General features: G+C 41.6%; 1 protein-coding gene across 2 annotated transcripts; it reads right to left on the bottom strand.

The window, feature by feature from the left end:
• Positions 1-14,513: 14,513 nt before the first annotated feature.
• On the bottom strand, positions 14,514-65,835 carry PTCHD1 (patched domain containing 1). Of its 2 annotated transcripts, XM_074968198.1 has the most exons (4): positions 65,495-65,835; positions 63,799-64,024; positions 49,170-49,830; positions 14,514-21,546 (listed from the first exon to the last, which is right to left on the bottom strand). In XM_074968198.1, exons 1-4 carry the CDS (start codon positions 65,608-65,610, stop codon positions 19,892-19,894), a joined length of 2,658 nt encoding a protein of 885 aa, XP_074824299.1. In that variant the 5' UTR covers positions 65,611-65,835; the 3' UTR covers positions 14,514-19,891. The 2 variants fall into 2 exon arrangements, with proteins under 2 accessions (XP_074824299.1, XP_074824292.1); XM_074968191.1 differs by lacking the exon at positions 65,495-65,835 and having other exon boundaries at positions 63,799-64,991.
• Between the last annotated feature and the right edge of the window lie 6,254 nt (positions 65,836-72,089).

Below are 72,089 nucleotides of genomic sequence, written 5' to 3'. Positions count from 1 at the left end.
CAACTAATCACTATTCAGATTTACATGACTTAACTTTAATAGATAGGTTGGTAACAGAATGATCAGTGGTCTCAGCTGACATCTGGTTTCTTGTAAAGAAAGCATGCCTCTTCCAAGTGACATTCTTCCCTGGATCAATGTGTTCTTGACATTTGGAAATGACTTTTTCTGGAAGGTTGAAATAGAGAAAGAAGGTGGTCCCAAGTGTGCTTGGGTTGAAGAGCATTCTGTAAATGCAGGTAATGCAGCTTGTATAACGTTAACTCCTGAATACAGGGTATCTAACTTATCTACTGAAAAGGTTGCAAAAGATATTCTGAAAGAATATGATGAGGAGTTTAATGGACTGATATATATTAAGCATATAATACAGCAGGTGCTGCTGTGAAGTACTAATTGCAGCACATGTATTTCATAATGTTCACCTTTATAATGTTCACTGGCCACCCAAAATCTCCTGGAAGAGACAACTTTGATTTTTCTCATCTCAGACAATTCTAAAGGAGAGAGTCAAATGAAAGCTCCTCCTGTTGGCTAGTGTATAGATTACCATCAACCTCAAGGGAAAGTGCTCACTAATGTTCTACTAAAGGAATAGTGCAATTATCTGTACATTACATGGAGAATATAAAGATGGATTTTTTTATGCTAGAATGAAATGGCAGGAAACCTTATAAGCCCCTTTGGACTAGCCCTTTATTTTACAGGCAGGAGCCTTACATTATTTCTGCTGAAGTCAACAGCAAAACTCCCATTGGACCAGATTCACCATTGCCCTGAGCTTTTTGTCCTCATTTACTCCTGTACAGAGCAAGTGCAAATGACTACACATGATGCAGTGCAATGGTAAATTATGCCCATTGACTCTAATGGGAGTAGGATAAGACGTCAGCTGTGGGGAAAGAGAATTGAAATTTGGATCCTTGCAGGAGGTGATTGGAAGAAAAAATTCAACATTAAACATTTTCTGTGCAAATTAATTTTAAAACGTATCCCCCTGGATCATGTTCATGTCCCTTTTAATATTTGTGAACATTAGTGAAATTGAAGTGAACTGCTATGAATGGTCCAGAAAAGTCAGTTTCCAAGTCTCATGTGCAAGTACTTGTGGAAATTCAAATATGTGGGTATTTGCACTAGAAATGTTCACATGCGCATTCAGGGCTCAGTCCTTCTAGGTACGGAGCGCCTGTTTATGATCCAGCGAAGTACTTCTGCATTAGCTTAACTTTAAACATATGAGTAATCCCATTGAGTGCAGTGACACTACATATGCATCAAATTAAACACATTCTTAAGGGCTTTGCTGGACGGGCCCCAGAAAGCTCAGACCCTTGCAGGACTGGGGTCCCAGACAGAGAACAGAAACAAAATCTTGTGTCTTACATGACCAATCATAACTACACAACACAGCTCAAGTAGATGTAAAATTGGATGTAAATTTCACCTTTATGCAGTAACCCCCCCACCAGACCTATGCACCATGTATGTCCTACTTAAGCCTTGTAAGTGGTATACATCTCTTCACTGCAGTGAATTTCACAAGCATACACTTGGAAAGAATGACTGCAGTTAATCCATAGAGTTAAAAAAATTCATCAAAATTTTGTTAAATAATATTAAATAATTTGAGTATATTTGAGAAAACTGATCTGCTTGTAGATATTCTATGAACAGTAAAAGAGTCCAAACTCATCAGATAAATTATTCATTATGACTATGTGCTTAGGCCCAGTAGAACCCAGATGTTCAGTCATTGTGGTGTTGGGCTCTCCAGAACACAAAACCAGCTCCAATAACTAGCTTCTTTTTGTAAATTTTAGAGCTTATGCTGGATATTAGCTCACACACGGGGCAGCCCAGTCCTGTCAGTTTTAGGTTCTTCCTCCTACCCGTGTGCAAAGGTTTTAATTTTAAAATCACACAAAGTTTGGTGGGTCCTTGAGAAAATGATCGCAGACTTGGCTCACAAAAACTATCCCAGACCCTGAATTGCCATGCCAGATTTAAAGCCAATCTAATGATGCATGTGGATTTCAAAGAGGTTTGAAAATTGGGCTTTAACCAGAAACCCTGCTACAGCCTTAACTATTGACAGGTTTCAGAGTAGCAGCCGTGTTAGTCTGTATCCGCAAAAAGAAAAGGAGTACTTGTGGCACCTTAGAGACTAACAAATTTATTTGGGCATAAACTTTCGTGGGCTAAAACCCACTGAATCAGATGCATGGAGTGAAAAATACAGTAAGCAGTATAAATATTAAAGCACATGAAAAGATGGGAGTTGCCTTACTAAGTGGGGGGGGGTCAGTGCTAACGAGGCCAATTCAATTAAGGTGGAAGTGGCCCCACCTAAAACCTCTCCAGCGCATCATCAAGGATCTACAACCTATCCTGAAGGAGGATCCCTCACTCTCACAGACCTTGGGAGACAGGCCAGTCCTTTCTTACAGACAGCCCCCCAACCTGAAGCAAATACTCACCAGCAACTACACACCACACAACAAAAACACTAACCGAGGAACCAATCCCTGCAACAAACCCTGTTGCCAACTCTGTCCGCATATCTATTCAAGGGACACCATCATAGGACCTAACCACATCAACCACACCATCAGGGGCTCGTTCACCTGCACATCTACCAATGTGATATATGCCATCATGTGCCAGCAATGCCCCTCTGCCATGTACATAGCCAAACCGGACATTCCCTACGTAAAAGAATAAATGGACACAAATCAGATGTCAAGAATTGTAACTTTCAAAAACCAGTAGGAGAGCACTTCAGTCTCCCTGGACACTCAATAACAGACTTAAAAGTGGCATTTTTTCAACAAAAAACTTCCAAAACAGATTTTAGTGAGAAACTGCAGAACTGGAATTAATTTGCAAACTGGACACCATCAGATTAGACCTGCATAAAGACTGGGAGTGGATGGGTCACTACAAAAAGTAATTTTCCCTTTGCTGATACTCACACCTTCTTGTCAGCTGTTGGGAAATGGGTGACGTCCACCTTGATTGCATTGGCCTCGTTAGCACTGGTAAGGCAACTCCCATCTTTTCATGTGCTGTAATATTTATACTGCTTACCGTATTTTTCACTCCATGCATCTGATTAAGTGGGTTTTAGCCCACGAAAGCTTATGCCCAAATAAATGTGCTAGTCTCTAAGGTGCCACAGGGACTTCTCGTTGTTTTTCTTCTAGAAGTGAGGAGATGATGGATAGAGGAATACAGATGTTCCCCTCCCCCATTCCCTGCTCTCGGCCTCAACTTCTCACTTACTCACTGACTCTTCTGTGACCCCTCACATCTCCGTGCTCTCCTCACACATGTCAAGTGTCTCCTCAAGCATCAAGACACAGTGGTGACTTCCCACAGTGCTTCTTTCTGGGGTTGAGGCAGCTTGGGAGGAGGGTGAGCAGAGCTGTGAAGGGATAGAGATGATTGGGAAGGGGCAGATGGGGAAACAGTAGGTGCACTGTCCTGAGTGGGGAGAAGGACTATATTGGAAAGACTGGGGCTAGATAAATAGGTGGATGGATGGAGTCAAGGGGGGTCACTTATAAGCACTGATGTTTCTGGACTTTAATGACTCCTCCTGCATACCTGTCTGTTCTCCCTCAGCAGCTCTGTGGGGAGTTGTTCAAGCTCTAATGTTTTGCAGAGGGATTGTGCTCCCCATTCCAGTCCCAGAGGCAAAGCCCAGTCTCCCTAACACAGGGCTTCCTTGCACACAATCCTCATTTTCTCTTCTTAGCCTCACCCCCTGATCCTTGCACAGAACCCCCTTTTCTCAACATCCTTATCTAAAAGTACCTACATGTGGAAGGGATTTCTGATAATAGATAGCTCTTTGGTCTATCCACAGTTGAAAAAGAGAAATAACTTTGGTTAAAAGCCCATCCTGATTAAGAAGGAAAGTGGAAAAAAAATAACATATGGAAAAAAGAGGAAGCAGACTGCAATCAGAATAAATTAGAAGTAACGAGGTATAGAAAATTGATAAGGGAAGCTAAAGACAGCAGGGAAAAATCCATATTTGGCAGGGCCAAGGACAAGTTTTTTTAAAGTATATCAGAAACAAAGGAAATAACAGTGGTATAGACCATTACTAGATGGATGTGGTAGTACTGTGAATAATGATGCTGAAAAGGCAGAAATATTCAATAAATATTTCTGTTCTGTATTTGGAAAGAATCAGGATGATATACTCGTATCTGATGTAGTACTTTCCAGTCCATTAGTAACCAAGGAGGATGTTAGACAAAATCTGCTATGGATAATCATTTTTTAAATCAAAAGTCCCCAATAACTTGCACCCAAGAGCTCCTGAAATCTGTCTGAGGAGCTCTCTGGCCCAGTGTTATTAATGTTTAATATCTTGGATTACTGGGAAAAATTCCAGAAGACTAGAAGAGTTGTAATGTTGAGCCAATATTGAGAAAGGGCAAGCAGGGTGACCTGGGTAACTGTAGGTCATCCTAGCAAAATAATGGAAAAGCTTATATGAGATTCAATTAATAAAGAATTAAAGGATAGGAATATGATTAATGCCAGTCAACACTGAAAATAGATCTTGTCAAACTAATCTGATTTCATTCTTTGATGAGACTGTACGTTTGGTTGATAGACTTATGAAAGGCGCCTGCCATAGTACAGCATGCCATTCTGAAAAAAAAATAGCATTATGCAATATCAACAAAACACATGAGTGTATGGATTAAGAACTGGTTAACAGATGAATCTAAAAATAGTTGTCAGTGGCGAATCATCATTAAATGGGGGTGGTGTTATTGGGGTTCTGCAGGAGTCCATACCAGGCCCAATGCTATTTCCATCAATGATCTGGAAGTAAATATAAAATCACTACTGATAAAATTTGCAGATGACACAAAGATTGGCAGAGCAGTAACTACTGATGAAGACAGGGCAGTTATAGAGAGCAATCTGGATCACTTGGTAAGCTGGGCCCATTCAAACAAGATGCATTTTGATGAAGCCAAATCCAAAGTTATAAGTCGAGGAACAAGGAATGCAGGCCATGCCTACAGAACAATGACCGTTCTCCAGGAAAGCAGTTCCTCTGGAAAGGATTTAGGGGTCAGAGTGGACAATCAACTCAACATGAGCTCCTAGTGCAATGCTGTGGCAAAAAGAGCTGATATGATTCGTGGATATACAAATAGGGTAGGAGTAGTGAGGTGATTTTACCTCTGTATATAGCATTGTCCAGACAAATACTGGAATACTGCATAAGTTCTGGCATCCATATTTTTAAAGGGATGTTGAAAAATTGGAGAGAGTGCAGAAAAGAGCCACACAAATAATGTGAGGGCTGGAGAAAATGGTTGATAGTGAACTTAATTGATTTAGTTTATCAGAAAGAAGACTGAGAGGTGACTTCATTACTGTAAGTATCTTTGCAGGGAGAAAATACCAGCTACGAAAGAGCTCTTTATTTTAGTCTTATTAAGCCAACATAGATAGTGAACATAGCACTGTCCAAACCGGCCCTTATGTCACTGTAACTTATGTTGCTTGGGGGGTGTTTTTTCACACCCCTGAATGACATACGTTTTGCTGACATAAGTAGTAGTGTAGACATGGCCTTATTCTAAGAATAGGTAAAAAAATTGGCCTCTCAAAAACTGTATGGCAACCACTGGCAAATAATGATTTATTTTGTTTAGTGGTGGCCACTATATATCAAATCCCATGCCAATATTTGCATTTGAAGGGATGAGTAATGGAAGGAGATTTATAAAGGAGTCAACTCTAAATTTCCTTTCTTTGTGGTTAATTTTATTTTAGTTAAGGCCAGATTCCTGCAAACACTTACATACATGCTCTTCCCCAAGTTCATCCTCATGAAGCCATAATATTCCCTCAAACCTCCAGGCGGCCCACCATTTGGTGTCCTTGCAGAGTGACTTCCACTGGCTTATGGGAAGGGGAAGGAGTGTGTCATGATGTGTCTCCTTGTCCACTAGCTTCACAGCTTTTCAATCCATTTTCTTTTCCTTTTACTCCCACATGTGCTGTGTAGCAGAAGGGGGAATCTAACTTTATAAGCTCTTCAGTATTTTTTTTATCAACCCAATGGACCATAACAGCTTCTTTGGAGCATTGCACTCTTCTATGTGATGACCTAGTTAAGGTCTCGCTAATCAGTAGAATTTTGGTTCCTCAACAAGCCAATTCTTATTTGGCATGGTAGGTTGAAACAGCCCCCAGAGAAGGTATGGCAGGGTGCTGAATGAAAATATTCTCTTTTCAGTTTAATGCAATCTAATAGTCATTCCCTGTTTCTCAAACTCATCTTTGCCCCATCTTTCAGCCTCTCAGAAAAGTGCATATTATTACAGAGATACAGTAGAGAAATTATATTTTTTAAATGTGTGCTTTATTTTTTAAACCTGTATAAATAAATACAAAATGACAAAGAGGTTTATGTTTACTAAACATTGCATTTGATTGTATGACATTACACAGTGTGTGTCACAATAGTTCAACTTGTAATTGTGTCCTTTTAGCTGTTGGTGCATAATTCTATACCTTGTAGGATACAATTAGTCCTGAAGCTGCATCCAGCCACCCTTTTAGTGGAACCCCTGAGTGCTTACAATTGCAAAAGTGTGTTAGGGGAGCTATTGAGCCACAATAGCTGAAGACTGGGAATTTCATAAGAGAAAAAGAAGACGGGGCTGGGGACAGTTTGTCTGTAAGGAAAAATATATTAAAGTAAATTCTGGGCTTTGAAACATTTTTATTTCGGATCCCTCCCCTCCCTCCCCCCCCGCCCCCCCCCAGCAATGGTTTAAAAAACCTTCTCTAAAGAAATTCAAAGTGAAGAGCTATCACAAATTCATTTGATTACAATGTTCTGATTCTTTTTCATGCTCCTTGAAAGGATGCTAATGGCGAAGCCTCCCATGGCCAATATTTATCTTTGGCACTCTTTAGCAGAGTTGGATTACATTTTTTTGGGGGGGAAAATACAATCAGCCACTGGATGCAGTACTAGTCATCCAAACAGCTCATTATTCTCAGCCCGGGAAGGTCAACTGCCAGGTTCTAAAGAGGTACGCTGGAATCATATGCATTCTTTCTTTCTTCTTTATGTATTCTGTACATCTTGCCAGCATTCTCTTTAGATGGATCTGAACAGAGATACTTTATCTTCACAATTAGACATAGTGAAATTATTTGTTGGGAAAATTATTTGTTCATTTTATTTGGCCTATTTTTTATAAGCAAATTGCCCACAAATAGATTCTCATTTCTACAGATTTGTTCATTATTCATAATTGTTAAAAGAACAGTTTTATGAGCAAACGTGGACCTCTGGAATGTTTGCAAGCTGTATGTAGCAAGTGCTCTTTCAAGCAATCAGTTTTTGTTATTTGCTATTTGAGCTCTGTGCATGGTCAGCTAGATCATGTGCTATGGTTTATGTTTGCTTATTGGATGACCTAACATATCAATAGGAGCTATGGTAGTACCTAAAGAAATAACTGAGGATTTGAGACAGAGAAAGAGAGTTAGTTGGAGCTACTTCAGTGAGAGAGACAGTAGCAGGAGGTAAACAAGTCTAAGAAATTTTAGGACTTTGAAAAGCTTTTCTTGTCCTTTTTTGCACAAGTATGAATATTTGGTAACAAATGGTGGAGCCCAGATTTTTAAATAGCTGGACTCTTTCCTTACTGAGGAATAGAGAAAGCTGTAACCTAGATTTATTGGCTGTCTGCATTCAGTTCTCTCTTGTCACATTCACACCAGCTAATTACTGTCGCTGTGGGCCTCCCCTTTCCTGACTGATACTGCTGCTTTCTGTGCTCCCTGCCCCCTCCTGTTTTTCCCTGTTGATGGAGTTAGGGCTGGTGGCTATCATTCCTTCCAGCAACATCTTGAAATCAACCTGATGGGTATCCTTGTTACCACAGAACTACATACACTTAGAGGTTGTTCCATAGGGCAGTTCTATCTAGACACTGATTCCGCAACTGCCTTAATATCTGGCCACACTGCAAGCACCTTGCTCCATGGCTTGGGCTGAAACATTTAAGAAATGACTTCAGAACAGAGATTCTTCTGCAGTGACATCCCCTTTCTACCTACCTTTAGCTTCTCTTAATTGCTCATGATGAGTGATCACTCAGTTGTGTTTATTTAGGCCACTTTTAAGGAAAATGTCCACTGATTTTGGGTGCCTCAAGTTTTGGGTACTCAAAAGGGTTGGTAGACAACTTTCCATCAACACTTTTTTTTCTTCATGGAAAATTGGGGTTTTGACCAAATGAAATTTTCAGCAGAATGTGTCCGTTTCCTCAAAAATTTTATTTTTTTGATCATAAAACAGGAAGGATGAAATCTGAAAATTGTTGGTTTTCAGGTATTTTATAGAAAAGTCAAAAATTTCTGCTGAAAATTTCAAAGAAAGCAATTTTTTTCATGTTTGTTGATATTTTCCATGGGAAAAATGTTTTCCAGCCAGCAGTAGTACTTGCCATAGTCTGATTTTCAGAAGTACAGAAAACACCAGGTTCCCATTGACTTCAGCTGGATTTGTGAGTGTTCAACACCTTTAACAATCAGGCCATAGGTACATGAAGTTAGATACCTAAAACTCATGCACCTGAATCAGATGCCACTTTCCAAATCTGGGCCTTTGTTCGTTTTAAAAATGTTTTTTCTCAAATTCCTATTCTCTTCCTGTCTCTGACACCCTCTTTTCCAAACACACAAACCCAGTAAATGTAGGATATGTGGGTGAGCACTTGTAGTGCAAATACACTAATTCATGCATGTAAATACTTGTTCACAGACAAATAAAGTTTTTTTCAGCAAGCAACTGTGAGAACAAAATCTTGTCACATGACTCTCAGCTGGGTTGCAAGGTATGAAGCCAAAGGCTGAGTGCCATTAAGTGCTAGAGATGTGCAGGCATCCAGTACAGGTGTCTCTGTTACTGCTTTTATAAAACATTATACAAGTTAAAGAAAGACACAGCTGGGTTTTTTTGTAAGTTTTTTAAAGAACACTTTTAAAAATAGTTTCCTTTAAAATATGTTTTCATTTTTTTTTAAACAAAAGGTTAACTAACGGCCTTTTGCACTTCCAAGTGGGCTCAGGTTGCTTCTCTTTCAACAGCTGATGGTCTCCTACCCACTGAGGTATTATAGGGATGCGTTTCTTGTACTTCCAACTGTTCCAGTCAATGTTAAGAGATACTACCAACTATAGAGGAGAAACCAGTAACTGTACACTCAGCCCTTGGCAGCTAAGTGAAGGAGGAACTGATTTTTTAACATAGAAAGCCAAATTTTCAGCCAGCGTAAATCTTCATAGTTCCAATGGAGATATACTGATTTGTACTAGCTGAATTTCTGGTCTTTTAGTTTTAAGTATATTTAAATTTCATCTCTTCACTTGCAGCTAATTAATCACCAAGAGTTATTTGTTGAAAAGAATTTCCCCAGTCACGTTTTACATTTTTCTCTCTCCCCAGTCCCCCAGTTTAAAGTGAGGTAGGCTGTAAAAATCAATAATTTAAAATTCTTACCTTATTTTCAGCAAGCTGATGGAACAGACCACCTGAAGATTTGTTCAGGGCTGTGAGTATATTTGAATGCTTCTTCTCTGCTTGGCTTTTACATAATGCTCTTCTATTGTCTTCTCTAAAATAAATCTAGGTGTTTCTTGATTTCACTTTTTGTCTCCATGTCACTTGTCTTTCCTGTCAACTACCCATTTCAAACGTGTGTTTGTTATCCTTTCTGTGAAATACCTATCTCTAAATATTCTTATATATTTTCATTCCATACATTCAGTACCTTAGTTTTTGAACTACATACCAGGGGGCAGGGGAGGCGGAAATGAACTTTGTAAGCCTTGAAATCTCTTATTACATCAACTTCAAGTTTCTCTTTTCCCAAAGAGAACAAGCCCAGTTCCTTTAACCTTTCCTTATAAACCAGTTTCTTCAGGCTTGGCTGTCACTGTCCGCAAGGCAGTGATCTTTCCCTCATTGCTGCACAAGGTATTTCAGATGTGTCTAACAAATAGCTAAAGTAGCATCACCTCTTTTGTTTTGTATTCCATTCCTCTGCTAGTGCCGCATGATAATAGTCTAGTATCTGTCTAGAAACTACATATGCATGTACATGGGTAATAAACAATAACAAGGTGTGTATTGGACATACGGCTTTGAAGAGTTCCCCAGAATAACCCAAGTGAGCTTCACAGTGTTAGTTACCCATATCAGAGGCATGAGAGCAGCACAGTGTCTGACTTCCCCTGGGAGTTGCAGTAGGGACGCTCACAGTAAGAACAGGTGAAGCAATCAGCAGAGATGGAGAGATTCAAAAGTCACAGTAAGAGTCACGGTATGTTGATTTGTATAGTGGTGTGAATAGGCAATGCTGGGACAGCTCACAATCTGATCAATAAATAACACGCTGAGAAGAAGAAAAAGGGAAAAAAAAAAAAAAGAAAAAAAAAGAGAGAAATTCAATTGCAGATGATCCTGACTCAAGAATCTTCTGAGAGAACTGACATTTCCCACTTCCTGTGACAGGTAATGTACCACATGGATTCACTTTTGAGCACGAAAAAAGATTGATGACATTTAAAAAAAACCAAAACCATCCAACACATGAATATTTTATAGGGAAGATGTAGGTTTTAAAAATGTTAAGTCATTTGCTTCTTTGGAATTTATAATCCTCAATAATTCTTTATACATATAAAATAAAAATCCTTTTGCTAGGATTCTAAATCTCTCTCTCTTTCTCTCTCATTCAATGATTAGAATACAGACATTTTGAAAGGGAATAATTGGCCAATGAGTTTTGACCCAAAGGGTCAAATGAAAATGTTTTTTCATTCCAAATTATGTTATAAATATCAGTGAGGAGTTCTGTTTTGAGTTCTCCAGAATTTAGTTCTGGATCTGGGTTCCGATTCTGAGATTCCATATTTTACCCAAAAGCTCAGGGATGTTAAGTCTACTTCTGATTTGATTTTATATATGTTATTTATATAGGCAGCTGTGAAATTTGATGCCACATACAATGAGAGTCAAGCTGGACCATCTTCTATAGTTACCAGTACAAATAAGAGATGGAATTATAGACTTTTTTTTACTGTATAAATTATGTTAGGTAATCTTAATATATGTTCCAGCTCCATATCCTGCACACACGCTCAAGCAATACTGCTATCTCCATCTGCTCACCAATGCATCCTTTCTCTTTCAAACTCAACAGCTTCTACACCATTTCTGTCTTGGTCACTTGATAGTCTGTTTATTTCTTCCTCAACACCTCTGGCTGTGCATCTGTTCATCCAGCTTCTTTTTTCCTGAACTCCTTGACAGCTTCCCTGTTGCTCCCCCTGTGCTGATTCATTACTGCTTTCAAGGCCACTAAAGTAGCTTTGCCAGCCAACACTCAAATGTATTGCTGGATTGGCTGTTCCTGCTACTCTTATCAGCCTGAGTTGAGTTGGGCATATGGGCTGAAATGTATTTAACATTTCATACTGCAATCTGTGTGTGTGTATGTATAAATATTACATAAAGTGCATATGTATTTGTTGGACATTTGGTTGTTAAATAATTTATCTGACAAGTTTAACCACTTTTGTTTATAGTATCAGCAAACACATTGGTATATTCTCAAATGTAGTCACTTTGTGAAAGCATTTGACTGATTTTTTTTAACACTATTTATAACTGTCCATAGCTTGATTGTGAACAGTGCTCTGTAAATATTTGGCATTTGTTATTCCTAGATTGTTCATTTGTGATAGGTCAGATAAGTCACATGGTATTGCTTCTGTTCCCTGGTTGGACAGTGTTCAAATACTTCTGGCACAAATCTTTATACGTATACATTTAAAATTTTGATTCTATGCAAACTCACTGATGCAACTTTGAAATTTGCTTTCTGGGAACATTTATGCCTGCTCAACTCAGACACAAAGTGTAGTGCACATGGCCAAAGAGAACATTTATGGAATACTTTGCATACCTTTATGCTACAAGGTTATATACACATAGCATATGACAAATGGCAAGATAGCTCTTTAGCTATACAACTCTTTATCTCCTTTAGGGGTAAACTTTAAGCTGGACCTATACCAGCACCTCTGTGTGTGTGTGTGAGTGTGTGTGTGTGTGTGTAAAATTTCTTATGCATCTCTACTTCCCACACACAAACACCTGCTACAAAGGGAACACTTGTGCACGAGCTTGTTATCTAACACCAGCAAGTATTCATATTTTCACTAACAAAATAAACCCAGTTCTTTCTAATGAGTTCTCTAGATGCAAATGCTAACACTTGCACATCCTTAAATGGTGAGTGCAAGTGTTAGCACACAGGTGTTTCTATGTGCACAGGAAATTTACGCCTTGTTTATGTGTGCAAGTTACTGCAATTGCTCATGCAAATCAGGTAATTGCATAAGTGACTAATTATGATAATTTGTAGTTAAAACTATCTGATTTGCATGCCCTAACATAGGAATTGCACATGAAATGTGGACATGTCATTTTTGCACAACTGCACACCTCACTTATTTAAAAATCAGATCCAATGTGCCTACCTCCTAAAGATATAACTATAGGCAGGACTGTGTGTTTCAGGAATAATATATTAGTACATTTAAAAAAGGTATTATTAGTCAGTTACATGCATGGAGAATTAGTCACACAGCTCTTGGTAACGTTGTCGGGAGATACACATTAGCACTGTACTAAAATTTTGTTCCTTGAGTTCTTGAAAGATGTTGTAGCCTCTCTTACATTAGATTAGCAATCAGAAAATCAATGGTTTTTTTTGTTACAGCCAGAATTTATGCTATCGATGCATAAAAATCTAGATTTTAAGATAATTTGATAAAGAATTATTGAAATGGACTAGAGCAGCAGTGGTAACTAAGTTGACAATCTATCTCTGAATTTGACATTTGACTTCCAGACTCACAATCTCCATTTAAATTAAAGTGTCCAAGAGCAAAACTCTGGCAGTCAAACCCTCTGCAGCTCCCAGACTTCCTGCTTCTCATTGTGTCTTAGGCTTGTGTCCGGCTCACTTGCTCTTTTGAGTAGACATTTTTTTCAGCTGATTGCTGCACCCAGATGTGACACAGCAACTGCTACTAACACACTTGTCACTCAGTGTAATTGTTTACTTCAGTTCTGAAGCAGTCGGTCCAAATGGACCTCAAGGAATGACAATCAGCTCAGGGAAAGCACGGAGGGAAGCTGGCTTCTGGCTTTCCAGTATTGGTGGGAGGCTCTGAGTAGGAAAAGGAGGGAAGGTGAATAAAGGTGGTAATTACTGGGCAGATTTGAAAAAGAACTCAGCGGCTTCCCTGGTCGTTTCATCTAGATGTGTAAATGGGAGCTGGGCCCTCTGAAAATCTGGCCACATACATTAAATGACAATGCTTTACAAATCAATGACTGGCCTGTGTGTGTGAGAGAGGGAAGAAAGACATGCACAGGAAGAATTCACAGCTGTGAATGGACAGGGATCTGCCTTGATGTCCTCTGTGTTATCAAATGTCAGGTGGAGTGTATCTCTCAGGTCTGGGGATGTTGGTAAGGAAGATTTTAAGAGCAGTCTTTTTGGCAATAATGGTGGTACCATTGTTCAGGCCATCAAGATAACGCTGCATTTTGAGCCACTCAAACAAATTGCAACTATCTCCAGATTTTTATGTTAAATAATTGGTTAAAATCACGGTTGGGCAGGAATTCTGCTGCAGGAATTGGCTAAGGCAAAGGAATAATATTATTGTTTATATTTAAAGGGCTAATCCTATGAACATGGAGGGACCTGCCTGCTGTGGAGTTGTCTTTGTTCCATTGTACCAAGTAATGGGGACCCTGCGTAGAGAGTGAATGTCCCCGTCCTGCTGTTGGGCTATGTGCTGTGGGGGCCTTTTATAGGTAGGGCCTGAAATTCATGGTCCATTTTGGTCAATTTCCTAGTCATAGGATTTTAAAAATAATAAATTTCATGATTTCAGCAATTTAAATCTGAAATTTCACAGTGTTGTGATTGTAGAGGTCCTGACCCGAAAAGGAGTTGCAGGGGGGTCACAAGGTTAATTTAGGGGGGTTGCAGTACTGCTACCCTGACTTCTGTGCTGCTCCTGGTGACAGCACTGCCTTCAGAGATAGGCAGCTGGAGAGCAGCAGCTGCTGGCCAGGAACCCTGCTCTGAAGGCAGCTCAGAAGTAAGGGTGGCAATACCACAACCCCCCTAAATTAACCTTGTGACCCCCCTTCAACTCCCTTTTGGGTCAGAACCCTCAAACTTGAGAAACACTGGTCTCCCCCCATGAAATTCTGTATAGTATAGGGTAAAAGCACAGAAAAGACCAGATTTCTTGGGGGGAGACCAGATTTCATGGTCTGTGACCTGTTTTTCATGGCCGTGAATTTGGTAGGGCTCTACTTATAGCATGAAAAGGCCAATGGAGGAAAAGTGTGTGTGTGTGTGTGTGTGTGTGTGTGTGTGAGAGAGATTCGCTAAAGCCACCCGAGCTCAGTAATTCTGCTGTTAATGTGCAGACTTGTGGGAAGATTCCTTCTCCACCTGGCCCTCGTGGAGAACCTAGTGCACAGCTTTAAGATTTGGCCCGATAAATCAGTTTCTCAATTAGGGGACAGAATATGATTCTGCAGCAGTTTGGGAGCACAGGAAGCAGAGAGCGTGCGCGCGAGAGAGAGACATTTTATTTTAGGCATTGGCTGTACATTGAGATTTGTTATACAATTTTTTCCCTCAATTAATACAAAAATAGTAACCAAAAATCACCTGAAATTTTGCAAGACATTAATTTACCACATGAATTAAGACCTGTGAATATCTTGGAGCTGGAAAATTCAAAATGACCTAGAATTTTTTGTATCTGTTTCCCCCCCAAACAAATGGTTGTGAAGATTTTTAGAAGGCAGACTATCAGAGACAAATTCAAGTTTAACAGATATGTGCCTCCCAAAAGGCCACACAATATATGCTTGCAAATGAATCATCATTATGCACCCATCCTTTAGGTAGCAACAGCTAGAAGCATGACTAAACTATGTAGGGTTATGTGTGTGTGTGCACGCCTAGGTGCCACTGCTGGATAAGGGGGAATATCTGCAAAAATATGTGAGCCATGCCCCGTGATTCAGTGTAAGCAGTCAGGAGCGCCTCTCTGCATCTGCAAGTAGGCAAGGCTTGCCGAGCAGCCTCTACCATGGCTCTAGCAAGGATAGGATCAGAAGAGTTCTGCCCTGCGGTGAATGAATTTCATGGGTGGGTTCCTATACGCAATGCTCTGCCAGAATTTAAACCTAAGGCCCCAATCCTGCTACCCGAGTCAGGAGGGTCGACCCCTGTGCCGGTGCAGCGCCCCAGTTGGACAAGGGTCCATCTGTGTGTGGGTGAATGCAGGATCAGGGCCAATACGTACACCTATGGTAAGTGGATTAGTTGTTCGTTTCCTGCTGATGCTACCAGTCTGCTTCACCAAAGACATAGTGGGTAGTCAGTTTTCATGACTGGAATTGAAATGAATAGATACTGTTCCTAATTTAATAACATTCAAAGGTAGATAACTTTATCACTAGAAATATTTATTAGCAAATTTAAGTATTTATAAAAAGAAAAGGGGGGAAAATACATCTTGTTTGGAGATAATAGTATCATCTGATACTTAGTGCATTAAGTATTGATATCTAAGTAATACTATACAGGAAATATTTGGGGACAAATCCTCTCCACTATGCAAAGTCTTGAAAAAAGTGGGGAGTGGGTTTATCGTTGGGGTCCTGCAACAGTCACTAATGCAAGGAGCACAGCTTACACTTTCCCCAATGTGTACCTCAGTCTGGTCTCCAAAATCTATCCACACTAGAATAGCTGGAGCCCTTCCGTTAAGCACAGGGAGCCTGGACTCTTTATCCATGCCTTCTACTTCCAGTCTCCACATCCCCATGAAGTAGAACTGTATACAAGGCCTACTGTGGGAGGATTTGGCCCATAGTAATTTTATCTACTTTCAAACTTTAAGAAACAGGAAACCATGTATCTGTTAACATTTGAAAGCTAGAAATAACTAGAGTGTTTCCTTTTGTAGAACTCAGCCTTAACAGAGGGCTTTGCTTCTCTGTTGTTTAAGGATGTGGGCATCATTCTTAACACGGACTATCAGGTTGTGACATTACTTTAACTTTTATTTTTTTTAAACGAATGAAATCAAATTTTTGGTTGGGGTAGGATGTGGCAACTGGCAGGAAGGAGGAGACTGAATCCAGAACAGCATTTAAAAAGACAAACAGTCACTTTACAGCCTGCCACTTCTTCATCCATTTTGTCTGAATTCAGCCCTGGATCAGGAAGGCTCTCAGATCTGAAGAAAATGCTGGTATGTTTCATAGACATATCAAGCTGCTTCATGATGCACTCTCCCTTTAGGCTCATAAAACTGACCTCACTGAGCTTCTTTGTTTTTGGGAAAGGAGCTGTTCCGTGCCAGATAGATTTTCCTCAGCTTTCACAGTTCTAATTTTAATCTAACTAGAAAATTCTCTGATAAAGCTTTAGGCAGAAAATTCTGCCATGGCCAATTTCTGTTTACAGTGAAGTTATTCCAGATGTTCCAGTTTTTCTCTCTCAGTGTTTTCCCAGAATGGAATACTTGTAAACTGAAAATGAACTCATGTTAAGCCACCATAGGGAATAATCTTGCAAGAAAGACTAGACTGAACTTGATGGTCATATGCATTTTGGTTTTTCTTCTTTTCTTTCTTTCTTTTTTTTTTTTTAAGATGCTTGTCCATTATCAGAAATTTGCTCTGAACAATAAGGTATTAAATGGAAATTTTAATGTTTGTAATGTATGTTCTGAATAGAAGGGTAATCATATTTATACCTGTTTAAAACAAAAAGTCAGAATAATAGCTTTATCTGAGGATAATAAAATATCTCATTTAACTTTCGGTCAGTGCCTGACAGAAACCCAGTATTAGACACTGACTGAACTTTTTTTTTTTTTTTTTTTTTCCAGAAAAGGGATCTTCTGTACTGCAGTTAAAAACACAGTGAAACCCATGGCAAGGGATCACTCAGGGGTGTGACAGAAACTGGTTGCTTAAACTAAGATGGCCTTCTAAAACAGGGTGATAACACTTTGCCTCAACATCCTCCCTCCAGCAGATTTTGGGACAAAAGAGTAGGTGTTCTAACTCTTTTTTGCCTTCTTTCTTGGAGATATCAAAATGTCCCACTTTACTCAGATTTAATGAGAGACCTATGAAGCTACAAGCATCTCTTCCCTCAGGAGCACTTAAAGACAGTCCCAGCTATTCATTTAACTTAAATGTAAAGAGGTTTATAATAGTGTGTGTTGGTAAATCTACTGATAGTTACACTAGCTTTTAAACTTCAATAAATAGGTATTTATCCATCTGTTGAACAGATCTAATGCAGGGTAATTAAATGTTGTTTGAATGACAGTAATGACTGTCACATAAAATTTGAAATAAATACGCATTTGGGGACCTAATTTAAAGACTTACTCACATCAAGCTCAGAAACAGATATGAAACATTGGACCTTTCAAAGGACTCTCAAAGTTCAGCTCACAAAAAGCAACAGTGTGCTTAGAGTTCTGTGGAAAAAAATGAAAGTGGAAGTGAAACAGGTAGACAAGAATCACACTTTAGAGTAGACAATCATAGGAAAACTCTTGAATTTTTACCAAAACAAAGCTGATTTTCTATGCTCCCAAATCTCTTCCCATCCCCCATCTGGCTGGAAACTATAGACCAAGGCTTGAGCCTAAAGAACATATCAAAAACAAACAAAACAAAACCCCCAAACAACAGGTCCTTAAGGAGGCTATCAAGCGCGCCCCAAAGTACCTTTCCACCCATCCCCAGGTTCTGTTGTCTTTCTACAGGTCTGACAATGTCTGACAGTTTTTCTGCCGAGAATGAAGTTGCATTAGAGCTTCCAGTTGCTCTTAGATAGTCATCAAACTTTGCTTCATGGTAAAAGGTCTGAATTTTTGGCTAAGCAAAAATTTGTAAGCAATATCTCTTTGAAAATTAAAATTCACAAAATGGAATCTGAGGATTTCACACGTGTCTAATGGGAGCCATTTTGAATTCGTGCTAAAGCATGGTGCTAGGCAGTGATGGGCAAACCACCAATTCGTTACAATGGATGCACTAATCATTGTGTAACACATGCAGCCTCCTGAAACTAAAGCACCCTAGTTAGCCCAAGCCACATAGCACCTGAAAACATCAGTTTGAGTTCCACAACCCATGATTTAAGTGAACAATTTCCCAGTTATTGAAATACTTTCAAGTACTTTTACTCTCTGGACAGATGTTAACAGAGAATAGTCACTCGAACATCTCACACAAAAGCCAGCTGCATGTTACTGGTTTTAGTTGACTAACTTAGACTGCTCTAGCAAAACCAAGTCAGTTGACCTATGTTCCCAGAAGGGGGTCTAACTGGTTGGTATAAAACCTCGCAACAGTGTCCTGTGGTTCTTAAGTGGGGGTGGGGATGAGGATGCTTCTTTATCCACATTACTCCACATCACAGATGCTGACATAATTATTGATTTAGAACAGAATGCTCCAAAAAGATTCAGATATGTAAAAAAAAAAAAAATGTGGTGTTTTCAATAGGCCCCTTTGATACAGGCTCTTTGGGGAGACAGTTAAACATGATACCGTTAGTGTGGTCCTACCTTTGAACTGTAATATATAACTCACATTGTGGTCTGCTGTCTCCTGGAAGAGCCCATAACTGTAAAGGCTATTGCTTTACAGCTACTCTAGGAAGATTGAGGGATTAAGTTATACATTATGTAAAACTATCCATTAATCCTCTTAGTGTGCATTACGAGTGAATGGCCTGAAAGAGACTCTTATTAAAGGAGCCCTAACATTCACTTTTCCTTGGTGACATTAGGTATTTGAGGCTTGTTTCATGGATTTTGGTGCTGAAGTATTCAGTACACCATCTTTTATCTGCTGTTAGAGCCACTGGCATATGTTAGTACAGTACTAACAAAACTACGGTTGGTAAAGCAGATCCCTTGTTTAACTAGTAGCAAGTCATTCATAAAATAGAATTGTACATCTTCTACCATACCAGAGTCACTGACATTTTTTGTTTTTGTTTTTTTAAAAAGGAACAGCTACAAAAACCATGACTTTAAAAATGTTCTTGGGGATGAATTACATTTTAAAATAACTGTATTTTTAGAAAAGAAAATGATTTGTAACACAAATTTGTTCTGAAAGTGTCGGGTTGCTGCATACAGCCTTCTTCCCTAGTTCAATTTGCTTTCTGTTATACAAACTTGCACGACCGTTTTCATTCGAGGAAAAGAGAAAAGAAAAGTTCAATGTGATGGCTAAGACCTATCAGAGCTGACTCATTGAGCTGAATTATTGCTGTGCAGAAAGTTTGTAAAGCCTTTACCTCCGGATGAACACTGAGCGTTACTTCAGCCTTGACAGTTGACCTTTCAATTTGATTGGGCTCAGCAATAATAATAGCTGTATCTGCAGTATAGAGATGGCAGAACAGTTCTTAGTAACCGATCTTCCCTTATTAGATCTTACGTCAAGGGACTAAAATTCACACTCTTTGTGTGTGTGTGTGTGTATAAATTCTTTCACTAATAATACCTTTGTTATGGAGGCCAATTAATGTACAGTTTCCCTTCCCCCCCACCATTTTGGCTATTCTTGGTTTTAGTTTAGGAAAAGAAAAATCAAAAATCCAATATTTAGTCAATAATGATCTCTTTTCTCTCAATAAGACCTACTGTGAAAAGACAACAAACAAGCAAGTCAAACTGTTGTAATTTGGTCAACCACTCGGGTACTATCCATATCCACCATTTCGACACACTCTATTTCCTCACGGTTTTCAGGATTCTTCTTCTCTTTCCTTTTTTTCTTGGATGGTGGCACAAAAGTCAGTATCACAGGTAAAATGGCAAAGCAGTGAAAGAAGGTGACTAATGCTATTAAAAACAAGCACCTGAACAGTGTACGGGTCAGATTTGAAGGCACAGCTGCAAGAGGAATCAGACCAACAATATAGCAGAGGTAGCTCTGTAAAATAGCTACCCCGTGCACTTCTAGGGCATTTTTTACCCATTTAGTTCTTGTGAAATCTTTGCCCAGGATAAAGGTTGATAACAGTGGTGCACAGTTGTCAATTGTATAATTAATCCCATAAATTAAGCACAACACAGAAATACAGTCCAGTTCCACTTTCCACAAGGTCATGAAACCTATGACTCCAAATTCGACTGAGGCAACAGTTAGAGTGAGCCAGACATTGATTAGAGAGTCTGCCACCAGGAATGCCGAGAAGAAGAGCAGAAATAAAGCACTGATGCAGGAGTTTTGTAAGGGGGCTCCCACTGAGGAGGCATAACGATCCATGTACACAAATGATGGATTGAAAACGATGAATTTCACCTTGGATGTGAGAGAGAGTTTCCTCAAGGTTTCCAGGAGATCATAAAGTTCTTCTCTCTTGGTTTCCATTGTCTTAGCCACCAAGAACATCCTAGAAGCCACTACATCAACTTCGTTGTTGTACTTCTTTGAAAAGATGATATCCTCTGAAAAATGGGCATACTGGGGGGCTTTCAGGAATGAGTTCCTCAACATGTCAGTAAAATTCTTTTTGGGCAATCCAGTAGATATGTTGAGTTTCCTTAGATAATTTAAATAGCTCTCAAACCAAGATATCCTCACAAACCCTTTAGTATACTCTAGCACATCTTCTTGAACGCTTGTGTTCCAATATTCTATTGACTCATAGATATAAAACCCAATGACTGGGCTGTAGTTACTGAAATACTTTTGCTGGGCAGTAGTGTATTCAATGGTTCGTGTTGCGGTTGCTACGATGTTACTAAGGTCTGACCCTTCATTGACCTGCAGGTAGCCCATTAAGGCAAAGGAAATATAAACAAGGTAAAAGAGAACTACAAAAGGCTTGACATAAGTGTTTGTTATCCAGTCACAGTAATAGCGTTTGAGGAAACACACCAAAAGATGACTTTCGTAAGTATTTGTTTCCTCTGAATCGGTTGTGTCCTCGCTGAATTTGGCTGTCAGAAGAAACCTATACCACGCAGGCTTCTCTTGCAACACCTCTGGCTTTGGTACCTTTCTGCAGAAGATACTATGCTGGTAGTTGTTTTCTATGTAGCCAGTAAACACCAGGCTGGAACCATAAAAGGAGAGTACGTAGAGGTAGTTGAAGAAAATTGCAATACAGGAATTGCAGCAGAAAATCCTAGCTGCTTCAATGTTAGTGAAGGGACTGGCACCTATTCCAAAAGTGACCAGGTACATGGCAGTGGTGAGAGAAAAGGAGAGCATGGAGTCTGCAAACACAGCTGCAGTTCTCTCTTTAACATGTTGGTCTTCTCTAGTTTTCCTCCAGGAGGACAACATTTCAAAAGTCCCATATAACCCATGACCTAGAATAAAGAACAAAGCAAGTGTTTAAGGTCTGTATCTTTTTAGTCAGGAAGGGCAAAACAGCATGGAAAAATGTTAACATGGACATGCTAAAAGGCACAAAGGAGTTATAATTGGCCCCCAGTTATAATTTAAGTAGCAAAGATCTTGTGGAATAAAAAATATTAAGATTTTGTAAATTGCAGAAGCACATTAATCATGAAAAAAGCCGTTAGCAAACCCAAGTATTTTCATCATGTATTTTTGGTAAGGATTGACATGTGAAAGCCTAATGTCTTTGTAAAGAATTCACTAGAGTTTCCACACATCTGTGTTACTGGGTTGGGTGTAACCAGGTAAAATACTTGTTTTTTCAGACATTGGTTTTAGTTTTCAAGAGCGCCTGAGATGGAGGATGCTTTGAAATTCAATAAGTTTGTAATGTTTTAAGGTGGTGAGATCTGACTAGTGATTAGAACAAGTGATTAGGAACCGGAAGAGCTTGGGCATTATTTGGTCTTCTTGCTGAAAAACTAGGAAAAAATAAAGTGAAGGAATGCTGTATCTGAGTTGAGTTTTGCTGGATGAATCAATCACAGACTTTCCCAGTCCCTTGCCATATCCTCTGGCTAGAAAAAAGATAAATCATAGAAATGTAGCAAACAAAAAAGCATGAATAAATTTTACAAAAGCAGAATTAATGAGGATTATAACAAGCTTATATGTACAAAACTACATAATGCTTTATTTTCCTTACTTTAATGTGTATACTTACACAGTTTGCAAAACTAAATGCAGATCCATTTAATTTTTCAACAAACCCTAAATGTTGTAATTTATTTAATTACCTCTTAAAATAAATATAGTGTTCATGAAAGAGCTGAACTGAAAGACCTGGAGACTGAAATCCTCTGTTTAACCACAGAACAAATATAGGATTGGCAAAATGCATGGCTTTCCCTGTGTCTCTGGTTCTTTTGTCCTATATGCCCATTAAATCCTTGGTCTCTCTATTGTGACCTGCCAACAAAGGTACCAATTGTGATGATGGGTTTGGTGATGTGGACATCTACTCATTTGCAGCAGAGCTAAACTATGAACACAGATTCATTTTACATACATCACCAAAGAGCTAACAGATGGGAACGGTTATGAGACACAACTAGATGTATTTTAGAGGAGAAAAGTTCTGTAAAAATAATGCTTAGAAATAAGTTGAAGTTTGTAAAATGCCAGCTGATGGATACCTAACCAACCCTAAAAATACACTCCTGGGAAGTACGTAAGTACTAAACTGATTTGATCTAGGAAAACTGAGATAGAGTGACTCCTGAAGGGGCGTCAGTGTTTAGACTCAGGATTTCTGGGATACTAGTCCTAGGCTTGGATGATTTGACAGTGTCTCTGCACCCCTTTACCAATTCCTTGAGCCCTCCCCCAGGCTAAATTCTAAGCTAATTATGGGCCTGGGTGCATATTCTGGACTGTATACTTCTCACAGTGGAATGCCCATTGGTTTCAGTTTGAAGTTTGCACAGAGATCAAATGAAAATATGGTTTTTATGTGGGAACTAAGGGTGGGATTCATTGTAGCAGTGGGACTGGGTCTCCCACTCCCCGGTGAGTCCTCTGACCACTAACCTGAAGAATCATGCTCACACTCTCTCACCCAATGACTCTTTAAGTGTTTATCCACAGTGGAACAGCTTCAACAGGAGAGATTCCCACATCAGAATATCCCATAGCTCAGTGGTTAGAGCCCCACCCTGCAAGGGATAAGAGACCCCTGTTCAAATCATTTCTCCCCCTCAGCAGAGGGATGAACTGAACATGGGTCTCCCACATCACTGGTGAGTGCTCTAACCACTGAGCTAGAGATTATAAGATGGGGTGGTGGTGACACCACCTTCTCTGGCTCTTTTGTGTGGCGTGGGGCAGGATCTAACTCATTCTCTCAGAAACTGACTTCGGTGCTAAGTCCAGACTGGAGAGAAGTGACTGTCTCACTGGTGAGCCACAAACTGGGATCCTCCTTCCTAGAGTCAGGAAACTTAGGTGCCTGACTCTGAGCCGGGTGGGGTTTAGGATACTCCCCTCTTGTCAGCATCTCCCACTGGCTAGCTTAGGTGACTCATGCCTAACTTCCTTCATGAATTTGGGCCTAAAAATTTAGTTAGTTATGATTTCTTCTTCTTGTTGCATTTGTCATTCAGTGATAAGACTTCCCCTTTGGGCCAGCCACTGTATCTCCCTTTTGTTTTTCTTCCTTTCCCTTCCTGCTTTCTTTGTGTTTCTCCCCCTCCCTGCCTTTGTGAGTCTACTCTGCTTTTTTCTCTGCATTTCCTTCTCTTCAGCAACGCCCAATTCCCAACCCAGTAGGCTTGCTTTGCTCTCATCTTCATCCTCATTCCTTCCCCTACCAATGTTCAGTGATTAAAACGTATTTAATGAGGGCATCGAAGTGTAAATTGGATTGTAATAATTGATTCAGGGTCAGAGGCATTCCATCTCTGCACTACTGTTTCATACTGTCTGCAAACTTGGGCAGACATCTTTGCATCGATTACATTTGGTTCACATTTGGAAGGTTATCTCTGCCACCATTAGCGCTGAAAATTTTCTTAAAAAATAAATCGATTCTTGAGCATGTGTGTGTCATGAAGGCCACATACATACATACCATTGGCTAGATCTGGCCTGAGGGCTGTATGTCTGACACTCCTGCCTAAGTAGTTCTTACAGTCAGCCGCCTTTACATAATCAGATTATCCACAAAACTGATAATAACAACCCTGGCCTTGTTGCAGGAATTAGCATATCTAAGTTTTGAGCTGATGGCATGGCTGTCCATTCTGGTAATAACGGAAATCAATGAAATCACTATTCACAGATACTTTTAAACAACAGAGAAATTTGAAATATGGAACTAAAATGAGTTAATGTAACTAGTGTCTTTTCTCTCCAGCGTCTCTTATTTACAGTAACAGAGTGCTTGCCCTCATGCATATCAGATTAAAAAAAAATCTACACCATGGCATAAAACATGAATATCCATTTTGTAGTAACATTAGTCATGTTTCCAATGAGGCATTTATCTTAATTTGTCCAAATATTGTTTTACAGCTGCTTCTGGAGGGCAGGTCAAGACTGTCAATTTGATAGCTAGTACAGTGCCCCCTATTAAAACTAATTGGGGATGCCAAAATTTCCCAGACATAGAAAAAGGAAAAAGTACAATCAGCGACTGACACCCCGTTGTTAATTATGTTTTAAATAGTTATGTTCTAGGTTCAGTAGGGAAAACTATTAAACTTGCTTTCACTGTGTTCTTTGTAAAGACAGATTGACCTTTATTTAAAAGTCACAGATCACTTGCCAAAGCAAGGAATGAGAGGTTTAATCTCTTTATGGTTCCCATAAGTCCTGCAGACAGGCATGTCTGACTATTCCACACAGCATCGTATTACAAATTACTTTCACCATGAGCTTTAGTTTGAACACATTTTTAAAAAAAAATGCTCCAGCAATAATAAGGTCTTGCATAACAATTTCAAATAGAAGCATTAATTTGGAAGGCTTTAGTCCTTACAATACACCAAAATTTAGATATAGTTAAAAATGATGTAAGGTCTGATTTTTGTTTGTATGTTTTGGATAATATTAATGTCTGATGACTGACTTCTGATCAGTGGCACTGGAACATTTTTAGTAGTGGGGGTGCTGAAAGCCAGCCCCCTTACTCCTGTCCGTGGTGCCACGCCCCCGAGTTGAGGCTGGGAAGGGCTGTGTCTCTGGGGGGGACCAAGAGGATTAAGGGATTAAGGTGGCCGAGGCCACAGCTGGGGGCGAGCGTGGGGGCAGGAGTGGATCCCCAGGCAGGGGCCAGCAGCAGGGACCGCACGTGCAGGGCCAAGAGCAGAGCCCCGGCTGTGGGGCCAGGTGCGGGGCCCCAGGAATGGAGCCCTGGGTGTGTGGGGGCCAGGTATGTGGGGCCCCAGGAGCAGAGGCCTGAGAGTGGGGGGTGCGACCGGACACAGGGCCAGTGGCCAGGGAGCGGGGCTGGTGGGTGGGGCCCTGGGCATGGGCCCCAGGTACAGGACCAGCAGCTGGGGAGTGGGGCCGGAGGCCAGGACCCGAGCCCAGGTGAGGGGTTGGGGAGCGGAGTGCAGACAGAGGGGTGGGAGGAGGGCATAGGCATGGGAAGCACCCCCAGGTTTTATGTGTGGAGCCAGTGGCTGGGGAGCAGGGCATGGGGCTGACCCCAGGGACACAAGCCGGGGAGTGGAGCCCTGGGCATGGGGCCAGTGGCCACTCATAAAACCTGGGGATGCTGCAGCACCCCACACACCCCTCATTTCTGCGCCTATGCTTCTGATTGCCACTTACAACAAGGACAAATTTTAATAATAGAATACTTTAGGATACTTTTTCTACTTTGCTTTTACATAATTGTGGAGGATAACTTGAAAAGGAACTGGATTAATAAAACGATTAAAGTAAATGAGTGAGGCTCAAATGCGTATAATCTAGAAAGCTAACTGAAAAAAATGATTGCCTTGCATATCATCCTATTTTATGGGTTACTTTTTTTGTCTTGTATACATTCCGTACATTATGGATTGGTATTTTCGGTTTGAATTTTGTGTATTTCTAAACCATGCTCTGTAACGTACAATATTTGTGAAGGGTAGTGAAGGCCTAATTTTCAAAATGGCAAGTCTGCAAAGGTGTCCTTAATTGTCTAACCCAAAGTCACAGTTTTTACATGCAGTCACACTCAGGGCCTGATGCAGTGCCCATTGAAGTCCATCGAAAGGAGCAGGCCTTAATTTCATATGGTAATTAGGCACAGCATGTTAAAGATTAGCTCTTGTTGTCTAGTGTATGGAGGCATTTTGTACGAATTTGGCTTTCCTTCTATGGTTATGCTGATTTCATGTTCTCCATTTTTACCACCATCTGCCCATCTATATTTGACTTCTATTGCTCCTCTCTCTCTCAATGTTATGATGTCTGTCCTATAAGCCATCAGCTAGAGGTGATCAAATCATTCCTTGCAAATAAATAATCCTGTTATTTTAAACCTTTTCCTGCTAATTGGTTATCCAATACATTATTTGTACTGATTTGTTTTTCACAATTGTGCAGTAAATAATGTGTGAACACATTTAGCCAATGGGTTATTAGCAAACTGTTCACTACAAACATTTACTTACTATTCATAGTTCACTGTGTGTACCCTGCGCTTGGTCACCTAGATCAAAAGGTATTGATTTTGTTGCTTGGCTGGGTGACTTTAACTGTGTCATCAGGCAGAGTCCCCTTTTCTGTTTATACCAGTTTGTTCACTATTCACAACTCTTTTTAACCAATCTTTTGTGTAAATAGCAATAATAAATGAGCCGTGAATACGCTCTCAAATATTTATTCACTCTGGGTGGAGAGGAAAAGTGAGACATGATGGTGCAGGACCTGGTGGCACTAGCTGGCACCAGTAATAGGAAGATGAGTAGAGATAGAGCCAAGACAGGGCTGTGGAGGCTGGAGAGTGTGATCTGAAGGGGCAAATGAGGTTGTTGGAGGAATGACAATGAGGTATTGGAAAAATGAGAGCGAGGGACTGTCTGTTCTGTGTTTCTACAGCACCTAGCACAATGGGGTCCTGGTCTGTGATTGGCGCTCTTAGGCACCACAATAATACAAATAACTAATAATAGCACTGGAGAAAGTCAGGCAAAAATCCTCTTGTTGCACTAAAGAGCCAGTCCTTTGGGACACAGGATTCCCCTTGTCATGTTTGCTGTTGCTTGAGATCCATCACAGCAATACTGATTAAAGCAGCTCAGAGAGTAGGCCCAGAGTCACAGAGAGTCACCCCTGATTTAGGTGCTACTGCAATCCACAAAACCCCTACTCAGCTGCTGCCTAAACCTGTAGGTGCCTAAACTCACTCGGTGCGTAAATGTCTGCAGTATTTCTGCCTCAGGCAGGAATCCCAGAATACATATCTCACACCTAAACTCCAGTTTGATCCTCAAATCAGGTTAAGACAGGTGTTGCCCCACCTTTCTCACCGAATGGGATGCCATCCAGTAGGTGTGGTCCGAGTACACCTAACTCCACACAAAATGGCTGAGGGAGGGAGCGTGTATGCATGTCTGTGTTGCAGTGCTTAAGCCCTTCTGTGAATTCAGGCTGTAGACATTTTGACTGTACTTTCTGCAGCAGCCTGGGGTTTTTATCTCACCCATCTTTGTCTTTAGAAAATAAGGTAATAAATAATACCTAACTCTTACACAGCACTTTTCATCAGTAGGTCTCAAAGTACTTTATCAAGGAGGTCAGTATCATTATCATTATTTTACAACACGGAGACTGAGGCACAGGGAAGTGAAATGAGTTGCCCCGTGGCAGGTCTCCTGAGTCCCAGTCCAGTGCTCTCTCCACTAGGCAACACTGCCAGCCTAAAATAACAGCTGCTGTTAGATTGTCTTTGTTTAAAGAATGCAGGGTGCTCTCTTTAATTTTATACAAAAATTATGTGGGTTTTCTCACAGCCCCCATAAAAAGATTCAATGTATGTATTTAAAGGAATGGAAAACAGGGAGAGAGACTGGGAATCAAATATTAGTTCCCTTTCACAAGGCTACGTCTGCACTACGGGCCTTACAGCGGCACAGCTGTACCCCTGCTCCTGTGCTTCTGCAAGGTCTCCCATGTAGCCGCTCTGTGCCAGCAGCAGAGAGCTCTCCTGCCGGCATAATTAAACCACCCCTAATGAGGAGTGGTAGCCATGTTGGTGGGAGAGTGTCTCCCGCTGACATAGCGCTGTCCACACCAGTGCTTTTGTCGATAGAACATTTGTCAGTCGGGGGGTGCGTGTGTTTTTTCACACCCCTGCCCGACAAAAGTTTTACCGACAAAAACGCGAGTATAGACATAACTTTAGTTTTACAGGCACATAGATAGAGTATAGCAGTACGTTGTGGTGTGGAACTGCCCTGTGTTGGTTTCAAGTGTTTGTTTACTATCCTTGGAAAGTGGGACACCCGCTAAAGATGGAGGAGGAAGTTCCACTCTTCCATGGCTGTCTGTTACACATGGTAGCATTTTATGCTTAGGTGTAGTTTGACTTCTATATTTTGGAGGGTGGCTCCAGTCAAGCCAACAGGGACGTGCATGGGTGGGGCGGGGCAGGGGGAGGGGAAGAAATTCTGTGCAAGCCCACAGGGACACCATTTCAGATTTTTTTGGGGGGAGGGAGGAGACTTTAACTGTGATTCCAGGGGCTACTTAGGCAACTGAAAACTCTTTTTTTTTTTTTTGCAGATAATAACTTAGAAATTATCTGACAGGAGCACTGTATTTAATTCCTATATCAAGAAAGAAAATTAAATAAATATTAGACCTACTCAGTTCTAATACTAACATGTTCTGACATCTTGTGGCAAGTCACTTATGGGACACTGGTTAGGTTTAAAATTGTAATGTATATTCTTTTTCAGACACTCTTACTAAAGTCAGAAGGGACCATCATGGTTACCTAGTCTGACCTCCTGCATGTTGCAGGCCACAGAACCTCACCCACCCACTCCTGTAATAGACCCCTAACCTCTGGCTGAGTTACTGAAGTCCTCAACTCCTTATTTAAAGACTTCAAGTTACAGAGAATTCACCATTTACACTAATTTAAACCTGCAAGTGACTCATGCCCCATGCTGCAGAGGAAGCGAAAAACCATCAGGGTTTCTGCCAATCTGACCCAGGGGAATATTCCTTCCCAACCCCAAATATGGTGATCGGTTAGACCCTGAGCATGTGGGCAAGATCCACCAGGAAGATACCTGGAAAAGAATTATCTGTAGTAACTCAGAGACCACCCCATCTAGTGTCCCATCTACAGACATTGGGCTTTTTGCTACAGGATTTTTGCTACAGTTGCTGATGGGCCACACACCATTGTAGGCAGTCCTGTCATACCATCCCCTCCATAAACTTATCAAGCTCAGTCTTGAAGCCAGTTAGGTTTTTTGCCCCCACTGCTCCCCTTGGGAGGCTGCTCCAGAATTTCACTCCTTTGATGGTTAGAAACCTTCACCTAATTTCAAGGCTAAAACTTGTTGATGGCCAGTTTATATCCATTTGTTTTGAGGTCCACATTGGTGCTTAACTTAAATAATGCCTCTCCCTCTCTGGTATTTATCACTTTGATGTATTTATAGAGAGCAATCATATCTCTCCTCAGCCTTCTATTGAGTAGGCTAAACAAGCCAAGCTCTTTGAGTCTCTTCTCATAAGGTAGGTTTTCGATTCCTCAGATCATCTTAGTAGCCCTTCTCTGCACTTGTTCCAATTTGAATTAATCTTTCTTAAACATGGGAGATGAGAATTGTACACAGTGCTCCAGATGAGGTCTCACCAGTGCCTTACACAATGGTACTAACACTTTCCTGTCTCTACTGGATATACCTGGCCTGATGCACCCCAGACCATGTTAGCCTTTTTCATGGCTGCATCACGTTGACAGCTCATAGTCATCCTGTGATCAACAGGTACACCCAGGTCTTTCTCCTCCTCTGTCACTTCAAACTGATAAGTCCCCAGCTTACAGCAAAAATTCTTGTTGTTAGTCCCTAAATGCATGACCTTGCACTTTGCACTATTAAGAATCATCCCATTTCTGCTACTCCAGTTTACAAGGTCATCCAGATCTTCTTCTATGATATTCTGGTCCTCCTCCACATTGGCAATACCTCCCAACTTTGTGTCATTCGCAAATTTTATTAGCACACTTCCACTTTTTGTGCCAAGGTCAGTAATAAAAATGTTAAATAAGATTGGTCCCAAGACTGATGAAGAACTCCACTAGTAACTTCCCTTTAGCCTGACAGTTCACCTTTCAGTATGACCCATTGGAGTCTCCCCTTCAACCAGTTCCTTATCCACCTTTCAGTTCTCATATTAATCCCCATCTTCTCCAATTTAACTAATAAATTCTCACGTGGAACTGTATCAAATGCCTTACTAACATCCAGGTAGATTATATCTACTGCATTTCCTTTGTCTAAAAAATCAGTTATCATCTTAAAAAAAAATTAGTAACTTTGTTACTTGAATCCAACAACTGAAATAATTGTAGAAAAATCTACAATTACTTTCTATCATGTAGGCTACTTTCTTTTTGCAGTTCATCAAGCTTGGAACAGATCATTTAACTTTAGGAAACACCCTAAAAGCCCTTTCTTATCTTAATTACCTGTTAATCACTCTGTTTATAAACAAGGAGGAGTCTGGTGGCACCTTAAAGACTAAGCTTTTGTGGGTAAAAAACCCACTTCTTCAGATGCAGGGAGTGAAAATTACAGATACAGGTATAAATATATTGGCACATGAAGAGAAGGGAGTTACCTTACAAGTGGAGACCCAGTGTTGACAAGGCCAATTCAGTCAGGGTGGATGTGGTGCACTCCCAATAATTGATGAGGAGGTGTCAATACCAAGAGAGGGAAAACTGCTTCTGTAGCAGTTCTGTGAGCCAGCCACTCCCAGCCCCTATTCAAGCCCAAATTAATGGTGTTAAGTTTGCAAATGAATTGTAGCTCTGTAGTTTCTCTCTGCAGTCTGTTTTTTTAGTTTTGTTGTTGTTCAAGGATGTTTACTTTTAAATCTGTTATTGAATGTCCAGGGAGATTGAAGTGTTCTCCTACTGGCTATACCAGAAACCTACTGACCCTATACTGGAAACCAACTGACCACTATACTTACCTACATGCCTCCAGCTTCCACCCAGGACACATCACACAATCCATTGTCTACAGCCAAGCCCTAAGATACAACTGTATTTGCTCCAATCCCTCAGATAGAGACAAACACCTACAAGATCTATATCAAGCATTCTTAAACTACAATACCCACCTGGGGAAGTGAGGAAACAGATTGACAGAGCGAGAGGGGTACCCAGAAGTCACCTACTACAGGACAGGCCCAACAAGGAAAACAACAGAACACCACTGGCCATCATGTACAGCTCCCAGCTAAAACCTCTCCAGCACATTATCAACGATCTATAACCTATCCTGGAAAACGATCTCTCACTCTCCCAGACCTTGAGAGGCAGGCCAGTCCTCGCTTACAGACAGCCCCCCAACCTGAAGCAAATACTCACCAGCAAACACACACCACACCACAGAAACACTGACCCAGGAATCAATCCCTATAACAAACCCCGTTGCCTACTCTGTTCCCATATCTACTCTAGCGACACCACCATAGGACCCAACCACACCAGCCACACCATCAGAGGCTCATTCACCTGCACATCTACCAATGTGCTATATGCCATCATATGCCAGCAATGCCCCTCTGCCATGTACATTGGCCAAACTGGACAGTATCTACGTAAAAGAATAAATGGACACAAATAGGACATCAGGAATGGCAACATACAAAAGCTAGTAGGTGAACACTTCAATTTCCCTGAACATTCAATAACAGATTTAAAAGTACACATCCTTCAACAAAAAAACATTAAAAGCAGACTGCAAAGAGAAACTGCTGAGCTACAATTCATTTGCAAACTTAACACCATTAATTTGGGCTTGAATAGGGACAGGGAGTGGCTGGCTCACTACAAAAGCAATTTTCCCTCTCTTGGTATTGACACCTCCTCATCAATTATTGGGAGTGGACCACATCCACCCTGAATGAATTGGCCTTGTCAACAGTGGGTCTCCACTTGTAAGGTAACTCCCTTCTCTTCTTGTGCTAATATATTTATGCCTGTATCTGTAATTTTCACTCCCTGCACCTGAAGAAGTGGGGTTTTTACCCATGAAAGCTTATGCCCAAATAAATCTGTTAGCCTTTAAGGGGCCACCGGACTCCTCATTGTTTTTGTGGATACAGAGTAACATGGCTACCCCTCTGATACTGTTTATAAACAAAATTCTGACTCCCTGCCTCACAGGGGCCCAAGCTGGGAGAAGTCTCCTGTCTCCTCTGCAGAACTCATTGCACACTCAGGCTGCCTGCCTGAGGCTTGCAATTTTGGGGGTGCAATGCTCCACCCTGCCCCCCAAACTCCACCCATGATTTTATGAATAATTAGTTTTATTTGCCTCATCTTAGCACACTTGTACACAAAACACTAATAATGATTGACCTCTGCATTAAAGACTAAGAATAATAATGAGCTAATCTAGGCTACTGTCTTCCTGGGATAATCAGTCACAGGGACTAGATATGGATGTTGATGCAAGGTTTATGCATGTGTGGGAAACTGCTGCACATGGATTCAGGTGGCCTGATTCTGATCTCACTTACATCTGTGTAAATCCAAAGTAATTCCACTGAAGTCAAAAGAGCTAACCTAGGTAAGGGATATCAGAATCAGGCCCAGGGAATTTTATTTTACAAAACTAGAACAGTAATAGTATATGATGTAATGAAGACACACTAGATTCCACTAGCTGATAGAATTAAAAATAAAACTGTGCTCTGCTCAGCTACGTGACTGCCTTCCAGAGTTAGACAAAGAGCCTGGGATGATTCACTCCATAATTTTTCCAGCAGGATCAGACAGCTCACCTAAAACCCAGCTCCACCCTCTGTGAAGTTAAGTGAAAAGGCCACTGCTGGCCTTCCTGATCACCAGGGTTAAGAACAGCCAATCAATGACAAAGTAAAAATCTTATCTGACTTGCCAGGTGTGACCTCTCCCTTCAAATATGGTTGGAACTTAAAACACACCAGTGAATAGCAGTCTCAAAATGTTCATGAACATGCACATAGAGCAAAAGAGTGAGCACACAGTTTAGATAAAATCTTCCTGATGAGAAAAATAAAATTCAAAGAAGCTGATTGAACTAGAACCACAGTTAATTTACACTATCATTTTTTATTGAGTCTGTAACCGTTTACTGGCCTGGGTAGCACTCTACAACATTTATGTCCACACTGCAGATGGCAGCAAACCATATATTACCTTATATGCTGTCCAAGTCTGAAACATGGCTGCCTTCCTGACAGAAGCTCATAACTCTACTCTTTTATCATGATCATAGTCACAAACCCAGGTATGCCCATATCCATCCCAGCTTAGGGTTCATTCATTGGTTTATTCTATGGATCAAAAATTAGAGTGCATTGGCCAGATTTTCATTTACATGAACTAAGAATCTGGCTCCTTGTTTCCGGATACATTGTCTGTCTGAGTCCTATATGGGATCCATTTGGGAGAAAAGGAATAGAGATTGAAATGTTTAACAATATCCACCTGTGTAGTGGTTGTGTTGACTATGTTGCAGCATTTACACACAGTTAATTAGTTGCATTGAGAGAGGAACACTGGTGAGAGGTAAAAGTTGTCAGGTACAAACATGATCAATGCATGTTGATAAGGAAAACTATAGCAAATGTACAATAGCTTGCTCTTAATAGAGGAAAACATTCTTCTGGGTCTGTGGACCTCAAGGAAGAATATAATAAAATCATAGACATGTAGGGCTGGCAGGGACCACAAGAAGGCATCAAGTCCAGCACTGAGGCAGCATCAAATAAATCTAGACCATCCCTGACAGGTGTTTGTCTAATCTGTTCTTAAAAACCTCCAATGATGGGGATTCCACAACCTACTTTGGAAGCTTATTCCAGAGGTTAATTACCCTTATAGTTAGAAAGTTTGTCCTAATATCTAACCTAAATCTCCTTACTGCAGATTAAGCCCATTACTTCTTGTCCTACCTTCAGTGGACAAGGAGAACAACTGACCACTCTTCTTTTTATATCAGCCTTTAACATATTGGAGACTGTTATCAGGTCCCCCCTCAGTTGTCTTTTCTCAGGACTAAACTGTCCAGTTTTTTTAGCCTTTGCTCTAGCTCAGGTTTTCTGAACCTTTTAATCATTTTTGTTGCTCTCCTCAGAACTCTCTCCAGTTTGTCCACATGTTTCCTAAAGTGTGCACACAGAATCGGACACAGTACTCCAGCTGAGGCTTCACTGGTACTGAGTAGAGTGGGATAACTCCTGTTAATACACCTCAGAATATTAGCCTTTTTCGCAATTGCATCACACTGTTGACTCATATTCAGTTTTGATCCATTATAGCCCCCCTCCTTTTTAGCAGTATTACCGCTATCCACTTATTCTCTATTTTGTAGTTGTGCATTTGATTTTTTTCCTTCCTAAGTGCAGTACTTTGCACTTGTCTTTATCTTGTTGATTTCAGACCAATTCTCCAGTTTAAGGTCATTTTTAATTCTAATCCTGTCCTCCAAAGTGCTTGCAACCCCTGCCAGCTTGGCATCATCCACAATTTTTTATAAACCTACTCTCCACTCCATTATCCAAGTCATAAATGAAAATATTGAATAGTACCGGACCCAGGACTGAGCCACATGCAACCCCACTAGATATACCCTCCCAGTATGACAGTGAGAGATAACTACTCTTTGAGAATGGTCTTTCAACCATTTGTGCACTCACCTTATAGTATTTGGATCTTTGGAACAGACATGCATGTGCCATTAGTAAAACTGCTTGATACACAACTTTATCGTGCACATTCATGGTGAAACTCACCAGCACAAGCCTTGTGTATCACTTAGGACCCACACAAGCCCTCAAAATACTTGATATGGCATTTAGGTGGTGAATAGGACTTGTGTGGGCCCTCTGCCCAGGGTGAATTTCATCCTCGGTCATTTGGGTGTTCCACATTAGACACAGAATATTTCACCCATCCTACGTTTCTGAAGAATGCACCTTTTTGGAAAGGCGGCATAGGGCCAACTTTCTGTTCTGGGATGGAACACTTAATATTGGTCAGGCCATACCCTTGTTGATTTCTACTCTCCCAAACTTGCACAAAGAGGGCTCTAGCAAATGCAACTCTTCCCCAATATTTCCTATCACAGAATAATAAACCAGGGTGAGTGGTGTTATTTTTCTAAAGCTAAAAATGAAAATATATAAATTACTATAATATAAATAATAGTATTTTATCATGACAGACAAATAACAATGGACATACACTTTAGGAATGGCTATAAAAAGAACAAACTATGTTATCTGTAGTACCATTCAAACCAGAATTACTGTCTAGATGTAAGTCCTTAGTATGTACAAACACATGCACATAAGATATGTATACTTCATCTCTATTATCTCTCTACCCTGATCTATATAAGAGATAGAGGAATATGGAAAAGGAGAAGAATGTGTAAAGTACTGGAATGAAATAAGAATAGCCATCCTGGGTCAGACCGTTGGTCCATCTAGCTCAGTGTCCAGTCTCCAGCGGCCAGTACCAGAGCTTCAGGGGGAGTGTAGAGAACTGGGCAACTTTGGCGAGACCCACCCTATCTTCCCCTCCTGGTTTCTGGCAGTCAGAGGTGTAGGGTCGCCTGAGTGTGGGATTATATCCCTGACCATCTTGGCTAATAGCCATCGATGGAACAATCCTCCATGAATTTAACTAGTTCTTTTTTTGAAATGATCTAGTCACAATCTCTCTTCCTAGTTTTAATATGATCATGAGCAATAACACTAGAAACCTATAATCTGATAAATTCTATTTTATGTTTTAATCATTAAACTTTGAACACAACATATTTTAATCATGTCCACTTTAAAAAAAATCTCTATCCATATATTATGTTTCCCAATCAGCGTATGATGCAGCATACCAAATCCAATTAAAATAAATGGACAAAAGCTCTACATGTGGAGCTTCTATAGGAATTATGACCCGATCCAGCAAAGACATTTGCACATGGCTAACTTTATGCCCTTTGGGTAGTCCCATTGACTTTAATGGAGTCAAGAGACCTGGTTGGGTAGACTGGGAGTTCGGAGGATGATATTTTTAATGTGGGTTGGAATTGTTTCTTTTGGAGCGTTCATTTTTGGATACTGATCCAATGCAATGTTTGTGTTTGTTATTATGACAGCAAAATGTCAGCACATTTTATAAATAGAAAAACATCTGAGAGACAAGTTTATTTTGAGAAGCAGAGATAAGCAAGGCAAAATATGGTTCAAAATCTGTTTTTATTTAAATTGAATATTTAATCTGGTAGCAGAAAACGGTTTGAGAAAACCACTTTTTCCTACAGTTCAAATATTTGTCTTAAGAAAATAATCCAATACGCTTCCATGTCAAAGGCTTGTTTTGGTGTTTAAACGTCAGAATGTCAGTTCTATTTCAACTTGTGGATTACTCCACTCACTCTGAGAGAGAACTGGCTGAGGCTGAAATGTCAGATCATATGTTTCTTTTAGCACATTGAAAAAGATTTGTGCTGCTCTTTAGCTATGTGCTTTTAGCTGGCTGGTTATTTATTTATGTATGACGATCCAAACTTTTTATATGCTTCTCTGAACTGAATCTGTGCTTAAAGTTTTTTGGAGATTTGCTGATCACTAATAAATACTGGTCTACGCTTCAAAAGAAACTTTTGGATTGTTAGAGGGGAGATCTTCAAGGACACAAAAGACAGCCAGGGGTCTAACTCATGTTGATATTCAATGGGAGCTGGGGGCCTAATTGCCATTTGTGCCCTCAAAAATCTGCCACTGGGTGGTCTTTCACATTGAAATGTGTGAAAAATGCGCAAACCCCCTCCAACACACAGTACTGTGGCTGAGTTCTTAGCTGAGGAGAGAGCATGAAAGGAACAGAAAGAGAAACATTCTGTTTGGTTAACCACACACCTGTTATGGATACAGAGAAGAAGAGGGGAGTATACTGTGGCTGCAGACGATGGAGGATGGTGCAGGGGTTTGGACCACAGAATATCTACTTTACCTTGCATGAGGAATGGGGTGAGTTGCATAGAATGTGAGAGACTTCAATCATGCTGCTAGGAAACATAAGGGGACACTGATACTGCAGACACACAGCAAAAGCAAACAGAGAAAGTTTCCCTAGCATTCAGGTGCGCCAAACCACGTTTAATCAAGAGAGAAGAGCTTTCAGCATGAATGCCAGCAGCTGGTGTAGGGCAGCAGGCACAAAGTAAGACAGACCTCCCAGACAGATTCCCATTGCTGTCATGTCACCATATGCAAAGTACTACCGATTCTTCCTTTTATTCTATCCACTGATATTCAAAGTACTGGAGATTAGCAAATGAAAGTTAAATAAAATAACTGTTAGGCAAGAGCAGAAGGTACTGTGAGCTGACCTTCTCAACAGAGAATAAAATGAGTTTTCTTGACAGACCTTACATGAAATATATAAAATTAAAGCAACAGCAATCAAAAAGAAAACTGAGGCCATGTCAACCTGCCCATGTAAAAATAATTTTTGTGTGTAACACAACAGCCAAATACCACTGTTTGAGTATGGTACACAGGAATACTACCAAAGGATGGAATGAGGCTGGGTGTATTTTAGTTTGGGCAAAATCTTAGGCATTGGGTTTTGGATCTGAATTCAGAAGCCAAAGCGTCTTTGATTCTGGGTTATGTTTTTTCTTTTTTGGATCCATGGTCTACTGGAATATGGAGTAGTTTAAACGCTTCCAATTTCCCCATCTGCCTAATAACACTGAAACCAATATAATTCAATAATGCACTAATTTTATCCCTTTAAATACTTTTTGCCCTGCATCCAGGATAATGAATAGAATAGAACAGATTAACATAGAAAACCATACAGTAAACTGCCCGTAACATTGAAAAACTTCATAAAAACAGGAGACAGAGTAAATTTAGTGATGGGGAAATCTCAGGTTTAGAGATTATCTTGGATACTTAGTTGAAATGTCCAAATTTATAGGCAACTCCCCGAACCTGCCATGGACCTCTGTCCCTGCACAATCACTCTTACCCCAACAGGCCTAGTCACAGATTCTCTTCCTTTGTCCCTCCCAGCACCCTGTCCGATTGCCCGAAGATGACAGGCCTACACATACCTCACAGTTGTCTCTCATTTTGAGAAATGTCATTCACTTTAGGTCCAAAATGAGTTATATTCCATACAAATTTGGTGTCTCATTTTATTTTTGAAAAAAGAAAAGGAGTACTTGTGGCACCTTAGAGACTAACCAATTTATTTGAGCATAAGCTTTCGTGAGCTACAGTGTACACTGAGTGAGCTGTAGCTCACGAAAGCTTATGCTCAAATAAATTGGTTAGTCTCTAAGGTGCCACAAGTGCTCCTTTTCTTTTTGCGAATACAGACTAGCACGGCTGTTACTCTGAAACCTGACATTTTATTTTTGAAAATTATTTACAACAGGATCATGAAACTGATGTTATGACTGAAGTTATTTATACTAAAGGAAGGAACCCCACAGCATTTATGTATGTTTCCTAAATAAATAATTTTCTATGCCTCTCCTTTTGGGCCTTTGTCATATACTGCATCCTTGGGCTACATCAGGTTGAGAGAGAGATGGGCCTGCTCCCCTCTCTGGTATTTCAGGGACACATCCGCTGTCCTCCACAAAACTGTTATGACACATGGGACTTTCTCTCTCTCTCTCTCTCTCTCTCACACACACACACACCTTCCCCCCCCACCCCCCCGAGAAAAAGAGTCAAATTGGTTTCTGCTCACCCTCTTGAGCATCTGAGACAGGCTCAGCCAATCAGCAAACATGGATATATGCCATGTAACTTCCCTTTCTGCCCAGGGACCAGCCCAGCTCAAAATTCAAAATGCATCACAAAACTTCCTCAAAATGTTCAGATTCTAGAAAGTTATTTTTAAAACAAAGTTTCATGCCCAAATTTGATTAAATTTTTTCATGGTCATAGAACATTTTTTCATGAAACATGGGAAAAACACCAGGAGATCAAAACCAGATAGATTCTGACAATGTTTAATTTTGCTTCAAAGGTTGTATTCCTAAATTGATGCCTATACCCATGCTAAAATTTCACGTTCTAGACCTTTAACTGCCATGTGAACTACCTTCTCCTCTGAGCCTAAGGAAGTTTGAGAAGTTGCATATTTTGAAGATTGCTGCTGGCTCAGCAGAGATTCCTCAATTTGCTGAGACTGCAAAGAATGTTTTGACAAAGGAAAGAGGCTTGTAGAGGACTGTGAGTGTTGGCACTGCACATATCTGTATTTTATCAAACTTAGCAAAATGTTTGATCAGTTTATGGATGGCTGAAAGTTCAGGCCATTTTTATTTCTGATGAACTGTTTTTTCCATGCCTATTTTAATGCATTAGGTGCACTTTTAAATCAGAAGCTAAATATAAGCCAGTGGAACATTTACTGCATCTTTCCCCATATTTGGCAGTCTGACATCCCACAATTATTTTACATGGATGCTTCTTTCAGTGAATGTGGCTATTTAAAAGAGCTGAATCTTCTTGAACAAACTGTACAGTTTTTCTAAAGGAATAACAGACTGCCTTTTTAAAATGGAAAGATTAACACTGAAATTTTCATTTCAGTTGTCTAAGATCAATGTGTAATTATAGCTATATGAAATAACATGTAGACTGTCTCATGAGCACAGCTTATTTTTAAATGGTTTGATATGTAACACACAGTGCTTTTGAGGAAGTGGATATACTTTTAAGTATCAGGAATCATTAAATGACACTTACTAGATATGGTGATCCACGGTATTTTGATACAACACTTTGGCCTGGGCCCAGATAACAAACACCCCAAAACTTTGGTTGGGGAGGCTATGGTAAATCAAAATCTGGATCTCTGCTTTGCAGTTCATGCCCACCTATATAATTTGTTTAATATAATTATGAAGAATTTGATTTGTCATTACATACTTCTGGAGGCTAAAAGTGTATAGGCCCTGATTTAGCAAAGTATTATTCAAGTATCTAACTTCAAGCATTTAAATAATTATATTCCTGTTTATCAAAGCATTTATGCCCATGCTTAAGTGTGCTGATGATTTGGGGCCATAATGTTTAAATTATTCAGCCATATTCTGCTCCCACTTACATTCAGGCAAGTCATGGAAGCTGCTGGGGTTGCACAGATGTAACAGATTAGAATTTGGTTCACTGATTTTTTTAAAAAGAATTTTTTTTTGCAAGGAACACCTTTAAGAACATAAGAATGGACACACTGGGTCAGACCAAAGGTCCATCTAGCCCAGTATCCTGTCTTCCAACAGTGGCCAATGCCAGGTGTCCCAGAGGGAATCAACAGAACAGGTAGTCATCAAGTGATCCATCCCCTGTGACTCATTCCCAGCTTCTGGCAAACGGAGGTTGTATTCCTAAATTGATGCCTATACCCATGCTGAACCATCTCTGATATGTTTCACTTGGGACAAGGATATGTATCTGAGTACAACATACTTTTGCTTCCTGACCTTTTATAGGGGAAAACACAGTTCTTGCTACACTAATATTTGCTGTGGATCTCACCCCAGTTTGTAAGCTATGTATTTTCTTTGCACTTGAAGAGAGCTGGGAGAACATGGCATAAAATGTTTGGGAACTATTTGTATTTTTAAATACATTTTTTTCAAATGTTAATGCCTCCTTTGCTTTCCTCAATGGACTGGAGGCAGAATGGAGGGAGGGAGAGCAGCAGTTGTTTGGGGAAGATGGGTGATCAATTGCCAGTGGGTTTGGGGGTAGAGGATGAATTTGTTTGGAGATCTGTGGGGACAAAGTATAGGTTGAGATCGGGGGGACGGGCGGGGGGACAGGCATGGCTGTGGGGGGGATTTATGCTCATCTAATCAAAGGACTAGAAATATTGCTCCAGGACTGATGGGGCGGGACTGCGGAAGATGGATTGGAAGTCTGAGAATTTGTTAAAGTGAGTGAGGGGAAAAGGATGGATTGAGAAGAGGAATATGATTGGGGTAGGTAGGGAATCAATTGATTAGGGAGCAGGGAGGTGAGAGAAGCAGAAAAATCAATTGGAGACAGAATGCAGTTGGATCAGATTGGATTGGAAGAGCAAAGGAGGGACTGAGGGGTTCAGAGGATGGATTGATGAAGAACAGAACGGACTTTTGTGGGCAGAAAATGCATTGGGGATAAGCAGGGGTGGGATGGGCAGAGGACAGGCTGGGGAACTGATTAGGGGTCTGAGGAGGCAGATATTGTATTCAGAGATGTAGTAGGGGCAGAAGATGGATCAGGGCAAAGAACTGTTCAGGGCCAGAGCGTTCACTGGAGAGATGAGGGGAAAGGGTACGGATTGTGGGAAGAGTAGCAATCTTAGAAGTTTAGGAGGCAGGGGATGGATTGTTTAGGCTGGGGTTTGTTGAAGTTAGATTGGGGGCAGATGACTGAGCTGGTGGAGAATGGGAAAGAAATGGAAGATGAAGTCAAGAAAGAGATGGGAGCCTAAGCAAAGGCAGAGAAAAACAGCAAAAATGATGAGGGAAGCTTAGGGAGAGAAATCAGAATATAGGGTTGAAGTGGGAGCTGGAAGACAGAACATGGAGAGACAGTAAACAGGATACAGAGAGCAGAATGGAAGCAAGGGAAAACAAACCTCAGAAGGGTAAAGGGATGTGGGAGTGAAGATTGTGGGAAAGTGAGAACAGGAATGAATGAGATGGAAGGGGAAGAGGTGGAGGGACAGAAACTTGGGGAGACACATTTAGAGGGGAGATAAAGTTCTCCTCAGGAGAAAAAGACATGGAAGAGAGACAGGCTGATAGAGAAGGAAAGAAAGCTGAGTGAAAAGAATAAAAACAAGGGAGACACAGTAAGCTTCTCATTTTTATTAATTTATGACAAAGATTGGTGGCAAAATACTCTACAAAGTCAAACATTTGTGTGTATTGTACCTTTAAATGTGGAATGAAGGAAATTTGGGAGCGCTGTTCAGGAACTTGGTATGGGACACTAATGTTTTTGTATGTGAAATTAATGTTGACACAGGATTTTAAAAGAATATATGAATATTTTTTGTGTCTGATGAAGAATATGATGAGTGCTTTTAGAGCCTGGGATATTTTTGAGCATGGTTACATTTTAAGAGAATGCAGTTTACCACTAGTAGTTTACTTCAGAGTTCCAGAGAAATGGCAGGTAGACTACTTGTTTGTTCAAATCTTGGTCTAAAATCTTCCAAAGTGCAGGAAATTGCACTTGGTATTTCCAATTATGCTGGGAAGGGCAACGTGAACCTCCACTGCTCTTCACATTTTCATGGTTTTGTTTAGTTACACACAGGCTTGAACATCTTTAGACCTTTAGAGTTCCTTTCATTTCCATTTTTCACTTTCACATTCTGCCCTTGTCCCTCTCTCCCTCAAACACAGCCAGTTCCTACCCCGCTTTTTTAACCCCACATTTCCCTTCTCCTGCTCACAATGCTCACGTCAATCTGGTCATCAACTTAATTCCCCATTTTCCTTCTCTTGACTTCATATAGCCCCTTGTCCCATCTCTATCTAGTTCTTTTTCAACCCTGTTATAGTCTTGGCCTTCACAACATTCTCTGGCAAGGAGTTCCACAGGTTGACTGTGCGTTGTGTGAAAAAATATTTCATTTTATTTGTTTTAAACCTGCTGCCTATTAATTTCATTTGGTGACCCCTAGTTCTTGTGTTATGAGAAGAGTAAGTAACACTTCCTGATTTACTTTCTCCATACCAGTCATGATTTTATAGACCTCTTATCTATACCCACTTAGTCATCTCTTTTCCAAGCTGAAAAGTCCCAATTTTATTAATCTCTCCTCATAGAGCGGCCGTTCCATACCCCTAATAATTTTTTTGCCCTTTTTTGAACCTTTTCTAATTCTAATATATCTTTTTTGAGATGGGGCGACCACATTTGCACGCAGTATTCAAGATGTGGGCGTACCATGGATTTATATAGAGGCAATATGACATTTCCTGTCTTATTCTCTATCCCTTTCTTAATGATTCCCAACAGTCTGTTCGCTTTTTTGACTGCTGCTGCACATTGAGTGGATGTTTTCAGAGAACTATCCACAGTGACTCCAAGATCTCTTTCTTGAATAGTAACAGCTAATTTAGACCCCATCATTTTATATGTATAGTTGGGATTATATTTTCTAATGTGCATTACTTTCCATTTATCAACACTGAATTTCATTTGCCATTTTGTTGTCCAGTCACCCAGTTTTGAGATCCTCTTGTAACTCTTTGCAGCCTGCCTGGGACTTAACTATCTTGAGTAGTTTTGTATCATCTGCAAATTTTGCCACCTCACTGTTTACCCCTTTTTCCAGATCATTCGTAAATATGTTAAATAGGACTGGGCAGAGTACAGACCCCTGGGGGACACCACTATTTACCTCTCTCCATTCTGAAAACTGACTATTTATTCGTACCCTTTGTTTCCTATCTTTTAACCAGTTACCAATCAACGAGAGGACCATCCCTCTTATCCCAGGACAGCTTACTTTGCTTAAGAGCCTTTGGTGAGGGACCGTATCAAAGGCTTTCTGAAATTCTAAGTATACTATATCCACTGGATCCCCCTTGTCCACATGCTTGTGGACCCCCTCAAAGGATTCTAGTAGATTGGTGAGGCATGATTTCCGTTTACAAAAACCATGTTGACTCTTCCCCAACAAATTATGTTCATCTACGTGTCTGACAATTTTGTTCTTTACTATAGTTTCAACCAAACAGTTTGCCCGGTACTGAAGTCAGGCTTACTGACCTGTAATTGCCAGGATCACCTCTGGAGCCCTTTTTAAAAATTAGCGTTACATTAGCTATCCTCCAGTCATTTGGTACAGAAGCTGGGTTACAGACCACAGTTAGTAGTTCTGCAATTTCACATTTGAGTTCCTTCAGAACTCTTGGGTGAATATCATCTGGTCCTGGTGACTTATTACTGTTTAGTTTATCAATTTGTTCCAAAATCTCCTCTAATGACACCTCAATCTGGGACAGTTCCTCAGATTTGTCACCTAAAAAAAATGACTCAGGTTTGGGAATCTCCCTCACATACTCAGCTGTGAAGACTGATGCAAAGAATTCATTTAGTTTCTCTGCAATGGCCTTATCGTCCTTGAGTGTTCCTTTAGCATCTCGATCGTCCAGTGGCTCCAGTGGTTGTTTAGCAGGGTTCCTTGCTTCTGGTGTACTTAAAAAATTTTTCCTATTACTTTTTGAGTCTTTGGCTAGCTGTACTTCAAATTCTTTTTTGTCCTTCCTAATTGTATTTTTACACTGCATTTGCCAGAGTTTATGCTCCTTTCTATTTTCCTCACTAGGATTTAACTTCCACATTTTAAAAGATGCCTTTGTGCCTCTCAGTACTTCTTTTACTTTGTTGTTTAGCCACAGTGGCTCTTTTTTGATTCTCTTACTATGTTTTTTAATTTAGGGTGTACATTTAAATTGAGCCTCTATTATGGTGTCTTTAAAAAGTTTCCATGCAGCTTGCAGGGATTTCACTTTTGACGTTGTACCTTTTAATCTCTGTTTAACTAACCTTCTCATTTTTGTGTAGTTCCCCTTTCTGAAATTAAATGCTACAGTGTTGGGCTACCATGGTGTTTTCCCCACCACAGGGATGTTACATTTAATTATATTATGGTCACTATTACCAAGCGGTCCAGCTATATTCACCTCTTGGACCTGATCCTGTGCTCCACTTAGGACTAAATCAAGAACTGCCTCTCCTCTTGTGGGTTCCAGGACTAGCTGTTCCAAGAAGCAGTTATTTAACCGAGAGCTGTGCAAAATGTTCACAGTGAAAACAAAGATTGTTGCAAAAATTCCCATATTTAGCTCAATGGCTGTTACAGCACTCGTCAGAGCCATATAAGATTCCAATCTTTGCAGCTCTTCCTGTCCTCCCTGTGCCTAAAACCTCATTCGTATATGGGGGTGAGAGTAGAATCTTGCCCTTTTGGGACCAGGTGGAGAGGCTCCTGCTGTACTTCTGACTAGTGCTGAAGCTCACTGAATAGCATATCTCAGAAGCCTGTTTGTTTCAACGACTTTATTTGATTTCTGCTTTGTTTTAATAAGCATTGATGAATCCTAATTGTGGTACAGAAGCCTGTCCACAACATAAAAGCCACCATAATCAAGACTTAGTGAGGCAAAGAATTCAATAAATACAGAAACTGAAGCTACCTTTTCTGCACTACAGATTGTTCACTGTTGGAGGGGTTGAGGCAGACACAAGGTAAATAATTAAGAGAAGGATTTGTCAATAAGCTATTAAAAATAGTACACAATTAATTGAATACTTTGTTTTGCAAATATATTGCCTGATTTATCGGTAAAAACAACGAGGAATCCTTGTGGCACCTTAGAAGGCAACTCCCATCTTTTCATGTGCTGTATTTTTATACCTGCCTACTGTATTTTCCACTCCATGCATCTGATGAAGTGAGCTGTAGCCCATGAAAGCTTATGCCCAAATAAATTTGTTAGTCTCTAAGGTGCCACAAGGATTCCTCATTGTTTTTCTGATCCAGACTAACACGGCTAGCCCTCTGAAACCTGAATTATCAGTCTGGCTGTATGTAACTGGGCAAATCATCTAAAAACATTCAGTGAATAACTGGACAAATATTGTGAAATGTTATGAATAAATTATTTGAGAAATATTATTTGACCAGCTGTAGTTGATCACAGTGGTGGCATAGTGGCATCTGTGTAAGATCAGGATTTGTATCAGGAATAAGTATTTTTTCGGTCAACTTTTTGCTTGTAGTCATGAGATCATGGATTCATAGATTCCAAGGCCAGAAGGGACCACTGTGATCATCTAGTCTGACCTCCTGTATATGACGGGCCACAGAACTTCCCCAAAATAATTCTTAGGGTAGATCTTTTAGAAAAATATCCAATCTTGATTTAAAAACTGTCAGTGATGGAGAATATACCATGACCCATGGTAAATTGTTCCAATGGTTAGTTCCCTCACTTTTAAAAAATTACACCTTATTTCCAGTCTGAATTTCTCTAGCTTCAATTTCCAGTCATTGGATCATGTTACACCTTTCTCTCCTAGATTGAAGAGCCCATTATTAAATATTTGCTCTCCATGTAGCTACTTAGAGACTGTAATCAAGTCACCCCTTAGCCTTCTTTCTCTTTGTTAAAATAAATTGATTGAGCTCTATCACTGTAAGGCATGTTTTCTAATCCTTGAATCATTCTCGTGGCTCTCCAAAACCCTCTCTAATTTCCCAACATCTTTCTTGAATTGTGGGCACCAGAACTAAACACTGTATTTCACCAGTGCCAAATACAGAGGTAAAATAACTTCTCTGCTCCTATTTGAGATTCCCCTGTTTATGCATCCCAGGATCGCACTCATTCTTTAGGCCACTGTGTTACTCTGGGAGCCCATGTTCAGCTAAGAAAACATGGGTAAGTAGTAGCTACTACACTAAACCACAGATCAGAAATTCTATATTCTCTGAAGGTTAGTAAATCTAGGGTCTGATCTAGTCCTCGCTGAAGTTAACTGAGAGTATCTCCACTGACTACAATCAATGTTAGATTGAACCTCTAGCCTTCAGTTACCTAAAGGGAGACTTTATATTTTAAATGTATATATGTGAAATATTTGTTGAAATCTGTTCAGAATCATTCTATGTCCTGCTTCACTTTGCTGTCAGAAGAAAAAAAATTGTGTTTCCAATTGTCCACTTGATTAAACCAGTTCTCATTAAAAAATGTACATCTGTCCTTCATGTCCATGTCTGATTTTTAGGAGTTTATATTAATCCATGCAAAGTATATGGAGGATTCAAGTGAAATGGGCTATTAGGTTCTGACAGTTATTTAGAGTTTAATTACTTGCTAGAAACTCACTCCTAAAAAAAGAGTAATACACTTGAATTAAAAAATAATGTTGGTCTATAGTGTTTGGCAATCAGAGGAGATCTGGAGTAAAACTATATTAGCTCACCCACCTTATCTCTCAAATATCCTGTGACCAACTTGGCTACAACAACACTGCATGCAAATTTACCATAGTTAACTTTTTGCCCCTTCTCCCCCGCTCAAGAAGTGCATATTGCAGCATATTCATTGCCAATGAATTAAAGATGTGAAAGGTTGTCTTCAAGCAGAGTGAGATTTGATCCCTTAATCTAGCTAACATTTCATATTTCAAAGTCACTCCATGCAAAATAGTTTCTTTTGTATGGATGGACTTTTAGATTTAATTTTTGCAGTGAATATTCTCTTTATAACACACACAGAAAAACAGGATATTTTGCATAATCTCCTTAGTTTGATCAAGGCGTTTTTACATTACATGAAGTCAAATGTATGAAAACAGGGCAGATGGCTAGCCTCCCTGTGACTGAAAATTCCTGCAAGATATTTCCTTTTGATCATGTTACATTTTATTTTAATTTTTTGGATGTGATTTGAAAATCAGAATTACATGCTGCCTCTGATGTGACATTTGAGGGTCTGCTTTCTGTTTACTTACTTTTCACTACGTATATTCTGCACCTAAATGGCTGCTTTATAAAATGTAACATCCTTTCAATTAAACATGTCAGGAGCACAAGTATATTATATGCACATCATAGTAGGCCTAGTTTTGAATATAAAACAATCCTACTGAAACATGTAACATCACTACATGATGTGACTTAGTAATTGGAGATTCACTTGTGCTGAAAATGTGTAGTACTGCACACTGATTTTCAGCTGGGAAAACTATCAAATCAATGCATGTGGTATTCTTCACAAATTAATAATGTTGCGAACGAGGACACATCAGACACCTGCAGTGTACAAAGTGTTTACCATTCATGAACTAAATGCAAAAGCAAACAGAATGAGCTTTCCAGCTATCTTTTTTATGTCCACTAGTGAAGTCCTCTGCCTGCTCTGATTTAGTGCCAAGTTTCCTCAAAATGTGCCTAATCAAAAGACCCTTGAAGTCAATAAAAGTCTTTCCACTGACTTCAGATCAGGTACAATCTGACTCTCCTAGTCTTGATACCCAAAAAATTATGGTGCGTGAGTGGAGTATAAAAATAGAGACAGACAGAAATCTCTGTTTTAACGCCACCAGCCACCAGGTCTGCACAGGACAATCTTCATTGTCTGTCAATACTTTAATCATTTGCAGGGCTTGATGCTGAATGGTGTGAGCTGGCCTGGTCAGCAAGAGACAGGGCATATTGCTACTTAAACTGCCTTGGCAAATTCACTTTTTTCAAGTGAAATGCCACAAAAAACTGCCTACTACTGCATTTATTCCCTAAACAGACTGATTAAAACATAAGCCCATGATAAAACAACAGTGTATACTCAAGGGGATACAGTTATTGTTCTGTAAATGAAAAGTGCCCCTTTTATTTACCAAGGCAGCTGATATTTTAATTTCACAAAAGGGTCCTGTGCAAAGGTTTCCTTATAAAGCTGAGTACCAAAAAACATAATCAAATTTCCACAGAGAAGCTGCTGTTGGTTCCCCTCTCTTGCATAATATACTTCACTAGCACAAACTTGTCTCTATCTGCCACATGAGCAGAATGTCATACCAAATGGTGCTACAGAACAACCGAGTCCCTGTGGAGCCTTTTTTTTTAATGTCCATAAGCATTATTATTACAAATACCAGATGAATTCATGATGAGGAGGAGTACACTGCAGTGTCACAGTGAATGGGTACTGGGATTCATGCAGTGTTACTTGGCTTCTTTTCTGCTGAAATATGTCAAAGAACCAGAAACCCCCACCAAAAAATAGAATGAGATAATTACCTAACATGATGAAGGGAATTCCCAGGAAGGTGGAATTGTATTTCCCACCAGTCAGATTGATGATTCCAGCTGCAGTCAGTGTGGCTAAGCTCACCGTTAACAATCCTAAAAGGCCAAGCCAAGGTTTGCTGCGGACACAATCCTGCATGGAACAGCAGAGTATGGCCAAAGTGACCACAAGGACCAGGCTTGTGGTCAGGTAACGTTCTGACACCCTGCTCGTCTTTTGGAAATCCTCCCTCAGCGAAGACGAAGTGAAGGGATACATTTTGACTTTCCTGTTGGATTTCTGGAAAAGTTCGACAGTGTCACGAAAGATGGATTCCCACTTTTCTGCTACCATGTCATTCAGAGAGTTGATCGCCTGCAAGTAGTAGGTGAGCTGGATGGCTTCTGCAGACTTCACCCGATCTTTGCTGTGCACGGTAACCCCGCCAAGCTGGTGCCCGTTATACACTTCCCTGCCATCCTTTAAGTGAGTGATTGGATATGTGATAACAAAATTAGTTCGATTAGAAGATCGAGCAGACTTTAGCTCCTCCAATACATGCACTATGTCATCCACTATGCAAGTCTTGTCATTATTCAGGATACATATATGGGCAAATGTGTAATTGAAACCAGGTCTTTGTACTTGGATCCTGGTCACAGCTGAGTGCAACTGTAAGGAGGAGAAAAATCACACATATTATTCATCAGTTAATTGTGCACCATAGCAGGCAGAATGACAGCAGCTTTGTCATCTCAGTCCATTTCCTATTTACTCTAGGCAAAAAAAATTTCTAATTGCTACAATATTAATAATAAGCACATTATAAAAATGCAAAACATGCATTAAAGTACTGATATTTTCCCCCAATTTCCTTTACTCATAACTCAATTATGTTTTGACTTCTATAAATGTTAGGTGCATCTGCTGTTCACCCTCTCCCAAAACAAAACAAAATATCATTCCAATAAACTAGAATGCTTCATTTCCAAGTGAAGCAAAACGCACAGCTACAGACCAGCCACATTATGGCAATGTAATAATAATCAGGATTGCTAAATGACCACTGCATCAGACAACTATCAGGAATGCAGTACAGAAAAGCAACATGACAGGTCATTTCAATGTGCCACTAGGGTGAGGTGTAGTAGACCCTGTTGACTGGTAGTGGGAGAGTTAACTCTCTCTCAGGACAAAGGAAAGATCACAGCTGCATGTCCTATGTGCCAGGATTGTCAGGATAGCAGGACCAAACTATCTGGCATTAATTAAATTGTAGTCCTATCCACCCAAACTACAGCAAAGAGTTGAGATGATGAGGGAGGCTAAAGTTAGATGTTAGAGCCTCCTGGAAGAACATATTAGCTGGCAAAACCTTTTATTTTAGGAGCTGCTGGTTGGGGCCTGCTACGTTACAGTTGTATCCCAGCTCCTTTTCAGAGGTGCTTGTATTCTTCTGAAGCATACTGTTTAGGCTGAAATTTTCTATGGTTAATCTCTGACCAAAAGTGAATTGTTCTGGAAAATGTGAGCAAAAAAGGCTGTTATTTTTGAAAGAGGAAAAGAGTGGGAAAATTGCACTGTCCCCATGGGAAAAATAAAATAAAATCTTGTGACTTCTTTTGAATCAGCTTCCAGCTAAATCAGGTGGAGTTAGAAGGTTGAAATTTGGCAGGGGAATAGCCTTAAGTACAGTGAAGGCCCATTCAGTATTCTGGTGAAAAAATGTTTTAACTTGGCAGTGTTAGGAGTCTTTGCAAACTATATTGTTTATTTTGCATATGGTACCCTGATAAACTTATAGAGGCAGATCCTCAGGACGAGTAAAGTCCTCTTTGTGCTGCTGTAGTGGTGCAAAGGGTACTTAAACCTGCCGTAAGGAGGCAAGATTCCATGAAAAGCCAGCCATATGATAGCCACTCTTTACACAGGGTATGGGAATGGCTTGGGCTAGAATGTCATGTACTCCGACCATCCTGGCTGATGGAGCAACCCCTTGAGGGCCATCATCGGCTGGTGCAAGTTAGAAAAGTGCTGAGGTTGCTCTAACTTGAACCAGGAGCTGGCTTGGCCTTTGGCAGCTTTCAAAATCAGAAAGGTAGGAAGGTGTCCTTCCCTTCCTCTCCTGGTGCACTGCTCTGGCTCACCTGGGGATCTAGCTCAAAGTGCTACACTCCATAGGCCCCTGAATTACTCTGAAATGACCAAGACTGCTTTGAAAATGCTTCAGGGAAACATGGAATCTAGTCAAAGGGACCCCTTGCCTTCTCAAAGTGTAGGGGAGTAAACATGGGGCTGGGAGCCAGAATATCCCAAATTCAATTTCCATCCCTTTTTCTGACTGGTTTTAATAATTCAATGTACTTCCCAATCCCTGTTTTGTGAAGGCTCACAACACTCCTTGCAGAAGGCCAACAATATCTTTGACATTTTTCAGATGGGTTAATTGAGGCACAAAGCTGACTTAACTTGACCAGGATCACTTGGTGTGTGGCAGAGCTGTGAACAGAAATAGATTATAGACTCATGTCTCATTCACTTGAGCACAGTTCCTCTTAGAAAAAAAGGATCCAGTCTAAGTGCTTGTGTGTGTATAGCCTATAAAAGCTGTCTACTCATGTTTGCTTGACCACATTTGCCGTTTTTGAGATCTATAGATGGAAAAGCCCTCTGTAGGTGCAAAGTGTTCTAATTAGGTCAACTTTAAAGACAGGAAAACTGACATATGGAAAAGCTCAATGATTTGCTTGTAAAGTGCAGGGGTTTGCCAGTAAATCAAAAGATCTTGGTTCTCCTGATTCTTTGGTGTCAGGAAAGTCTCTTGTTTCCTCATCTGTAAAACAGGGATATTAACACACATTTACTGATGAGTTGGGAGATTGAATTAGAAATGTCTCTAATTTTTTTTAAATGATGAGTAATTATAATCTGACCTGCTGCCTGGCAGGACAGAGAGCACTGTCCTAGGGAAGAAAAAAATCCTTTCCTCTTTATATTACATTTGCTGCCATCCACAGAATCCCGGGGGATTCTCAGTTTATACAGACAGTGAAGGGACTGAATTCAAGCAATATTTAGCACACATGTTTTCTGTAGAAGAAAACTGTAATTGAAAAAGAAAATGAGAGAAGCTACCCACAATAACAATGGAGCTTGCAGGCTCTGTTGGTGGAGATGGATTAGCTGTCTAAACACAGTGGGTTCAGTGTAGCCAGAATTTCACCATATTTGTAGAAAAACGTGCATACTATGTATTATTTATTTTACAAGTGATCCGATTATCTTGTAATTATCTTACATAGTCCACTATTGGGATAAATCTAGTTGAAATTGTCTCCAATTCTTATGATGATATAAACAATATGTGTAAGAAGAAACAAAATTCCTGCCCGTTGAACTTGTTTGTCTTGCAATTATGTGGCTTGTTTCACTTGCATTTGAGTAGCTTTATTTTCTGTAAAATTATAGCGCAATACTGACAATGTGAAGCTAGGTTGGGAAAAGGAAATGAACCAACAAACCTCTCCAGAGGATTGGAAGGATATAATGTTAACCAGAGTATGCAGGCTAAGTTCTCCCTCATGGAGAGATTACAGATAGGAATTTGTGATTAAAGATTTTTGCACAACAGTCCTGCAAAACAAAATAGACGACTTCACAGGAAAATGCTGGAGGTAATGGGTCATCTTCCTGTCTTCTGAGACTGTCCCAAGTTGAAAGGCTTCTGTTCTGTTTGAAAACTAATGCAACAGTTATTTCAGGGATATATCCTTCAACTTCATGGTGTTAGGGAAGTGTCCTGAAATCAAATGTAGATATCTGTTTAGAGTTTTTATGGTAGCAGCCAATAAGTATATTTCATCAACTATATTTGTAAAAACAAATGCCATTTATAGACGTGTAGCTGACAAGAATAAAATATTTTTTAAAATGGAATTATCTGCTGCCTGAATTAGATTAGCAACTGATCTCTTTGAGGAAGGATGCACAGAGTAGGATGCTGCAATTTAACCCCCCCAAACAATGATATAATTTTTAAAAATAATATATATTATTTTAAAATCTATATTAAAATAATATATATTATATATAATTTAAAATATATATTATTTACTCTACTTACCTATTTTGCCTCAACTCTGCTGTATTTCCTTTTCTTGTGTGTCCGAAACCTTTTCTTATTTAGGTTAGAAAATAATTTGTACTGCCAACAATTCTGTTTATCTTTACTAAAAAGCTAGTAGCTAAACATGGTATTTGAAATACTCATTCTCCCTGGAGGCCATCATTTCTGATTCAGAGACCAGATCATATCATGTAGTGTGGTCTTTTTTCTGCGTACTGGCAGAGCAAATGGGCTATAATACTGGCTTAGCCAGACAGACGGGATATCTTCTGACCTAGGAGAAGGCTCAAGTAACCTGGAGATGGCTATTGGGCTTCCCCACTCTGCCAGCATAGTGAACATTCCAGGGATGCATCAGGGAACGAAGGGGAGCAACCAGAATGCACTGTGCTCTGGCAATCCCTGGATAGTATAACAGCCCTTGAAGGTTGTTACAAGATGGTGCGATTTAGAGCAGCGCTGAGGCTGCTCTAAATTGTGCCGAGAGCCAAATTGACCCCTGGCCAAGAATCAGAGATGGGTGGAAAAGTGGTGTAAAACCACCTTTCCCTTCATATCCTCCCCACCCTCTACATGCACTGAGCACTGTTTCAGCCATAAAGAAGGTTGACTCACACCTTCATCCTGGAAGCAGATACATTCAGTACCCTGCAGTTTAATACATGCTGTTTTCAGACCAGATCTTAGAAACTAAACCACTCTTGCTTGTGTGTGAATACTAAGGAACACTCGGGAAGAATTTGGTTTGGTGCAACAGCATCATAGAATATCTACCTCTCCACGCTGATCCATCAGCCTGTGTGTCAGTTGGCTACTTCCCTCTTTCCCAGAGACAGTTGTAGTTCCATGGCTCTCCTTATATGAAGGCATTTTAGGAACTTGATTGTTAGATTTGCATTGAATTTTTCATTTAGAGCAGAAATCCAAACTCTTTCTTTTGTAGGATACAGAATATGTAAAATGGTTTGTGCTGAAAGGTGCTATGAAGTTAAATGATTACACTATATACAACTTCATTTGAACAAGGTATATTATGACATCCCTTCGGGAAAGTGTTTAGTTTAGTGAATAGTTGTGACTACTGTTTAATTGGGACAGCATGAGGATACATTTAGACATTGCAAAGTAGTTTAATGGTGAGTAATAAGGATTTAAAAAGATGTGACATTCGAAGCTTGGAGTAAGGACGGGTCAGACAGTCTTATTTATTCCTAATCAGTTTTCCCATCCCTAATAGTCTTATACCTAGAAAGGGAGAATTGAAGTAATATGAATATAATCTGCACAAATATTTTTTATCCGAGATCCTCAAAGGGCAAGTGGTGATGGTTCATCATGGCGTACAGGTTTCTCAGTTCACTAACGGTATAACTTTAGAACCCAGCATATCGCTGGTGCAGCAAAGCACTGCACATGAGAATTCTATAGTATCACTTCAGCCATGATAGCATGCTGGTTTTGCTCTTGTATCTGAAAGTGCACCTGTCATGAATTAAATAATAATTGACACCCTTCAAGTTTTCTTGAGGGGCATTGTCAACTAAAATTCACATTCCCAGTCCCCCCACTTTTCTGCTTCCCAAGACCTATAGGAGGTCAAAGGGAAATAGAATGTAAGGCTGCTATAACTTACATTAGGGCAGGGGTTGGGGTGGGCAGGGCACGAATTCATAGATTCCAAGGCCAGAAGGGACCACTGTGATCATCTAGATCCTTGCATAGCTCCAAATATGGGAAATGCAAAGGTAGTTTAAAGTAACGTTTGGCTCCCAGTCCCCCCATATCTGCCTCAAGTGCAGGAATGGAGAAACTGAGAATAAGGACCTTTCTCTACAGTCAGTTTCACTGTTCTGATGATGGTGAAGTCCTTCTCCAGGAACTGCTAGAGGGCATTAACCAGTAGCATCAGTAACAGCAACCCTGGAACTGAAAGTAAAGAGGCAGCAGTCAGGGGCATGCTCAGGACAAAGGAGACAGTTTGTTTTTGCTCTTATGCCCATTCAGAAGGCCCTTTTAAACTCAGAAAGGGGAAAAATCCTCCTCCCCTTTTAAAAAAGGAACTTTCTGATTTAGAAGTCTGCACATACTATGTAAATGGGGCTCTATCAAAAGACATATTATAAAAATTCAAGTTAGCAATGTCCCTTTAAAGTAAACAAATTATATTCCAGATGAAAGGGTTGAAACTGCTGATTCATTTGCAAAATGATGCATTCCAAGAAATCCTGTAAAACCATGCTATACAACATGGTACTGTGATCAAAGCCATGGCTGAACAGCACAGAGAAAGCAGCTGAAGAACCACAGATAGTCCCGTGTCTGTTACAGTTTTTAAGACTCTGTGGTTAATCGTATAAATTTACTTCCAGGCAAATGAGTTACCAAAAATCAACTGGAATCTTATGGCCTAATTCTACTCCCATTAAAGAGACTCTGACTTTAATGGAGTCAGATTATTAAAACTAAGCATGTCTAAAACTAGCCAGACATAATTTGGATAGTGGTAATGCGTGAACTGTGCTTTACCTGATTCACACAATGCTTGCAGCTTGCTGTCCGGGTTTCAAAAATGTACTTGTTTTTGGTTTTGTTTTCAAATTATGAGGTATAATATTTTATGGGTGACAACACATGGCGTCACACTGGATTATGCTGTGTCACTTGACCTATCGTAGAGAAATAGCTAGCTAAATAAAATTAGTTAGATGGAAATATTTTCCTCCTAAAATGAGTAATTTGACAAAAATAGGGACATATGTTGTTATGAGAGTCTGAGCTTTGTGATGCCATATCATAAATATATATTTTTACTGTAATTTGTTTAGTCTCTAAATTGCAGGATCAATGGGCATCTGATGGTCAGTATTGGAGATGACCTTACATGTTGCCAACTCTTGCAAGTGTATTGTGATTCTCACAATATTTGGTGTTTCTCTTAAAGCCCCAGCTCCTGAAGTCATGTAGGTTATTTGATCAGATCAACTTCCATTAAAAAAAACAAAACCAAAAAACGTATACCTTCCTGGCTATCGAGCAAAGCTTAAAACCCAGAAGGCAAACAAAGAACTCCAAATGTATTATTGTTTACAATCTCATGATTTTCTGAATGCTTGCGGCTGGCAATGCTACTTAAGCCTATGGTTTCATTTTAAGTTAAAGTTGCCTTTGTCTAGTTTATTTTGTTGGTAATTTTTATGGGTAACTTGTGCCAATGGAAAGGAAAAAGAGGAAAAAACCTCTATTGAACTACTGTAAAGTTCTTCTCTTTTTCTATGATCTCCATCTATTTTTGCATAGTGCTTTTTGATTGAATATTTTCAGAAAATTGTCCCAGTAAAGAGAAATGCATCCATCTGAATTAAGTGAGAGAACAGATTTACACAGCTCTCTTAATTTACAGGGGGAAATACCTTGCATATTGTACAAATGTGGACAGAAATGAGCCCTGAATCTTTAGCAATGTTTTAAATAAGGGTTCTTCATTATAAAAACATGAACACATGAAGGATGAAGGGGAAAGATGTGTAACTGTGCCATAAACATTTCATAATGGGCCAGATTCTACTCTCAGCCTCACTTTTGTGTGTCTAGAGTAACAGTGTACACCAATGCGATGGAAAGCAGTGTCTTGCACAAGAATTTCCAGTATGCGTTTGTAATCTGCATACAAAGCAGATGGATGAAACCAACAGACCATAACAGTTCATAAGTAAACATTAAAGACTAACGGCAATTCACCTGTAACTTGAGAATATGCAATAAACAAACAGTATGGGATACTGGACTTTTATATATATATGTGTGTGTATCTATATATATATATGTTCACCCAGACTGTAAAGTCTCTGAATGAGACATTACAATTAATTAAATAAGTCATGTTTTCACCAGCACTATTTGTAATCTGCACAAAACATGAGGGGAACAGAACTACTAAACAATTTTCAATGTAATTAAAATCCTTCAGTGATTTTCAAAATACAGAAAGTTACTTAAGTTACTATATTATTTGCATTAACAATTGAATATTAGCAGGAATGTGTGCTTTTCCTGTATACATATTTCCATCCATTTTCCTAGTGGCTGCATATCCAAGGAGACTGTATGCATAATTTTCTTTTCTAATCTAGGGAAAAAGGCTTCTGTACCCAATATGATCTTCATTTCAACCAATGTCATGACAATTCAGTCTGAATGTGTGCTACATTGAGCTGAACACGATTCATTTTGGCTACCCTGTTTCAGATCCTGTTGCTCCAACAGGCACATGGGGCACAGCCAAGGTAGATCCATGTTTGGAGCATCTGAAAGAAGAACATTTGTGCTACAGCTAAGATAAAATGCTGCAGTTTTAACACTCAGATGGGAAGATTTAGGTCACCCCTCAATTTTTGTTCTAATTCTTGAGTCATTATTAAGGTAGGCTGGCAACTTGGTACGTGTCTTTATAGAGGGCAAATGTCCCAAATAAAACTCTCTTTCTGTTTGGGAAAGGAGTCTGTCACAAGCTGTAAAGTCATCAATGATCATTTTAGTTCAAACTTTGGTCCCTGTCATCTCCTCCACTGGAAGAGGAGCATTACTCAAAGTTCTGTGCCTTTGAAGCCACTCAGTTCCTGAGGCATCATGCTGTTGAGGTTGTGCCATGATCTTTGCCGTCCCAGGGAAGGGATAGTGGCTGCTGTTGAAAATCATCAAAGGGCCAAAGGAGAAGTGCAGAGGGGACCTCTTTAAGGCAAAGAGTAGCTGGAGGAGCTATTGTTAAATGGTGGCAGAAAGGGATACTGGGACACACATGTGTGGGAGTAAATTAGAGGTCTGTGTGAATTAAAGGCAGCAGGGAACTTTATGATTCCTGGTACAGACAGATCTGCTCCTGACAGCCTGTATCATCTCACACACAGAAGTCACTGTAACTTAATGCTGACATTGATGTTTCTGCACTTGTATTTCCTTGCTGTTCTTGCACCATGTTCCTATGTATTTTTCTTTCTCACCTGGCTGTGCCCAGATCTTAACTGCATATCTTAATTCCACTTGGTTTTTGCATAAGGCACATTTTAGCCTCATGACATTGTGCTGTTAGGACAAATGTCTTGCACTTCCACTGCTTTCATACACTTTCCTCTTACATGAGGATTCTTTCCTTCTTTCTGCAGCCTTTTCCTAAAGGCATGATTTGGCCCTTTATTTTCAGCTTACTTCACAGTTTGGCCACAGTTAGAACTGTTTTTCAACTTTTGAGCAAAATAGTTAAAATCTGCTATATACATACCTATGCAGTGTCACGTAGCTATATTTCTTGTACATTTGTATGTGTGTTTGTATTAGTAAAACTAACTATAGCTAAGAGGTGGCCAAGATGTCAAAAATGGGTACCTAAAATTACGCTCCAAAATCTTAGGGGTCCTTATTTTCAGAAGTGCTGAGCAACCAGCAGCCCCCATTGACTTTTGAAAATGGTTTTCTATACTTGCAGTATATCTATAAGATAATGATTATAGATAACGCAAACATTGGAGCGTAACTGAATTATTTTCCCCATGAGTTTCACCATCTGTAGAAACTATCCATCCGGAATATGAATGAGGAAATCGTAGAAAATATTATCTACCATATGCAGATGTGATATTTACTGACATATGAAATAATTAAATAACAACCTATTAAAGAAACAACAACCAAATAACAAGGGGGAGTACAATGGTACAAAACCCCTGCAATTAACCTGTTTATTAATAAGTAGGAGCTATGAATTTCAGAAATAAATATTTTATCCTAATTTTTACCTCCACATATATCTAGATATTTACTTAAATATCTATCTCTCACTATGGCAGGCTATGTGAAAGAAGGGGTAAATAAACATTGCTGCTGAAAATGTGAGGTTAGTGTAGTTCTCAAAAACTCAACATCTCTATATCCGTATATACACAACTGTGAATATAAAATCCTTTTTTGCTATCAGGCATATTACTCTTTTACCTTAACTTTAAGCCACTTTAAATTTAACAAAAATATTCTTATAATGTTTCTTATCAATATAATAATAGAGGTAGAGTAGAAAAAAAGATTAATTTAAAATTAATGTGCAATACAGTGGGCTCACTGTGACTAGGGCTGAGCAAAGAGGCTCAAACAAAAGACCCAGATATTGACATCAAACTCCAGCTGAATCTAAATCAAACTTTTTTTTTTTAAAGTGCCTGACTAGTGTTTTTTGCAGATTTTGTGTGCCTTTAATTTTCCTGGTTTCCTCTGAAAGTGGAAATACCATACTAAAATAGAAGAAGCTCTTGCAGTATTGTCAGCTTCATTTCTAGATGAAAGAGAATGGGAGAAGTTTTGCATAAGATCTCTGAACTTTTGGATGATGACCTGGACCAAATATCCAAATATTTTTTTCTTCTTGCAGGTCTGTGTTGAGGTGCAGATGTGAAAACAATATATTTGGTTATATTTTTATTACATTTCTCTCTCCTCTCTACAAAATAGTGAATTTTGGACAGAAAAAGGGTCTGGATTGACAATGCAGGATGTCAGTGCCCTGTATTTAACTATTGAACAGGCACAGCATAGGCAATGGAATTATAAAATTCCTGTGCTGCCCTACTACCATTATCTCTCTATTTCAATGTGACGTGAGAGGGACGAGACATTTCATGAATGTCACAGGCCCATAAAGCTATTTTGTTGCTATTTTGTAATTTCTGTGCTAGTTCGGGGAGGCAACAAGCAGTGTGTTTAGAACTGGTTTGTGGTGGGAGTTAGGAGAACAGTGGATGGAGGCTTCCTCTTAAATAGGAAAAGGGTAATCAGCATTGTGTCCAAGCCAGGCTGTTATACAGGGCAAGATGGCCTGATTCTCTAGAATGCACTAGTTATCATCACAAAACTGCTAGGACATGTGTAGTAGCTTCTATACTCATCAGTACTTGGCTCTGAGGCGTGAGCACCTACACCACACTAACACTCAGTATGCCCACTGGGGGGAGGGGGCTGGGTCTCTAGGTTTGGCAGCATTGTCTGAACTGGTCCAGTGATAGGGTGATTCAGACTCCATTCTATTCTCCATTTCATACCTCACTTCCCAGACTGCCAACAAGGTGTCCTTCAGCACCTGTTATGAAGATAGTTTCTCCCTCCCCGCTTCCCTGTGGACATCTGTCCATTGGGAACTGGACACAGACCACCAAACCATTTTAGATAGGCCCACCAAAAAGCTGTTAGATGGTAAGTATTAGTGCTATCAACCTTATTCTGATTCCAACCAGACTAAATGTTTCATATCATTACCAGGGTGACTGTGTGGGAGCACACATTCTTCTGCTAAAAACAGGGGGAGAGCTCTCCTTCTCCTTCTGCGAGTGGGGGAACACTAGCACTCCAAGGCTCTCCCCTTTCTCCTTGGCTGGTGAGGTGAAGGAGAAAGCAGGTAGGGGAATCTGGAGGAGATGCAGCAGAAGCAGCTGGTGCCTGGCTGGGGAGTTTCTGTGACTCCCAGTGCTTCAGCTAGTAGCTGGAACAGCAGCAACTGATGTGAGAAGACAGGGTGTCCCATCCTGAAGTCTCCTATCTGCCTCTTCTAAAGCAGTGGTTCTCAAACTTTCCAGAGTACTGTAACACTTTCAGGAGTCTGATGTGTTTTGCGGTACCCAAGTTTCACCTCACCTAAAAACTACTTGCTTACAAAATTAGACATAAAAATACAAAAGTGTCACAGCACACTATTACTGAAAAATTGCTTACTTTCTCATTTTGTCTGTATGAAAATTCTAGTTTGTGCTGACTTTACTATGGTTTTTTTATGTAATCTGTTATAAAACCAGGAAAATATCTAAATAAGTTGATGTACCCCCTGGAAGACCTCTGTGTACCCCTAGAGGTACGTGTACCCCTGCTTGAGAACCACTGCTCTAAAGCTTGTTGTCCCTAGGCCAACTTCCCCTCCACTACAGAAGAAAAGACAAACAATGCACAATGATTTGTTCAAATTCTCTCTTTGAAATGTCTTAACCTTTTAAAATGCAGGATATTATTAAACACATTTTCTATCCTGATCATGTCTATGTGGCAGCGGTTATAAAACAGGTAGGGTAAGCACCTCGCCATCACACACACTATATGTAAAAAGAAAAAGGAAAAGGAGTACTTGTGGCACCTTAGAGACTAACCAGTTTATTTGAGCATGAGCTTTCGTGAGCTACAGCTCACTTCATCGGATGCATCCGATGAAGTGAGCTGTAGCTCACGAAAGCTCATGCTCAAATAAACTGGTTAGTCTCTAAGGTGCCACAAGTACTCCTTTTCCTTTTTCTTTTTACGAATACAGACTAACACGGCTGTTACTCTGAAACCTGACACTATATGTAGTCACAGTACTTTGTTTGGCTGGCTTTTGGACTGCATGGAAACATGAACTCCCCTCAGATTACATTTGTGCTCTTGTTCTTTTTGGTGCTCAGATATAGTGGTGATAGGTACAGCATAAAAACCTACATCTAGTTCTCATTCTCTTTCACTTGCTGCGCCCTGTCACCACAAGACGATGCAATGCCGCATGACCACATAAGAGCAAGAGCTGTGAGCTCCGCCTCCTATTTTGATCTGTTTAGACCCACTGCTCATAACCAATCTCCTGTGCCATCTACAGGGTTCTTTAGGCTGCTATCTGTGCCTGGGTCTGCCCACAAACAGACCAATAATTAGAACAAATGTATTTTGTATTTTCTGTAAAAATGTATTTTATATGCTTGATGATGTCAGATTAACAATAAGTAAATGGAGTCAAATGACAATAGCGTGGTTAATCATGATCTCAGTAAGTGAAAAATAATCATTTTGTGGGAACATTTCAGCTATAAAAAAAAAGAGGCAGCATTTAAAACTGACAGAACTTTCTAAATTATAGCTTTCTCCCTGATATGATAAATCGAATGCAGAAGTTTGCTTGTGGAAAGATTCAAAGTAACATTTATTTGTGTGTCACTATTCTATTGATTAAACTACAGATTTCTAGAGATAGCACTACAGAGGAAAAATCCATTATAATTTTTAATCTGTGACTGAATGAATATGCACATCCTGGATGCAAATGCAGTTCAGAAAAATTGGAAAATGAAGGAATGAAAATTGTCCTCTCTGGAGTTTTCCTATTTACCACTGAAATGTTACTAGACTTACCGAGACTACATTCATTAAATCTATTTACTGATTGCTGTTTGTTGATATGTCAACAACAAAAAGGAAAAATATTAAATACTTGGGTGGATCAGTGCAATAGTACTATAGTTGAAATAAGAAAAATTAATCCACTGAAACTCATTTAGTTTAGTGAAAAGAATGAAATCTCCCAGAACTCTGTCAGAATATATTTTTTTTACTTCCCTTCTCATTTTAGGAGAGACACTCCCTACTGTTCACATTAACATTATCTTTTGCGTGTTTTGATGGTTTGACATTCAGCAAAGAGAAAAGTGTTGACAGTCTTTATGCTTTCCACAGGGGAACAATGTTAACATGTACTCCGACAGTTTAATGCTAAAGTGTGTAGATTCTAAGAGCCACACCTTGAATATTTCCAAATGTTCCAGAGATTCTTCTTTCTTTCTAGAACTCGACCCTCTTGCAGCCCAATTTTTGCATCCATCCCACTTTCCCTCCCTGCCCCCCAAAACCTACTCAACTATTGCAGTCTAGACCAGATAATGAAATTAAAGAAATTCATATTTCTGACACGTTAGGCTAAATTGTATTATGAAATGTCACATTACATCAGATTACATATTCCATGCAACATAAATTATATGACAAGATGCAACCTGATGTAACTTGATCCTCTACATCACAAACTGTACAATGCCTCAAATTTACAACCAGGCTGTTTTTTCTATTAAAAAAAAAAACGCAAAAAAGGCTTGTGAGGATGAGTGTAGGAGGAAATACTACCAGTTAAAAATGATCAATCTGGTATGTAATTTGGTTCCAAGAGAAATGGAGGTTTCAAGCTATTCTGTACCCGAAAGTCACAGGCAGTCCATACCTGGCAATCCATACAGAGCAACCCCCCCCCCAAGCAGTTTACAGATTTGTACTCAAACTTCAAAAACAGTTATTGAATTCAGAGTGAACTTAACTCACAGGCATGACTGTAAGAATAATAAAGAATGCTTGAAGAATTGTTTAACAAAGTGCCCTGACCTCCTTATTCACCAAAATACACAGCGTTATCTAGGTTATTTCATCCACAAATAAGGGAGATTTCTGATTTTTAAAATAAGTAGTCATCCCAACTGTTGCTGGGATGTGACTTAGTAGCTGTGTTCACAAGACACACAGTGTCTATGGAAGGTAGGGCATACCCCAAGAGGCATAAATGTGTATCTGGACAGTGTCTGAGTTATTATAACACAGATTGGGAAGGTGGGGAAGGTTGGCTCAAAGAAGAGGGATGGGATGGAGAGAGAGATGAGGTGTGGAGGAGGTGAATAACTCGGAATACAGCAGAGGTTTACCTTTAAGATCAGATCAGTATGATGTTGGTCCAGCATGTTCGCCTTCCTGAAGGATGTGATGATGACCCTGCCGTACCTCCCAGGGGTCTGCAGGTCAGAGTAGAGCCGGTGTTTGGAGCGGTTCACCGGGAAAAGGCTGTTCACCAGGTTCCTCTCGATCTTGGCCAGGCTGTGTTTGGGGGCCAGGAGATACTCCACGCTCTCCTCGATCTGGTACCTGCTGAAGCTGGCGCCCAGCAAAATCGAGATCAGCACAGGTGCGGAGGCGAAGAACACCGGGTGACTGGCAATGAAGTGGCCGAGTCTGGAAAAAGACGTCCTCAGCCCCCTGTGCAAAACCTGCCGCAACATCCTAGTGCAGAGGGAGCTCAGGAGGGCGAGGTGCGATCTGAAGCTCTCCCGGAGCCGAGGCAAAATCATCGGGGGAGCCCAGGCAGACGGGAGCTGCCCCTCCGGCCTGAAATACACCCGGGCAAAAAAAAAAAAAAAATCCGGCCGAGCCGAGGCGCTCGGTGGGTGTGTGCGCTGGGGGGGCTGCTAAGGCTCGCTGCCTCCCGGAACGCGGCTGTGCCCTAGAGGAGTTTCCCAGCGCCTCATTGTCTGACTTCCACCCGCCAGCCGGCCCCGGGGAGCAGACACCCAAGGGCAGCGGGGCTGGGGCGGCGAAGGGAAGCACGGGCGAGCGCCAGAAGCCCCGAGCCCACCGCGGCTGTCGCCAGAGCACAGCCGAGTTTGTCGGGGAGGCGGGGGCTGGCCGCTGGTTGCCGCCTGGTCTCCAAGCCCGCGCAGGCAGCGAGGAGAGCGGAGCGCCCACTCCCCCTCATGGAGCGGCTAGGGGAGGCGTGCTCGCCACAACAACAACAACAACAACAACAACCCCCCTCATACACACACACACACACACAGAGACCCACACAGCACACGCCGGATCCTTTGCGGTGGGGGGCCGGGGGGAGGAGGAGGAGGGCTGCGGCTGCTCGGTTGTAGATCCCCCGTGTGAGCCGGGCTGGGCTGAATGGATTGCGGGCGGCCAGTCCCCCGCCCCCTGCCACACACTCCGCGCCGTCTGGCTTTAAAGCAGCGCGCTGGCCGGAGGGGAATCGCCGCTTGCGAGGGAGTCACACCAGCGCCCCGTGGCACCGAGGGGCTGGAGGTGGCCCCGCGTGGAGCGCAGGGCCAGTTGCCTTCCTTGCTTTTCCACCACAAGTTGCTCCGCAGGCGGCCCCCACCCCCCGCCCCCTTCTGCCTCCCCACCTGCCGCCCCCCAGAAAACGATTAGTCAGTCCTCAGGGCAGCCGGCGGCTCGCCGCGGTGCCTCCTCGCCCCATCTTCAGCCGCGGCTCCTAGTGTCCTGGCTGCCGGGGCTGGCCGCCGCGGGAGCGGGTGGGTTGCATTGCTGACCGCCTCCCGCAGCTGTCGGGCGGGGAACTTGGCTGGAAGAAGTCACAGCGGATCGGTTGCAAAGCAAAATGACGAAGAACGGAGTCGGTCGAGGCAGAGGACTCTCGCCCCCCACCACACACACTTTGAAATAAGAGGACCTGATGATACCGCTTTATGTCAGCCCCATGACAGCGCCGCCGTGAGCCTCCAAGGGACAAGCTGCCAATCAGAAAATCACCAGGCGCTCAGGGAAGGAGGGAGCCAGGCATGTCACTGGTACATTCACGCTCCTCCGGAAAGTTTCCAGCCTCACCTCTCCAAAAATCCTCTTAGCAGCACGTTTCGGGGGCTGGGCCCCACGCCGGCGGCCGCGGGTCCCATTGTTCCCGGCACAGGATCAGCACAGAGATACAGTTTTGTGTATTTCATTGGGATCACGCGATCCTTTAGCTTGGCCAACACATGCAGCGGGGGAGTCGCTCGCTGGAGAAAGCAGGAGCCAGAAACGTCTAGGCGATTCCTCCACCCGCCCTGTCTGGCCGCGTGTGAGTGCGAGCGTGGGTCTCCCCCTGTCTGGCTCTGCCGCTCTCTCAGGATGCGGCTTGTGCGAGGGCTTTGCCGGTGGAGCAGCAGAATCCGCCCGGCCTCATGCGGCCCTAATGGGCATGTGCACAGTGTCTGCACATGCCCATTGCCAAAGCGAAGCCCCGCTGAAGCTGGTGCCCTTCCCCTGGCCTCTGCCCTGAGCGGCAGCGAAACCCCCCTTCCCCAAACGCACCCTTGGCGAGCCACCGGCCGCGGGAAAGGGTCTGCGAGCCGGGTGTGAGAGGGCGAGCTGAGCAGCTGATCGGGAGGGAGGAGGAGGTTGGGTGTAGGCGATGCAGAGCCGAAGGAATGTATGAATCGGAGCAGGGTATCGAATTCCCGTCGGGATTTTCAATAGTGGGAGGGTGGGGCATACAAAGGCTGCAGGGAGTGCCATAAAAAGTTGAAGCGGCACTGACACAGGCATCCCCATGTGTCTGGACATTTCCCCCACCCCTCTGATTAATTGGTAGGTGTGTAGTGATGTCACAGTGGGGTTCTCCCTTGGAGATGACATAGCGTGAGGTATGGGTAGTGAGCAGATGAGTCATTTAAGATTTATAATAGTGTCTCTCTTGAGTGACTCAAATTTTGGTTTTGATTCAGGTTTCCTTTCTGTATTTTTATGGCCGGATTTTAACTTGAGTTGGGTGTTTAAGGCTTATTTTTTCCCTTCCTTCACTAACAGATTTTCTGTTGCTTCTGTCAAAAATCTGCTGCCTGTTATAAATGTTAATGATTTTGTTGATGGGGCACCTTACCAATGCTTCTTTCTTTCTTTCTTTCTTTCTTTCTTTCTTTCTTTCTTTCTTTCTTTCTTTCTTTCTTTCTTTCTTTCTTTCTTTCTTTCTGCAAAAAAACAACTTTTTTCTAGTAATGTATAATATTATAACCTATTACATTTGTATACCTAGCTCCATCTACAGTCTAATCTGAATAAATGATGTAACTATACCCATATAAAACCATTTTTAAAAAAATCAGAAATACATTAGCAGCTAGTTTAAAGCTTTCATATTTGGATACCCAGATATCCACATATGTGTATTTCAGTTACAGTTAAACCATCTTTCTTAGCTTCACCCCAGCCATCACTGCCCAAATCATAGAGACTTCATTGTTAATAAACCAATTACTACCTATCCCTGAAACATTAAAATGAGTGAAAAAGGAAACTTTTGGTGACTATTTAATTTTGCACATATTGTTGAATCAAATAGTGGCAGCTTCATGTCTTGGTTATTGTACAATAAGCTGGTATTCATGGCAATATCAGCTTTCAGTAGTGTGTGATCTACAGTGGTGATTAATGGCCTGTTGATGGACAGCTGGCATATGAAAAGTTTCATATCATCCCCATACAAACTTGAGTGCAGAGTTGGTTTCTGTGTTTCATGTGGATTAGACCTTGTCCCTGATGATTTCCAATGTGAAAACCATGGAAATGAGAGCTTGATTGAGCAGTATGGCACTACTAAGTTATTGCATGCCATGCTTTCATTAATTGTAGTGCTTCACCAGAATTCATACTTTTTTTGTCTGTAGGTGATTTTCAGTTGCAACAAATGTGATATCCAGTACCTTGCCATAATACAATTTCATATATGTTGTTGAATCTAGTGATATGTTATTATTATTTGTTTGATGGTAGTGCCTAGAGGCCCCATTGTGCTAGACACTGTATAAACACATAGTAAGAGACAGTCCATGTACCAAAGAACTTAATCTAAAAGAGACAAGACAAACAAAGGGTGTGAAGGGAAACAGAGGAGAAGTGATTTGCTCAAGGTCACATAGCAGGTCAGTGGCAAAGATAGGGATAAAACCCATGCCTACTGACTCCTAGTCCAGTGCCTTATCAAATAGATTATGCCACCTCTCTGTAGCTATAGATGGCTTACAGTGTAGAATTGATTTGCATTACACGCCTTATGCTTTGCATGGTAATTTGTCATCAGCGTGGAACAGTGATCTTTGCTATTTTAACTGGGAATGTCACACACACACACACACACACACACACACACACACACACACACACACACACACACACACACACACACACACACACACACACACACACACACACACCCCTGGCCTTAGGGAAAATGGGACCCTGAGTGAACTTGCATTTTGGTGCCCCTGGCCCCCATGGACATGGTGCTCCCCATTGCCCCTGGTCCCCCATGGGCTCCCCACCCTCCCTCCCTCCCCCCCAACCCCTGCACTGTTCCCCCTTCAGCCCAACCCCTGTACCTCTCTCCTGCGCCCCTAACCTTCACTGTGCCCCCTTCACTCCTACCCCTGCACCTTCCTCCTGAGCCCCTAACCTCTGTATCCCCCTCCTGCATGCACGTGGGGAAACTGACACATCTGGCTGCACAAACCAGCTAGCATTGCTGCTTGCTCCCCCCTGGACTGCTGCTCCTCTGCCCCATGCACCCCCGGGGCTGCCTAAGGAGAGGGCAGGAGAGCAGCAGTTGCTGATGCCTCAGCACAGCCCAGGTGGGGAAGTGACCTGAATGCAGGGAGCCCTGCTGTTGTGTATGTTGCGGGGGGGGGGGGGGGGGGGAAGGGGGGGCGGGGCGGGAGAGAGAGAGAATGTGTGTGTGTGTGACAGAGTGTGTGTGTTGTGTTGAGGGGAATGTGTGTGAGCCTGAGTGTATGAGTGCACTGGCTCTTTAAGAAAGCACTCAGGGTCAGGAACCTGAAGGCTTGTGTTCAGACACAAGCAGCGGCCAGCAGCTGGGAACCCAGTGGGGCAGCAGCACACACACTGATCCCCCATGTCCCATCACCCCAGCTCAGTGGAAATCGGCTGCACGGGTGAGGGGACACCCCGACATCAGGCCCCCCCCCCCCCCCAGACAGGAGGACGCTCCCAGTCCCAGTGGCCAGGGCAGCTCTGGGCAGGAACATCAGCGGCTGCACGTGTGGAGCAGGAGGAGTCGTCTGTTCACCTGGCTTGGACGGCTGGTCGTCCAACTGTCCCCTGCAGCTTTGGTCTCTCCCCGCTCACCCTCTCCCAGTACTGCTGCTTGCCTGCCTGCCGCATCCATCAGCCTAGCTGGCCCTCAGCCGGTCAGGTGGGACTCCAAACCCTGAGCACTTGGACCTCTTTGGCGGCCCACTCCAAAGGCTGGCCCTGCACAGACACATAACAATGTTTTGGCATTAGCCTTTGTCAGGTTTTTTAATTAGTAGAGTAACAAAGTAATGTTGTGACTATGTGCTTCTGTATGATGTGGCTATATAATTGTATTGCTCATTAATATCAAACCGCTGATTAACAAATCTGGGTTTTACTTTGGGTAAGTAAATCTGGGGTCTTCCAGTAATGTGACTTTAAGGTCCAAATCCTCAACCCATTCCCAATCTAATTAGTTCCAGGGTCACTAATCCAGTCCCAAACTACAGCAGCCCCCCAATCCTAAAACAATCACTTTACTCGGGCAGAGAGGTTAGAAGGATTCAGATCTGGAGCCTTTCTCACTCCTCCCACTCTTGCCTCAGTCCTATCACCTCATGTCTTCTGCACAATGTCATCCTGAGAGCCATCCTGGAGAAGAGATTTGCATGATGCTGGTGGCATGCCCCTTCCCCATCAAATTCCACCTCTCCCCAGTGCAGGGAAATTACACCATATTCTGCCACCAGGGGACACATGGTGGACACATGGACATGCACATACATTGGTGTCAGACATAATGTAGCTTGAAAAATGCTGCTGAGCAGACACAACTCAATCATCATTGTTGTAAGTGGGTCAGAAGAGAGTCTGACAAAATCACAATTTTACTTTCGACACAGTCTTAATGTTGGCAATTGAATCCTGCTGGCATGCTTTAGACCACACAAGAAATGAGGCCCCATCAAAACGGGCTGCCCTTGCTCTGCTTGTCTGTAGCGAGGGGATGTGACCTCCCTCGGGGATGGATGGAGGGACAGCTGTGAGCCCCCCCTGGTGGGAAGAGCTGGGACACCCACACCTGCCCCGCCAGAAGCAGAGGGGCGGGACAGGAACTGGAAGTATAAAAGGCTGGCCCTCCAGGTCAATTGGAAAGGGGGAGAAGGACATTTTTCACCTGCTGCTGGAGTTCAGCCCTGACAGCAACTACTGCAGTACCTGAGCTATGGAGGGACTGCCAGAGCTACTGTTTGCTAGAGACATTGAGGAGTTGCTGTTAGTTGTTTACCCCAGTGAGATGGATGATGACCCTGGGACCTAGGTACCCCCCTTGAATGGGAGTGTAGGATGTAGCCCAGGGGAGCTGAATATCATTTGGCTGTGTTGCTGACTGACAGATGGCCAGTGTGTTGTGGTCAGATTTCCCTGCTGACCCAGTGGCAGACCACTCTGCCACTGTATGGCCCTGGGCTGGGATGCAGTGGAGTTGGGTGGGCCTGCATCCCCCTGCCTTGCCACCCCTGGGGGGAGTAGACTCCCCACCCCAGGCCAAAAGGCTGTAGTTTGTTGGTGGTCTCTGAGAGCCAGGACCCCCAATGATTTGCTGACCTGTGCTGTTTGGGTGCCTGGGCTTAGACTCATTGTCTCTCTGTTATGAGTACAGGCCTGACTTTGCTGCCCTGCCCTCTTTGAGGGCCAGGCTAATAGATTTGTTACTGTGCTGTCCTGACTGCAAGCCAGAACTCCCTGATTTTGCTGCTCTGCTCTGCTTGAGGGCCCAGCATCTAGACTACTGCTCTGTCCTGACTATGGGCCAGAGTCTCCTAATTTTGTGGCCCTGCCCTGCCTGAGGGCCTGGGCTGATAGACTCATTATTGCTCTGTCCTGAATACCGGCCAGAGCTGCCTATTTGCTTGCTGCCTTGGCCTACCAGTGGGCTGGGGCTTATGGCAGCAGTGGGCAAACTGTGGGCCGCATCCAGCCTGCCAGCAATATTAATTTGGCCCTCCAGCTCCTGCTGTGGAGTGGGGTTTGGGGCTTGCCCTGCTCTGGTGCTCCAACTTGGGAGCAGGGTCAGGGGCAACTGCATATGGCTCCCAGAAGCAGCAGCATGTCCCCTGCCTGGGTCCTACACATAGGGGCACGCAGGGGACTCTGCTCCACAGGCTGCCTGAGTGCTGCTTCTGCAGCTCTGATTGGCCGGGAACTGTGATCAATGGGCTCTGTGGGGTGGGGCCTGCGGACAGGGTAGCGTACAGCAGTACTGCCTGGCTGCACCTCCACATAGGAGCCAGAGTGGGGCATGCTGCTGCTTCCAGGAGCAGCTTGAGGTAAGTGCTGCCTGGAGCCTGCACCCCTGAGTCAGCTCCCTGTGCCCCAGCCCTGATTCCCCCCCCCCCCGCTCTGATCCCCTCAGTCCCAGCCCGGAGCACCCTCCTACACCCCAAACCCTTTATCCCCACCCCAGAGCCTGCACCCCCAGCTGGAGCCTCCACCCCCTTGTGCCCCAGCCTGGAGCCCCCTCCTGCACACTGAACTCCTCATTTCTGGCCCCACCCTGGAGCCTGCATCCACAGCCAGAGCGCTCATCCCTTCCCACACCCCAACCCTAATTTCGTGAGCATTCATGGCCTGCCATACAATTTCCATACCCAGATGTAGCCCTTGGGCTAAAAAGTTTGCCCACTCCTGGCTTATGGACACTGCTGCTCTACCCTGACTGTAGGGTACAGCCCCCTAAGTGTTTAGTGCCCTGTCTGGTCAGAGGACTGGGGTTCCTAGACTCAATACTGGGTTACCCTGCCAAGTGGCGGAGACCCCGATGCTAATTCCCCCTGAATTGTGCTCTTCCAGAGGACTTGTAGTAAGGGGGCATGGCCTCCCTCTCAGATGGACAGAGGCCTTACACACTCCTACAGCCATCCATAACCTCTACTTTCCAACTGAGGTGTGCTATGGTCTAAAGGAGAAGAGCAGTTCACAAGCAGCTGCAGGCCCTCCAATGTCCTTTCCTAGATAGTGAAGCTTAGCTGAGGCCTAGCACTTATCTCTACAAGAAGATAATTGACAAACAGTAGTCAGCAACGTGTCTGTGGTAAAAAAATTCTGAGCTCCATGGGGAGCGCTCAAGGTCACCTCTAGCAGCTCCCCGCAAGTGGCTCCCCATCCCTGCTGTTGCTGGCAGAGACATGTCCAGGGGGCTCGTCAGGCATGCTGCCTCTATCCTCCGTCCCTGAGCACTGACTCTGCGGCTCCCAGCTCATTGGCCAGGAACTGTGGCCGATGGGAGCTGCAGGGGTGTTGCCTGCAGACGGGAAGCATGCAGAACTGCCTGGCTGCACCTCTGCATAGGAGCTGGAGAGTGGACGTGCTGCTGCCAGGAACTGCTTGAGGTAAGCACTGCCTGGTGTGTGTA

This window comes from Natator depressus, chromosome 1 (assembly GCF_965152275.1).
Source record: "Natator depressus isolate rNatDep1 chromosome 1, rNatDep2.hap1, whole genome shotgun sequence".
Lineage (NCBI taxonomy): Eukaryota > Metazoa > Chordata > Testudines > Cheloniidae > Natator > Natator depressus.
This window is presented reverse-complemented; position numbering and strand designations above follow the sequence as displayed.

What these genes read in the sequence shown, in the direction of transcription:
- PTCHD1 (XM_074968191.1), bottom strand. Translation starts at nt 64,218, where the DNA reads ATGATTTTGCCTCGGCTCCGGGAGAGCTTCAGATCGCACCTCGCCCTC. An exon ending in ATACTGATCTGATCTTAAAG is followed by an intron (nt 49,831 to 63,798) that starts GTAAACCTCTGC and finishes TCCTCCTTACAG; the next exon opens with TTGCACTCAGCTGTGACCAG. An exon ending in AATTCCCTTCATCATGTTAG is followed by an intron (nt 21,547 to 49,169) that starts GTAATTATCTCA and finishes TCTTTATTCTAG; the next exon opens with GTCATGGGTTATATGGGACT.